Source organism: Cinclus cinclus, chromosome 5 (assembly GCF_963662255.1).
Source record: "Cinclus cinclus chromosome 5, bCinCin1.1, whole genome shotgun sequence".
NCBI lineage: Eukaryota > Metazoa > Chordata > Aves > Passeriformes > Cinclidae > Cinclus > Cinclus cinclus.
Window position 1 is genome coordinate 51,035,215 of NC_085050.1, and position 72,089 is coordinate 51,107,303.

At 41.0% G+C, this 72,089-nt stretch overlaps 1 protein-coding gene across 1 annotated transcript; it reads right to left on the bottom strand.

The window, feature by feature from the left end:
• Positions 1-8,611: 8,611 nt before the first annotated feature.
• TET2 (tet methylcytosine dioxygenase 2) lies at positions 8,612-32,707 on the bottom strand. Its single transcript, XM_062492976.1, has 9 exons — positions 29,332-32,707; positions 26,974-27,064; positions 23,417-23,510; positions 22,108-22,316; positions 21,159-21,309; positions 18,899-18,988; positions 16,326-16,463; positions 14,592-14,952; positions 8,612-13,354 (listed from the first exon to the last, which is right to left on the bottom strand). The coding sequence occupies exons 1-9, from the start codon at positions 32,669-32,671 to the stop codon at positions 11,934-11,936; spliced, it is 5,895 nt and encodes a 1,964-aa protein (XP_062348960.1). The 5' UTR covers positions 32,672-32,707; the 3' UTR covers positions 8,612-11,933.
• Positions 32,708-72,089: the final 39,382 nt, after the last annotated feature.

The window sequence follows — 72,089 nt, forward strand, 5'->3', positions numbered from 1 at the left end:
TTACAGCTTGACATTTGGGGCAGTTCACTGCAAGCTGGTAAAGTTTGCATGGGGGGCTGCTTTCTTTAGTGTTTGATGCTGTTATTTCCAAACAAGGGAATACAGCGTGCCTGTAATGCTGAGAACCAGTCCTGTTAAACTGCTCTGGCTGTTGAGGCAACTACAAGCGTGGTTGTTGAATTGTGTGGCACTTCTCCAGCTGAAAGCTGATTCTGGCCAGTGGGGTTTGGTTATTTCCCCTTGCCAGTACTTGATGTGATTAGAATTGGAAAGGAAACCATTTTGTATGGATTTTTACTGGAGAAAAAGCAGTAAGTAGATCTGTATCTCTGTTTCTGGGGTTTTTTTAGTTTTTTTTTTTTTTTTGGGTTTTTTGTTTTGTTTTGTTTGTTGGGGTTTTTTTGTTTTTTTGTTTTTTTGTTTTTTTTTTTTTTTGTTCAACATCTTTCCCATCTTTTGATGATGCATATAGGATTTTATGGGTCATAGTGAAATATTTGATTGGTCATCTTATGAAAAGTCAATGAAAAAGCTGTCAGTTTTGTGCTGCCTACTATGTATGCAGTGATGGGTTTGAGTTCTCAGCATTGTGAGCAAGAAGAAAATACCTTGGGGTGCCCAATTATAGCAGCAGTGAGAGGAAATTCAGAAGAGTAATTTTGGCATCCTTCATTGCCTTTATGTTGGCCTCCGAGCGAGCGGCTGTTCCACTCCTTTCAGATTTCACAGCAGCAAGAGCACTAATGGCAGCTCTGTGCAATCCTGACTTATCGTGTTTTTGAGACTGAATCAGTGCTTTTCCTTCCACATTTAGTAAAACAATTTTGTCTGTACCTGCTTTGAGGTGGACTAGATGACCTTGAAGATTTTATAGAAAGCCATTTCTTTCATTCATTCTCCCTTTCTTCCTCACCCACTTTGGGTATTTTTGTGTTTTTTTTTTGTTTTTTTTTTTTTTTTTAAATAATGAACTGCTTGACAATGGAACTGTTCTCTAAAGGAGGTACTTTTGAAGCAAAAATGAGGTAAAGCCAAGTGTTTTAATAGGGCTTACCTCATAAGAGTGGAAGTTTAAAGCAGGAAAAAAGAAAGTTAACATAAAAAGAAAAAAAGCAATTGAGCTCGCCTGGTTCAAGGATACAAAAATCAGGTGCTGTTACCACAGTATCTGAACACTTGAATTGATAATGTGTTTATTGCTGTAACATTCCCATGTGGTTTGGAGCAGAGCCCTTTGGAAGGGAGGTGTGACCTAGAAACTGAGTTTAGGGTCTTGGATACCTTAAAGTAGGTTCTAAGCAGAGTTTAGATGCTGAAATCCAGACTGTAGAGTATTCTGCAGTCCTATTTTGTCACTACTTACCCTTGGAGGTGATGAACCTCCCTGACATCTATGGCCAGCTGGATTTTCCTTTTGTATCCACCCAGGGCTGGTTAGAATGGGAGTCCCACAGCACGGCTCATAGGGAAATGTAGCCTGATCCAAAATGAAGAGTTTTTTTCCTAAGTTGTGATCAAAGTAGACTGACTGCCTGGGGGACCCAAGCTCCTGACAAGAATCACACCTCTGTTTTGACTGCTTTTAAAATGTAGTTGGGAAAGGAGAGAGCCTACAGGGGAAGGTGCTTGCCTGTGAAGAGGAAGGCAGGGGTCAAGTGCTATTTCTGAGCACTGTCTTTTAATGTGCTGTTTAATATTAACATCACATCCTTAAGCAGAAATGAGAACAGGCAGCAAAGCTCTTCATTCTGATACTACAGAGTCACGCTTCCCCGTAGGCATAGTTCTCTCCCTCTGGCCCAGTGCATGCATTATTATAATTTGGGTTGAATGACAGGGGGAATCCCCTTCCTCGAGGAGAGGCGTGTCTTGGACTAATGCTCTTTCTTCTGCACTGAAGGCTAGAATCTCTTCTGGCAGGCACTTACAAACTGTGACCATGCTTCTTAACAGGAACCCAGTTGCATTTTGGAAGATGTTTGTGTGTATGTGGTAGGCAAGAGATCTCTTTCCAGCCTCAATGGCATTGTGTAATGTATAATCTCTCTTCTTCTTAAATGTAGTTGATTGATCAATGTTAACTGAACAGGTGAACACTTGGTTTGCTCTTTTGCAGGAGTTGTTTGGGAATACTTGCTAGCAGCAGGGTCTTCCATGGATCAAAGTGTCTGCTCACTGCTTGGTCTGTGCTTTAGAGGCAAGCAGGCAGGCATCACATACGCAGCAAACCTTCGGTTTGTTTGTCAGCACAAGTATAACACATAACCCTCCTAAAAGAGGGCACTGACTTTCCTAGAGTGACAATCAATGGCTTTCTCTGTAGAAAGATCTTCACAGTATAACTTAACGGCCACGTGTAACTTGTGACTATCAACTGGCAGCAAACTGCTTTCTTAGGAAGAGGAAGAAAGTGGCTTCTAATACTCCCAGTTAGTTAAATGTCAGCTGTACCTGATCATATGCATAAGGAAGAATAACCAGGGCTGGAAAGCAGCTCTGCAGAGAAGGACCTGAGAGTCCTGGTGGAGAACGAGCTGTCCATGGACCAGCAGTGCCCTTGTGGCCAAGAAGGCCATGGGTATCCTGGGGTACATTAGGAAGAGCATTGCCAGCTGGTCGAGGGAGGTGATCCTGCCCCTCTGCTCAGCCCTGGTGAGACACATCTGGAGTGCTGAGTCCAGTTCTGGGCTCCTCAGCACAGGAGGGACATGGAGCTCCTGGAGCAGGTCCAGCAGAGACCACGAGGGTGATGAGGGGACTGGAGCAACTCTAATGAGGAAAGGCTGAGGGAGCTGGGCCTGTTCAGAGAGGGGAACTCGGTGTTTATAAACATCTGGAGGGAGGGTGCCAAGGGGATGGAGCCAGGCTCTGCTCAGTGATGCCAAGCAACAGGACAGGAGACAATGGGCAAAAACTGATGCACAGAAAGTCCCACCTGAACATGAGGAAGAACTTTGTTACTGTGTGGGTGACCAAACCCTGGAACAGATTGCCCAGAGAGGTTAGGGTGTCTCCTTCACTGGAGATACTCAAGAACTATCTGAATGCAATTCCTGTGATGTTTGCTCTAGGACTCTAGGATGAATCTGCTTGAGCAGAGAGGTTGGATCAGATGAGCCCCTGTGATCCCTTCCAGCCTGACCCATCCTCTGTGACTGTGATATATATACTTAGCTGTGCAGTTAGGCATGAAGAAACTACCCACATACAAATGCATGAAGACAGCACATAGAATTACTTGCTGGATTCACAGAAACTTGTTCTATTCAGACGTTGTGAAGCTTTCTTCTTTCCCTAGCACTTAAAATGTGTTTTTCTGGGGGGAGCCTGAGAAGGTGTAACCAGGCTGTTTGCCTGGTTTTCCCAAGGAAGCAGCTGCTGCTGTACAGCAACAGAGAATGTGGTGGAGGAGGAGGCAGCACTGCTTTCTTCATGTAACAGGCACAGCTGCAGGAGATCTGAAACCTCGTGGCTACACTTGACCTGGTTTTCTTGTCAAAAGCACATCTGGTTTTCAATTTGATTTAACTTGGAAACTATGTTCTGCCTGTGCTGGGGCTAGGAGTCCTGAGATGCAAATCCTTCTGTAAAATGCCAGTGTGTTGCTGCTGGGAAAATTACCAAGAGAGCAGATCTAAATGTTGTCTTGGTAGTCCTATGAGAGAAGCTTACCTTTGTCTTGTCACCTTATGTGGCTGGAATTTGTGCCTGGCAATTTGAGTGTTCCAGGAACTGTCAGACTCCCTTCTCCTCGTGTACTGCCTTGGTTTGGCTGGTTATCACCTGGCATCCTCTCACAGCAGCATTGTCTTAGTACAGGTGACTTTCCTCTCTGCTAGTATTTCTTGCCTGGCATCGTGGACAAAGGAGCCCAGAGTGTCCTCTGTGACTCATGTGCACTGTGGCATGGACTTGGTCCCTGTCTTCCCTGGAGCAGCTCAGCTGAGCAGTTTCTGCAGCTTGTCTAAAGCTCTTGCAAGAGCTAGGTCAAGGTGGAAACAACTGCTGTTGGTTGCATTCTACACCAGAAGTACTGGAATTCTTTCATGCAAATGAGCAATCATTTTCATCTTAAGAACTGGGAGAATAAATGCCTGCAAACTGCAGCCCTCTGACAAAACCTTTGCTTGCTTCTGGTATGGAGAGTGTTCACAGAAGAGACAAAACACAGGGGAGATTTGCCAGGGTGACTGGTTACAAGACTATATAAACTCCTGAACAGCAGGCAGGCCTGAGGTTGTTAAATTCTGCCTTATACAGTCCCTTCCAGTATCCTGTCTTAGGAAGGCTGTGTGGATGCTGCAAATGTTCGACTACAGACCCAGTATTTGGAATCTGGATGTTTTAAACCAGGGCCTGAACTGAAAGGCTGTCATGCAAAACAAATGCACTGGGGTGGCAGTGGAGGATGGAACAGCTAATAGATGTTTTTTCCCTTTGCTTGACATCTGTCACCTTCTCCCATGCCAACTCTTCCTCTGTTTACAGCAAACCATTTGCTCCCATTAATTAGAATTGGATTGCTGCCATCTGACTAGCTTTGTGCCTGTACAAATATCAACAGAACCAGGACTACACAGGTGGGGAGAAGGGCCAGTCAGAGGAGATCTATTGCATCTGTTTGGGGAGGGATAGCTGCTGGGGGGAGGGGGGGCAGGGCAGAGAATGCCACCACCCCTTTCCAAATCAGGCACACTGGCCTACAACAATAACTGAAATGCAGACTGGGAGCCCCAGGATGCCACTTTACCCAGCCCTTTTCATAGCAGACTGCACTTTAAGCCATCCTCTCCAGTTAAATCTCCTTACCAAAGTGGTCTGTATGAAGCCTTGCATACAAGAAGATAATGGTGCTGTCATTTCTACAAATAATCACAATGGAAGCAGAAATATAAGAGGTAGATGATTATGCCTGAAAATGCAATGAGGTTCCAATTGCTAATGCAGTGGAAACTAAAAGGAAACTGAACCACAATTCCAAGCTGTTCCTGCCAGGCTGCCTTTTCTGCTGTGATTTAGGAGTATACAGCTGTGTTGCCAGGACGTTAGGAGGAAATGTACCTACCCTGGGATGGTTTTGGGGTTTTTGTTGTGTAAAATACTATGAAGACAGAGTATTTAATGTGGTAGTTGAAGCAAATCTTGAGTGGGAGAAATTGGTTAACACAGACTGGCTTGGCTGGGTTGTAGAAGAAAAATCCCTGCAACCCTCCTATGGCTGCTTACAGCAGTAATGCTCTGCTTCTGCTGGGACTATGAAACAAGAGGGTGGCACTGGTTTTTAACACTGAGGGTTAAACCCCATCTTAAAAGGAAGTAGAACAGCAGGCTTCCCTCACTCCTTTGTGTAATGGTGGGAAGTGTTTCTTTGTGATGTGGGATGGAGGGGGTTGAAGGGATGGGCTTGTGTGTACTCCAGTGTACTTCAAGCCTTTTAGAAGGATGATGATCTGAATCTGTTCACACACGAAGGACCAGTGTGCCAAGGCTGTGAATACTGCAAACACCTGAACTAACAGCAAAATGGTTTTGGAGAAGCAAGATGGTGCCTTGTTCTCATGAATTTGCAAGGAAGGGGACCTTTTGAAGTCAAGAGTAAAGAGATTTCTAAAAATGAAAGCTATGGAGATGTTTTTACAGCATGTTGTATTTCCCTTCTACATGGCCTGGCATCTGGGGGATCTTTCCTTTGTGTTCCCCTGCCTGGACAGGGGCCCCTGGCCCCCACTCTGCAGCAGTGATGGTGGTGTTTGCTGGGGCTTAAGTGCCTCATGTTGCAACTTCCAAGTCAAGTAAGCAGCTTCCAGCTCCAGTGTTCTTCCTTTGGAAAGGACAGCTGTAGATATTGAACAGACCTCTTCCTTCTTTCTCATGTTCTTTCTCCCAGTGCAGGATGTTTTTCCCTCTAAAAATGAGCTTTTTTTTTTTTTTAAATCACCAGCACTTTCTGTGCTGATGACAGATGTTCTCTTTGCTGGTTAGAAGTGAGGCAAGTAAAACATAGAGCTGACTTATCTCCCAAGTTCTCCAAGAATCTCTCCTAGCACAATATTTTCCCTAATTAAACTAACTTAGGGAATCATTTACAGGTTAAGGTAAATGGACTCACTTAATGCATAAACATAGTTGGAAAGCAGCATGTTTCACAGAAAGATGAATGGAGAGCAGTCTTTGTGGCTCATGGGTTGGTGGGGGTGGGACTGTCAGTCCTTTGAGACAAAACGTGCCTCAAAATTATTAGTTGTGTCTGCATGAGTTAAACAGAGTCGAGTGTAAGAGGAACTTGGCAGATGCATCTTTTTCAGGAAAAAGAAATGTTACCACGTCAATTAAATAGCAGAATATTAATTTGCTGCTGAGGTAGTATGTGCCAGTTTTAGTACCAGTGCTGCCTGATTGCTGCTGGGGTGGCACTGTCTCACAAGTATAGAAGTAAGGGAAAGCTCTGCTGGCAGGGCTTTGCTCTTGGGAACAGCCTAAGGGCAAGAGAATGTGCATTTCTATAGACTCCGTTTTGCAGACAGGGTAAACCACAGGGTTCATGTTTAAAGCCAAGATCTTGTTCCTCTGCTTGGAGCTTTACGTGAGTGAAAAGATTTGAGCTTTTCTAAAATATTTCCTATTTGAAAGTGTTTTGAAAATGTGCATCTAGAGAAACCACCATTGCCCACGACTTAATCCCCACCTTCTGTAAGTTGCTTTGCTTATCCAAGAGAAATCTGTTGTTTTTCCATGCATCCTTTTTGTGTTGGATACTATTCCGTATCTCTGAGCATCATCACCTGTTGCTCTTAATTTTTGCTTGAGATTTGTTCACCCTGGTTTGACTTGTCACCACAGAATTTCCAGTCATTCCCATAAAAAAAGCTGTATCGTCCTCTCTGTGAGATGTCAAAAGGTGGGAAATGACAGAGAAATGACAGCGAAGAAAAAGGTGAGGCAGAAGCTATTTGGATGCTCAGCTAGGCATTCCCAATTGTAACCACTGTATGGGGGCTGCAGTCAGTGCTTTGGGTGGTGAAGATGAGCAGTGCCTTGTCACAGCCCCCCGATGCACAGCAGCAAACTGCCAAAGTCTAGGGAAAAGTCTGTGTTCCTGGGAGAAGTGCTGTGGGAAGGTCTGGTTTGACTTCTCTGTGGCCTTGGCTATGAGCACATGAGCTATTGTGCCATGTTAGCACTTCTGGAATGAGATCTCTGGAAGTAGATTTCTTCTCTGAAGAAATTATGCTGAAAGGCAGCCAGTGGGGATGTTCATTAATGGCAGGATTCTTTTCTGAGGAAGGCTGAAGGGCTGCGAGAGCTCTGTTAAAGCCAGTGCATCTGTCTGTTCAGCTGGCTGAAGCAGGGAAGTGCACCTGTGCACAGAAAAGAGCAACACTTGGGTGTTGAAGGGTGTTGCAGGGTGCTAGCCTACCTCAAGACATTCCCATCTGGGAATACACTGAGAGCCGAGGGGGAGGGGAACATTACAGATTTCTGAGTTTTAAATCGCTGCATTCCCAAGACACTGAGTGATCTGAATCTGTGTAGCAGGGGGGCTTTCAAGGTGTGTGGCTTTGATGGAAGGGGTGACCAGTGCTGACAACAAACTCGGGCTCTTAAAAAAGAAAGCTTGAGAATTCTTACAATTGTCCCAGAAACATTTTGCAACTGTGGAGAGAGCAATTTCTTTCTTTTCCCAGAATAGGCTGTTTCAGAATTCAGTCCTGATATCCCCTGAAGTTAAACAATGGGACCAGGAGAAAAAGCTTTTTTCTGCTGCTTCCAAAAATGTATGTCCTAGTATTGATTCAGACACACTTTCTCACTGCTTCTGCTTTTCTTTAGCTTGTGAGTGATTTAGATTATACCTGAGGTTTTCGACTTTTATAGTTTTGGGGCTTTTCTTGGTCACAGAAGAATTTAGGTTGGAAAAGACACTTAAGATCATTAAGTTCAACTGTAAACCTACACTGCCAAGTCCACCACCAAACCATGTCCCCAGGTGCCACATGTACAGGTGACTCAACCATTTCTCTGGACAGCCCTTTCCAATCTTACAACCCTCTCAGTGACTAATTTTTTCTTAACATCCAATCTAACCCTCCCCTGGCACAATACCATTTGTTGGAGCATCCCACCATTTGGGAGTGATTTGAAATAAAGTAGAAAAATGCTTAACCAGGTGCAGATAAATACTCTAAACAAACCAATGAATGCTTAGTCTCCCCCTTGTCCTACCTCTGCTAGGTGTGCATTTGTGGCTGTTACTTGAGCAGCGAGGGCACTGGAACAGTGAATATGCCATATTCATTTGTGTACACAAACACCAATGGAAAACCAGAAGTTAAGCTCTACTGTCTCTTCCTGCCCATAAAAATGTCTCCCTCCTTCCCTGTAAACACAGATTTATATGGAGCAGTAGCCTGGGCTCAGCAGCCTGGGCCCCAACCTGTTAGAGGTAAGAGACAAAGCAGAACTAGGAATAAATGTGATGCCTAGGCTTCCTGTTGTGAAGTCCCCAGTGGTGCACTTTTTATTTGAGGGTGATGCCTGCTTTGTTGTTAGCTGGTAAAAATGACAAGTAAAGACAAGTTTCTGCAAGACAGACTTAGAGTGCATTAAATAAATATAAATTTTATTAAAAACACCCACATCTCAGCGTTATCAGGAATGATATAATAATAAACAGCTTTCAAATAACCTGCATTACATTACAATACTTACAGTATTTATAACCATCCTCAGATTCTTTTTATAGACATACCAAACATCTCATGAAAATGAATGAAACTAAAGTAAAAAAAAGTAGAACATAAGCATAGAAAATGCACACAGAAGTTCATTACCTTAGTGTCAAACTGCTAAAGTTTCCTACACAAGTTAACCACTAGCTTTAGAAGTGAACTTTATACTGCTGTGCGTCAATCAAGATGAAAAATTCATTCAAGTAAAGTTGACAACTCTCAGAAGCATCTTCAAGTATGGCTATAGTCAACCTGATAATCCTATACAAGCAACTCTGTCTGCTTTGTCATTCATTCCAACTGAGGCAGGGTTCTGTACACCAAAAACTACAGCTCTGGTATTTACAATACAAAACTGATTTACCAACTAAGCTTCCTGCTCCTGCTGCCAGCAGTTTGGCAAATGATGGTGCATGGCATATTAACCAAACATCTACTGTGGATTATATGAATTAGATAGGATTTAAAAAAAAATCACCAAAAGATGAAGTTATATAATGATTTACTTAATCTAACATATAACCATTTTTTTTCCCCAAAGGTGAAACTTTTGTTTCAATGAGTGGATAAAGTCACAGACTGAGAAAAAACAAAACTGCCGTAATAAATATTTGACCATTAAACCCAAAGGCCTCCTTTGATTTACTTATGTTGTGATTCTGTTGGATAGAATTTCTTTCGACCAGACTTAATCTTACAGTATATTGCACAAGATATAGCTGGGACATGGAGGTTTGCATGTTTAGGGAAGCCCTTGTACAGACTGTACCTTTTTATATTTTATTTTATTCATTACAGTATCCAAGAAGCCTTGCTTATAGAGTGACTTGAATAACTCTAGCAAACAGTCACTTTGCCAAACCCCTGCCTTACATTTTTCCCTTTAATCAGCTCAGTGCATTCTACTTTCTTTTGTTTAATCATTTGAAACAGTCAAAACATTCTAAATCTCTTAAACACTTCTGTTACAATAAAAAGAGCTAACAAATTTACAAAATTAGTTTTAGTTACACAATACATGTACAAGAAAAATAAGAGAAGGGATTCAAAAGAAAAGCATTAAATCCCTGAAAAAAAAAAAAAAAACCAAACCCCAAAACCAAAAAACCCAAGAATAATATATTTAGCCTACAACAGCTTTACATACACACAGGTGACATGTTGGCATAGGAGAACATGAGCTGAAATATCCCTGAATATTTAGAACCAAAAAAAAAAAAGAAGTTGAAGTTCAAGTTATACTTGCTAAAATGTCAAGTATCGAGAGTTTTTTTGTTTAGTTGTTTTTTTTTTTTTTTCAAAGGCTATTGGGGGAAAAAGATGGTATACAATATATAAACTTTCACACTCAGTTCAATATCCTATTGCCAAACTAGTGTTGAGGTATATGACAAGTAGGAACATCACTCAAACCTTTTAATGTATTTTTAGCTCACATTATGATATATTTGTAGCAGGCTGAGTAGCACCATGATGTGAATTCAGCTCAAAACCCAAATATATATAGATTTAATATTTTTACAGTACTAAAATACTAAAGCATTGCGTTAAAAAAAGTTTTGTTTACAGTTTAATTTACTATACAACTCTCCTGCTTTTTTTTTTTTTAATAGAAATTAATGATTTAAAACCACCACAGCAAGCCAGCTGCCTATTTTTTTTTTCTATTAATCAACGGAATCGCACAGAACTAACCCTGTTTCATTCATCTTGTGTAGGCATGGCTGCTCAGTCTTTCTGGAAAAGAGGCCACTTGCACTGAGAAATGACTTGCACCACAATGAACGTAATTATCAACACAAAAGCAGTTCTGCCATTTCATAGTGGGAGCGCACAGATTTCTAGAAACAGCAGAAGCCCAAGCTAACTAGGTGTAGTTTGTTGCATGCTGCTAATTATTACCTGTGGTTAATATAAAATCCTTTCCTTAAAACTGTACATATTTGAGCAATGAACTTGTCATAATAATTGTAGAAAACAGTTTACAGTATAGCTGTGTGAGATGAGCACCAGAAAAAATGTATTTTGTGTACTAAAGTATTCCCTTATATCCAGTAAGCCCCGTTTTTACCATAACTGACTGTATTAAAAATGGATATGTAGCTCACTAGCTGATGCATGGCTAAACCAAAAGTATTTAAAAGCTTTTTTAGTTTAAAAAATTATCTTTGCATTTTAAAATCAAAGTAAACTCTTCTTTTTTTTTTTAATGTCTTAGTACCTTAGCATTGTTCAAGTTGCCAAGCTTAGGTAGACAAAGTGCTTTTGAAACACTATTTAAAAAAAAATATCTCTCTATTTTATTGTCCTTTTCTAGGACTTGACTGGATGAGCAAAATCCAGAGGTCTTTGTAATTCCCATATGTTAAAAAGTAAGCTTATTTTAACACCAGGTAACTTCAATACATACATGAATGAAAAGGTCCTCCTTGTTGCTGAAGAACGTTTGACAACATCATTGACATTTTGTTATAAAGGCATTAACTGTTTGACTGATAAAATAAAGACACCATTCTCTTAGATAGCACCATGGTTTTAGAATATTCAAACAAATTCAGTGTTTTGCTGTCTATTTGTTTTATACTTATCTACTTTGTTAAATAAAATCAAAAGACTAATAAGATTACAGTAAAAACTGCATGTTAAAAAGCCATAATTCCAGTATTTCAGTACATCATAGATTCAGCACCAGATGTTATTTTAAGATTCCTGCAGTTGTAATACTACAGTATTATTTTTTAGGGGTTTTTTTTGCTCCTGTTCCATGACTATGCAAACTTGATGACATTAAAAGTGGCCACAGATGTGCAAAACTGTAAGAAAAAAAAAAATCCATTTGCAGATTATCTCTTTCAGTAATAGAGCCAGTGTTTTCCAATGTAAATTGTGAAACACTTTTTTGTTGTGTTCTCTCCTTTTTCCTTTCCTTTTATTCTTCTGTTTTTTTAATTTTATTTATTTTTTTTTTGCATAGGGTACTTTGGTCTTGTTTCCTACATGCCATCTATGACCACTTAAAAATCAGTGGAAAACAAGTGCTCTAGTGAGATTTACCTCTTTGTGCTGGTGTGCCGAGGTGTTTTCCACCGATGAGTTCCGTAAAAACACTTTTGTTCTCCACCCTTGCCTTCCATGAAACCTAAAGCACTACTACCCTAGTGACAAGGTGTTTTTTCAGATGAGGTAACCAGCCAAGGTATGAAGTCAGATATATCGATTGTAAGGCCCTGTAACCCGTGTAAAGGCATATGGAGATGTGGTTACGGTGGAGTCCGTGGTGACTGACAGTGTCCTTTGTGCCAGGGATTTGATGAAGCGCAGGTACGTTGGCTCAGAGGGCTCATGGGGCTCCACAGGCTCCCGCTTGGCTTTTTTGCCGTAGGATTTCTGAGGCACGTAGTCTGGGCCGTACTTCTCACATTCCTCTTCTTTCTCTCTTGCCTTCTCAGCCATCTTTGCCTCCCACAGAGCCAGACCATGTTTTGGTTCATTCATGCTTTTGTGCTGGTAAAATACAAGGGATATTCTGGTGGGATGGTTCCTGTTGGGATTTTTTAAGGGAGTCGTTGCGTGGAGCTCGCGTTTTGCACACTCTATGAGAATTGACCCATGAGATGGAGCAACTGCCACTCCTCCAATTTCTGGATCCAGAAAGTTTTGCTCGCTATCTGACCAGACTTCATCGGGATCCTCTGCTTTTTCTGGATTCAGCACGTCACTTTTATCTAAACCACCCTGGGGAGTAGTCCTGTCAGGGTTTTGACCTGGAAGCATGTTAGACAAACCATTAACTGCATGTGAAATAATTTCATTATCCTTAATTTGGAGATGCAGTGAATTAGGAGGACCACTAAGCATATTTGGAGCAGAATGGTAGTCATGTGATAAATGTGGAGGGGGTTGCATGTGATGATGTTCACCTGTTTTATTCATGGAGGTATAATCCGTGCTTGGATTACTCAGATTAGATTTTAACCTTGAGGCAATCTCCATAAAATGGCCATTGGCCTCATGGGTTGAGTAAGAGGAAAATGACCCTGCGTGGTGTAAATTTGGTCTAATGGTACAATTACTGAAGGAGTCTACCTGCATATTTTGGTTTCCGTAATTCAAGTACTTGGGACCAAAACTCTGGTTATTCCCAAACCTATGCTGGTATAATGTTTGAATGGGTGGTAGACTTAGTTTAGACATATGCTCTTGGCTCTGACAACTATACAAGTCCATGTGCTGATGCTGAGAAGAGTAGGAGCCCAAGAAAGAGGGGCAGTTGTCCATAGCTATGTTTCCATTGCATTGGTAGGGGGGATATTGGTTATTTTGACTTAAAGATCCTGAATAAGGGTTCATAGGACTGGAAGAATTCAAATAAGATCCCACAGACTGTGATGAGGCTGTATAGAGGTTCATGGGATTGGACCCTCCGTATGGATCTGAAGTGTATGAAGAGTTTGGATAAGCATTGGCTGGATTAGGCAACCTTCCATAGAGATTTGCAGAACCTGAACCCGAGTAAGAGTTAATGGGATTTGACTGAGGGTTGTTAGAGAGAGAACGCTGTGGATGTTGCTGCTGTTGCTGCTGCTGCTGTTGTTGTGTGGCTGGTCCTGAAAGACGTAAAAGATCTGTAGATGTAAAAAGGAAAAAACAACCACACAACAAACAGGCTTTTAAAAAAAGGCCCCAAACCAACCAACCACCCAACAAATTAGATACGTTATATGAAATTTCTAAGAAAAGTAGATTCATTAACAAACGCTCCCTTTCTCATTTTTCAAACACCATCCTTTAAGAAGCTGAATAAATACTAAGGGTACTCTTCCTTTTTGGAATGCATCCAACGAGATCAGATGTTAGTGGCAGTGGGGAAAAGACGACAGTGGAGTCTGTTCAGAGTCACATGCACAAAATCCAAAGAGTTGAATAATCTTTTAAGTAGCCCATGAAATGGAGCATCAAAGTGCTCCCAAACAGCCGTGCACAAAGTGACTTTCTTTTTCCTGTGAATAAATAATTCTTCTCATCTACATGAATAGAACTGACTCCAGAAATGTCCCTAGCAGTATGTTAAAAACAACATTCACTGACAGACAGAACACTGCAGTAAAAAGAGAGATTAACTGAAGACATAACAGCAAAAATACCAATCATTGAAGTGCAATGGCATCATTTAATGGTCACAACCCTTGCCTGGGTCATGGGACAGCTGGCTTCTATTCATAGGTATTTCAGTGACCTTCTGGGTGGCCCTGGATGTATTGCTTTTTTTCCTCTCTGGGAAAGCTGTTGCAACAATAAAATACTTCTGATAACTTCTTTGATCAGGACTCTCAAATCTGCTGCTGAGAATTGTCATAAACTCTTACTCCACTACGGAAAACCTGCTTTGCTTTTGGTCTTGAAGCAGAGAGTATAAATAGTGGTAAAGAGATTATGCTTGAATCTCCTGAAATTAAGAGGTTGTCTGTAACAGTGGCAGACATTAAGTGATGTGTAGGTCATTCTTTGGCAGCACTACCACACACTTCTCTTCATGGCTTCTAGCACTACTAGTCCTTTAAAGATACTTTACAACATACTGGATGGCAAGCAGAGTTTGTTTCTAGATTTCTACAAGTGTTAACTATCCAACAGTAAAAGATTTCTCATTGCACTTTTCTTTATTTTTTTCTTTTCTGGCATTGCACCAAATTTGGCAATTTAGTTAATATAATATTGATACTCACTTTCAAGAGATCTCTTGCCTTTTTACTTCAATATATTCTTGGGCTGAAAATAATGGTTTTCTTGAGGCTGATTATAACTGGCCCTGATTTGTAGGATGCTTACCACTGCTGACCCCGCTCAGATTCCTGTGTTTACCTGCCAGTTGCTTTGCATGACCTGCTGCTTCAGAGGTGCCTTGCTTGTTGCGTGCTGCAGCAGACTTCTCTCTCTCAGCTTTGCTAGACCCGTTCTCCAAGGAGGAAAGCTTTTCTGCAGCTGCTTTCTTTGCTTCTAGCTTCCTTTGCCGACAGGTCTTAACGGGCTCTGCCAACATCCTTACTTTTCGTCGAAAGGAGGTGAGGACCTGGATGCTGCCATTCCTCTTCTTCTCCTCCTGGCCCTCAGTGCTTCCAAACTCATCCACATCAGAGACTTTGTATAACGGGAGCACATGGAGCTGCTCATCTTCTGGTGTTTGGCCAATTTCACGATTGTCTTCTCTAGTCAGTGTGCAAACCTGTGAGAAAAGTGTATTAGAGATCTGAAACTCTACCTCTGCATTGTGCCTTGCCCTGACACTGTCAGCACCGGCATCTGGCAAGCTCTTTGTCAACTGTAAGTTTCTGTGCAATTTTTGCATATCACAACAAGCCTGCAAATGTATTTTCTTCCATTTCTTTGTTGGACAGTGTTCAAAGAAACAGAAGGTGTATGGGTATTTATTTCTTTTACTTGTGCTGAAATGAACAGTGTAGTTAGGGATTACCCTCATAAAAAATAAACTCTGTGATCCATTGTACTGTGGCCAGAGAGCTAAAGCAGTGGAATCTGGGACTTTGTACTCACCTGAAGTTTCTTTCACTACAATACATGAGATGTCTAGCTACCTATTAGAGAGAGTGTGCAATATAATACACTGGTGTTGTACACCACACCCACTTGCAGTGTAACTGTAATGTTAATAACAAGATTTAGGGATGTTACTGTTGTCATGCAGAAAACCTGTTGTATTAGTTCTAGCTAAAACAAGTATTGGGAGATCTTTGTGGAAAAAGATGCTGACAGGGACATATTCTGCAGCAAGATCATTGTCCAAGCTTTGGGAAGAAAGCTCAGCTGGAAATGTACATTGTGTTGGTGGCGATTAACTTGTGAATTAAGTCAGATGCTGGAAACGGGAAAAATTGAGTTTGAATTAAAAAGGCAGATATTCTGTCTGGTTGCAATAAGAGCTGCACTGTGAATCTACAGAGCTACTTCAAACTACAGCCTTTATGATTATTCAGAGCTGAAGAGTATTCTTTCCTATGTTTGGCCCAATTATTTCTGTTTTGTCACAGAAATAATCCAATACACATTGAAAACCAGCTTGCTTTTTTCGTATCTTCTACAGAACCTGTACCTGCCAGAAATCAGAACTGAGGAGAGTAAAGGGTACATGGACTTGCATACTTTCTGCTCATCCAAAGCAGGCATAAAATCCAAAATTTCCAAAACTCTCTCAGAAAGAAGTTACTTGTTTCTACTTTTATTTTATTAGAAGATATAATCCAAAGTTGTTAGAAAAAGAAGTGTTTCAAGAGGGTAAATATGAACCGTTTTGTGCCAGGAACATTGAAGCGGGCATTTCAGCTCTGCTGAGACCTTCTTCCCATTGTCCTCCTCTTCAGTGAAGTCTGTGTTAAACCTTTCTTTAACACACCTTAAGTCTCATTAATTTGAAAGAAAAATGTGTAGGGAGTAATAAGTTAGCTCAGTTACTGCCTAATGTGTTTTTTTTTTTTTTAATAATCTGCATTATGCAAAATAAATTTACAAGAGAGGAGGTAATGAATTAAATCCAGGAGCTGAGCACTGGAGTGAGGAGGCTGTTGCACATCCCAGACTTACCAGAGTACTCCCATTCTGCATATTGTGCAAGTCTCTGTGAGCATGAGCACAGAAGTCGAGGCAGGCGGTGACCCCTGAGAATGGGCGACCTTCCTTCAGACCCAGGCGACACTCGGGGGCTCTGTGTTCGTACTCAATCTGGAGAGACAGGACAGGTTTCACTGGGTGCTCCACGACACCGAGTGCACAAGGAATGCTCTGCTGTGACAAAGAGCAGGTCTCCCTCACGTCTTGGAGGTGACAACAAACACATCTTGAAAACAAATAAACTAGAGCAATTCAATGGCCATCTTGGATCCATGCTTCATTCCTTGCTGCTTTGTTCCTTGGTACCTTCAGTCTCTGGTGTGATCGTGAAATTAGTTAATAACACTTTTCCTTGTGTATTACTCCTGATTTTCTGCCATGGGTTGGTGTTTTCACATGACAAATGAAGTGCATGGTTTCCATGACTGGCACTCTGAGAGTGATATGTTTGTATAGACTGGAAGTATACCAAACCATTAAGGGAAAATAGCTTTAGAAAACTGACTTCAGAATAACTAAATGAAAAATAATAATTTGCTCTTTGATTTGTAATATTTTGGCATGCTAAACATGTGTTTCATTAGCTTAAGTACAAATCTAATCCCTGACTAAAAAGAGAGAGAATTCAGTCAAAAGACAGTACTTTGTACCCATGCAGTCATTATTAAGGAGCTTTACAAAGAACTCATAATGCAACAACAGACCTTACACGAAAATAAAGGATTTTGTAATGGAAGATAAAGACTTAGAAAAATGATGGTTTCATATTTTATTTAGAAAATTATAAATGTGGTTTATAAACCACACATTTATAAAATGCTTTGTTGAAATTCCTGAACCTCTCAAGTGAATGCACAGAACCTCTACACTCGATAGAACTTAATAGATTCCTTTTCAAGTTAAGGTCAAACCAGAAGCTTTACCAGGTCTTAATTCAAACTCACTAAAAATGTGTTTCGTTCGCTCACAGACATTTATTTTTCAAATCAGGATTATTTAATTCCCTGGAATCTGAAAATAAAAGCAGGACAAAACTTGAAAACTGTGTAAAATTCTTTGGAATTGTGAACAGTCTGAAATGTTAGCCAGACTATAACTGATCAAACTATATGGGTGCAGCTGTTCACCCAAATGTTCTGTTTAGTCCAGTTGGGCCCTTCCAGTTCTTGACTGTAATCCAGAAGTGGTCCAAATTTGGATTAGAATAAATGTGGGAATTTGAAATGTGGTTTTAGTGCTTTTTTGGTTTTAGAACCTTTTACAATATCATACAATTTGGAACTCAGTCTTCTCTCTTTAAACCCACTGACAGCAGCTCAAGTACAGTTTCCCCACAAATACAGGGTCTACATGAAACTCCTGCAATAAGACAAGCTATACACATGCCTTATTACATAAGGTAAAAATTGAAACTTGTAAAAGCATGTATTTTCTACAAATGGCAGGTAGCACCACAGCTTACTTGGAGAAAAGTTCTTTAGTGAATTTTTGTGGGAAAAGAAAAACAACCCAAGCAAATAAAAATTTTATTGTTCACCACCTCATTTTTTTTTTTCTTTCTCTTCCTATTTTCTCTTGAAGAATGTCTTTCAGATATTTGGACAGTCTGCACTGAGTCTGCTTACCCTGTCTAGCTGCTACTAAACACACAGTAAAAGAGTGAATTTTACAGCAGATAATAATGGAAAGTTTTGTGTTAGTACTGTTTTGGTTAAAGCTGAGAATCTGTCTTGTGCTGGTTGTGCAGTGCTGCCAATAGGAAACCAGGGCGATGTCACAGTTTGCTGCAAGTTTGGGGACTGTAAGTTCTGTGAATGTTCCTAACGGTAGTAAACCTGAGCAATGAAAATGAAGGTCAACACTTATATGTTGGCAGGTGGCCTGCTGTCAAATTTCTGTGTAACTATCTGAAAGACATTTTGTAGTGAAATGTAGACGAGACACAGCCACACTGGGAACCTCATCAGAGCTCTGGATGGGCTGGTGTCCAAGAACACTGACCCACGGAAAACAGGCGCACACGATCCCCTCGTGCAAGAAGGCTGGTGCAGGCACTTGTGTGCATACACACAGGGCTGAATGTATTCAGATATAAAACTTCACTTTAAAAGCATGTTTATAAAGGCTGTTTTGGTCAAAACTAAATTCATCTGCTGCTTGAGGGAGCAGAACTGAAACTGTGGCTTCAGGACTTGAGTGCAAACTGTTGCCAATCTCACACCATATTCATGGCAGCTTTACTGGTTTGCATGGTAATTTATGCTAAATAGAGAAATTTGTATTTTGGAGCTGAAGAGTAAAATAATTTTATCATGTTGATATTGGTGAAAATATTAATTCTATTTAGTGGACCAAATCCTGCTGGTTTTACTTGTGAGAGCATTTTAAGTGGAATTGTTCATTTCTATTTGTCTTCATGCTGATATCAAAGAAATGTTGGCACAAAGTGTATATAATGGTTTGGTGCTAGGCTGAAGCATTGGGAAGTATGTTAATAATCAGGTTATTTCCATGACTGCTCATATTCCCTTTTTTCCCCATCATACCTGGTTATTATATGCATCAGGTGCAAGCTTCTTGTAGGTTGGTGCCATCAGGGTTGACAGATTCTGCAAATTGGATTCTAATTTTTCTTCCTGTTAGAGATGAAACAGGGTTCAATGACATTTCCATACTGTACATCTGGGATCCAACAAGTTAGGGTCTTACACAATCATGTTTACACTGACAGTTGTATAAAAACATAAACCAGTATCACTGGTGTTTAGACAGTGACTGTTGTGAATCTTCTTTTAATTTTATCATTCCAAGTCCTTTAAAGGAATGGAGCAGCTATAGCAGTGTAGTAGGACACCTGCAATAGAACATCACATACTATACTCTTACTTTGTTCTATATTAAGAAAAAATCACATTCTTCAACGTGGATATATTTTACATCTAAGTGTGATAAGCCTCCTTATTTTCCTGTCTGGAGCTGTGGGTAAAAAATACTCTTCTGAAATCCACAGAGAAATAACATCAGAATGGCCCAAGTAAATACAGATAATTTAACGGTTTTGCACATTGCAATGACAACGCTTTGACATACTGAAATATTTTTAGATGCATAAATTAAAAAATATTTAAATATTGCAGCCTTCAAAAAGTTCCAAATCATTAAGCAATGAAGAATCATGGATGTATCCAGTAATTGGTGATAGGGAGGTGGGAATGACCACACCTCCTTTTTTCTCTAAGTTGTACACTATCAAAACAAAACATTTTTTAAAAATAATCTAATAACATACTTCAGAATTTTTCCCCATCATCTAAGGATGAGAATCCCAAATTCAAAACCTCACTTGCATGAGGCCCTTATCATTAATTTCAAGTGCATACACAATGATGGCGTATTGGAGTGGCGTATTTGTTTTCAGGAGTTTTTGTATTTAAGGAAGATGTGAAAAGCTGTGAAAAAAACAGGTTTCAGAGAGGAATGCATTTTGTGTGCTGAAAGTTTGTATTCCCTACTATGGGACAATATCCTAGTTTGGTTTGACATGAAATTGTCAAAAAATACCTTGCTGTGGCCTTGTGCCTGCTGCCAGAATGTGGAGCTTTTGTATGGCCTCTAGGTTAGCATTTGTTAGTGTAACTTCTAGTTTTTATTGGTGAGGATTCTGTTTGTGCTGCCTATAAACTGTGTCTGTGCTATGGAACCTAGCTCCTGGTCCTGATGCATGTTTTTGCTGCCCCCAACTTTGGGACCAGGACTGGAGGGTAAAACCTTCTTTTTTGCCTAAATCTGGCTTCCATAGGAAGTAAATCCAAGAATGTAAGAAGAGTGCCCTGGTGTGCTCTGGTCAGGCGTCCATCTTAGAAATGCTGGTAGTTTAGGATTGCAGGCTGTGATAAAGAAGGCTTTGTACCACAGCATGTCTGGAGGAAAGCTATTCTGCAGTTCTTGGTGCTGTACAAGAGCAGTGGGCAGGAAAACCTGTATGTTAGTTATGAGGATATTCTGAACAGTGCACTCTTTTCAGCACAGGCTGTAGGATGCAGAAGTACCTGTCTCTCTGATTATGACAGAGTAATGCTTGGATTTGTGTAAGACATCAGAATACAGTGAAACTGTGCACTAATGTGCCAGTACACAGGGAAGGGAATAAATCTGCACATCCTTGCCAGAAAGCAGACTCGGCCAGTGGAGCTTCACATGACTTGCTGGAGGTGTCCAGAAGTCACTGCAGTCATAACTTCAGGGTATCTGGTGTCCAGGCTATGGTCAGTGTTTATTACTCTGGCTCGTTTGAAACATTTGCCAGTTTGTTGTAACACAGAGACCAGTCTGGAAACATTCAGTGGGGCAGGACTGTATGTAGAATGAGTCTTCCTATCCTCTTCTTCCTATTGTCATCTCAGAGTTTCATCATGTTTGTCTCCATTGAACCAGTCTGCTCTGGTTCCCAGTTGCAGTGTTATGTGCCATTAGCTGGTAAACCTTTCACTGTGCCACTGGGGAATGCTCAATTGCAGGCCTAATACAGCCAGAATTATTCAGGCCGTGCCCTCCCCTCTAATTGTGAAAGCCTGCAAACATGGTTTCAAGTCTCAGAGCTTTTACCAGCTGTCAGAATTTGGACAGTCAATTCAGCTGGCTCAGTGACTGGAATCAATTGGTTTTGACTGGTATTTATTTAGCTACCCTACATGTACAGTACTCAGGGAGGCCTCTGGCCCTGCTCTCTTGTACTGTATCTCTATTTACAGAGCGACAGAAAACATTTCCTTGCAACTTAAGCTCATTTCAGAAATGGGCACTAACCTCTTTTGGGTCATCCCCCATCAGCTTAAACTTTCTTGGAATCTTGCTTCTGGCAAACTTACAACCATTGTAGTACATGCTCCAGGAGCAACCAAAGGAAAATGAAGCACCACAAGTTTCAGGGTCCAGCCCTTGGCATGCACAAGTTCGTCTAAAAGATAAGAGAACACAGCTGTTAGCAGCAGGCAGGTCTCCCTGTAGTGCTCTGGCAGTGGCCATCAGCGTTCTGTCAGTGCTCCAGGGAGTCAGCGGTGTGGATCATCTTCCACCAGTAAATAATGAACAAATGCAAGAGGGAGACATACACAGAAGAATTTATCAGAGTGAATAATTTCATGATTGCAAAGCAGGGTCTTTGGGGATTCTACACTTGTGTGAGAAACCCAGCTTTGCTCGGGTGAGGGTATGCTTGTGTGGTGCCTTGTTACATACTGATACTCATGGTGCCTCAGAGGCTTGTGCTGACAGCACTGCAAGAATGTGGGAGCCCGCTGACAGGGACTGAGCAATAATTCCTGAAATATCATTACCCATGAAGCCATAGTAACATAGAGTGATTGCTGTGGTAATTTTGGTCTGAATGTTCTTGTCTCTCAGCAAGGCATGGGAAAAAGATACAATGCAATTTCTTTAGATTGAGGCTAGTCTGTGTCCGCTTGAAAGGTATGGTTTAGTGCACCCAGCTTTATTTCAAGGTTGAGGTATCAGCTATCCTCACCCCTGCTGAGATCTCTTCTTTTAAATACATTGAGATGTTGCACAACTCTGAGAAAATATTTTTCCCTATTTATAAGTGTTTACTTTGGGTTTCCTACAAAGTTTGTGTGTTTTCAAACCACCTAAAGTAGCTGGGAAGGTTGTAGATGTTTCAGGGTAACAGCATGAGTCGAGGTGCTGGGTCTGAAGACGGGGCTGTAGGTTTGGTGAGCACAGCCTTTGCTTCACTTACTCTTCGTTCAGGGCACAGCGCCGGTTTGTGAGCGTGCCGTACTTCCTCAGGGTGTCGGTGAGTTCAGAGTAGAGCTTATCAGCCAGGCTGGTTGGGATGCCCTCCCAGACCAGGATGAGGATCACGATGACGGCCGTCTCACATGTGTGTCCTGCTCGCTCGCGCACCAAGCAGAGCAGCTTCTCCTCCTGACTGCTTCTGCGGACTACCTGCATGTACAGCAACACACACCCCAGAGCCCCACCACAAACAATGGCATTCTTAATGTGAAGAGCAAGAGAATGGGAAACCTCAGCATCACTGTGCGTGTGGGGAGGTTGCTTCTACTTGTATCCTCCTCTTTGCTTCTGCCAGCTCAGTCTGTTTTTCTCACTGTGATATGGCGGGGCTACCGTTTGTGTTTAATGAAGCTGACTCTAAGAGGCTGACTGATGGCATGGAAAACCATGGTGGTGGAAACCAGCTTTGTAAAAGTTTCCTCCATGCTCCGATTCAGCTGGAATCCTCTCCTGAATCTATATTACAGTTGTGGCCCAGACTGATTGGTGAGCAAAAGAGGAAGTGAGCAGTAAGGTGTCTCCCCACACAGAGCTGGGTGGTGGACATCTGTCTTATGGCAGGAAGCATGCAGGGTAAGGCAGGCAGTAAGGAAAGGACTAAATACCTGGACATGGGAGCTCTCTTCCCTTCCAAACTTAAGCAGCTATACTCATAACCAGCCTCAAAGTTTTGTGACCTGCTCTTATTACATACAAACATTACAGTATTGGGAGGAAAGCAGTAGATGTTTTTCAAATTTCCAGTAGCACAAGCACTGAGAAGCATTTCCTAAAAAGGGTGCAGTCTGGCATGCATAAAAACTATCATGTATTAGTTTCTCCTCATCCCGTCTTTCCCCAGTAATCCAAACTACTCAGTAATTTGTTCCAAAGTACAACAGTGTTTGCTGTGAGGGTGTCCTAACACCTCTCTCAAACTGGGAGGGTACTGTAAAGACATCACAGTGCACTTACAGGACTGATTTGTAGGCTAAAATTAAATAGCAATGAAAATGTCAGGTGGTGTGAAACTTAAATCTCAGAAAACATGACCTTCTTCTTAGGTTTTCATACCTTTAACTTGTATTTTCTTCTTGCTATTCTCTGTGCAACAAGTCAATGGAGTGAGAGATGGGTGGGAGCAGGCACCCCATATTACTGCTGCTGTTGAGCTATTTTAAGTCTCGTAGAGTCAGTTAAAAGGACATGTCACTGCTGTCAGCTACATGAACCATCATACTGGACTAGATTAATTTGTTTACATCACTTACCCATTTAGCAATTGGACATCCTTGAGAACTTTTGCCTTCTTTCCCAGTGTAGACAACCCTCTCAATTCTTATAGCTTTACCCTTCTGTCCAAATCTTAAACAAAACAAAAATATGTACAATAAACAGATTCCTTTGGTTCTGTGTGAACACTGAAAAGATGGAGCACATTTGTCAGTCTTATCTTAGAAAAATAAACACTGTGAATTACAGGAAAAGATGTGCAATGTGGTTTGTCTTCATGATTTTATTACAGTGGTGGAATGATATATTAAGTGAGGCAAATGTCTTTAATACATCCCAGATGGGTAAAAATTATCAATATTACATTAATATTACCAACTATTTTAACCATTTCTTTAGAGCATTTGTTATAGATGACATTTGGAAAAGTTGACTTTAAAAAAAAAAGAACTCTCTTTATTTCGGTGAAGAATTTTTTCTTTTAATTTCTGGTTAACTTCTGGGTTGAAGTTGTTTTTGTGAAATGTACATAATTAAGTTGTCATGGAACAGGCAGCATGTAACAGTCACTCTATTAATTTTCTGTGCTTGTTTCTGTCTTAGTGTGAATCAGTTAAGTCAGAATTAATTTGCATCATATCTATTTTTTTAACTTTATGATCCACTCATAAATTGTTACTTATTTACTTCTACCGGACTTCTGTATTCCAGTTAGGACCACATAGTGCCCTCAACACCATTTGTGTGTCTCTCTGCGGCCAAGGCAAACAAACTCAGCTCTTGCTGCAGCATTAAAAGAAGGGGATTATGCTCTCAAGGCAGGCTCTTGTGCAAGCTCCATGTGCAAGCAATGCTGTTGCCAGAGCAAAGGGGATCCACTTTCCAGGTGGAAATATGTGGCAAATGCCATGCGAAGGGTATCTTGAATAGAAAGTGCTGAATGTGTTGAGCTGTTTCCAGGCATTTCTCTGGGACTGCCCACCTGCTGAGCCTGGGAACACACCAGGAGCAGAAACCACAAGGGCCACAGTGTTACAGACTGAGCCACCCTGACTGCTGGCTGCTCCTTGGGCACTGGGCAAACTGCTCTTCCATCACCATTTCTGGAATTCTGCCACTCTCATTGGTGTTAACTTTTAATGGCCAAGTGTAGGGACTAATTGAATTAGTCTCCTTTTTTGCCTTTACCTGCAGAGCAGTCAAGGTATATTCCTGTTATGCAGCCATTTAGTGATGCCTTAAGAACTTTTCACCCTTTTTCCTCTTGTTTTTGCACTAAAATATTGGTAACATATTTAAGGGCCACTATCTGTATTTAAATTTTTGTCCTGCAAAGGAAATGAAAAATTCTTATTTTTAGATGTGATCTCATTGTGAAGTTTCAGTGTCACAGGAAATTATACAAACAAAATCAAGTTGTACTACATGTGTTCTGCAGGCAACTGTTGGGTCACTTTTTCCTGCTTAGGCTTGGATGATAGTATTTATTTGTTTCTTTAATTAACCACATTTAAAAAAAACATTTTTAAATCTTAGCATTTTCTATCAATTTTCTAATCTGGATTGCAGGACAACTGTGTGGATGCCTCTACAGAAGTATGTTGTACATTACATACTGGAAATGAAATGGACCTCATCCCAAATTTTTTCAACTGTCAGAAAGGAATTTGTGCCTGATGTTTGTCATGCTTGCTTTCAGGCCAAAGCTGATTGGCTTTAAAACTAGACCAAATCTCACTGAGCATGAAGTAGGAACTGGGAGAAGGAAGAGATAAAAATGTCTGTATCTGCTGTGGATTCTGCAAGAAATTAGTTCTGGTATAGCTAAAATATTAATTGTAGGTCTAAATCCAAATCCTAGCTTCTTTAGCAGTGCTGATACCTTAACAGTCAATCCATATGCATGTGAAGCTAGGTTAAAAGTGCTTGAGTTGTTATTAATGTCACCAATTGCACATGTATGCTTGAGAGTATATTTATAGTGAAGGGTGTGGGGTTTTTTACTTAGGGATAAAAAAATTAATTAATGAGTTTTGTGGTTCCTCAGTCAGAGAATTTCATAGTTCATACCATACAGTTCTAGCCATTGTTCAAGTGCCTGCTGCTATACTCTGCTGCATCTGGCTGATTAGTTGCATGTTACCTATGATATCTCATTATTTCCTTCTGCCTACATGAAATGAAATTAATTCAAAAAAGAAAAGAAAAAAGGTAAGGTCAATATTAAGAATGAAAAATTACTTTCCAAAGTAAAAAAGCTGAAAAAATTTCATATCTGTAATTTACATTACAATATTAATGACTTTCCTCTTTTATTTATTATTTGTAAATACTAAAGAACCAGTTGATGAGAGCTCTGGAGATAACAGATGGTAAAGAATTTCTTTGGAGAGTCAGTGTTCACTCTCCCTTCCCAGAAGGAAGCTGATTATGTAGTCAACATGCACTCAAGCTGCTCTCAAAGCTGAAAATTACTGGGGCAAGCTGTACACAAGAGTCACAAGGAAGGAGGTGCTAAGAAAGAGAAAGGACCTTAGGATTTAATTTGAAGGGTTTAATAGGCTACAAGTGTCCCATGGTTGAGCAGTGATGAGTACAAGCTAACAGATCTTGCTAAGAAATGCTGCTCCTTAGCTCAAATCCAGCACTGCAATAATGCCCACTTGCTTTTGGTTCTGCAACTAGCTGGAGCTTCACTTCTGTTCTGGGGTCCAGATTTTTAAGGTACTAGCAAATCAAATTCCCATCTGTCTCTGGCTTAACTGAGGAGTTTTTTGTTTGCTTCTGTGTTCAGGGGGAACTAAATTCCTCGATACCTCTAAAAATCTGGTCATTATTGGCTACAAGTAAAGCAGAATTCACAGTGCAGAAGTCACATTTGTGGTAGCTTTTAATTTGTGTATCTTAGGCTGGTGGGGTTTGTGCTTTTTTTTAAACAGCACGTATCACGTATCTCTTCTCTGCCTTTAAAAATTCCTGGTTTGGTTGGTGTTGATGTAATAAATACACCACAGGATGCAACATGGTAATAGGCATTCATAACCAAGATAAGACTGGGATTGTGAAGTACTCCAAGGCAGGGGAATGTTTTCTAACAACACTACTTATTGATTCTTGGGCTGAAATCCTATCCAGCAATTTTTGTGGCACTCCTCTGGACATGAATGAATGAGATTTAGACATTGAGTAATTTGGTAAAGGGAAACTAATGTTGAAATTTGGTATTCTGCTCTTCAGCCTCCTTCTCTGCTGGCATTCTCCTAGCCAGAGGGAACACCAGCTCCATGCCTGCCTTTGTAGCCACTGCCAGCCGCCTTGCTTGGCAGCCTGGTGAGAACTTGTTCCGGCTTGGGTTTGCTGGCATCTGTCTCCCAGGGCACAGCCTGTGCCAGCCAGCAGACTATTAGCCCTGTCAAATATTGTGACTCTCTGGTGAATAGCAGGGTGCGTAATGTTGGCAACACTGGAGTAGCTAAGCTTACAAGTAATTACTTGATTTGCAGTTGTTTATTTCTTTATGTGCAAAAAGCTGGAAAAATTCTGACATCCACAAAAGGATAAACGTTAATCTACTCTGTGCCTTTGCACTAATTACCTTTCTTCCATGATTTCTCTAATAGCTGCCACATTAGGACCGGCTCCTAGATGGGTATAGAAGGGACCTTCATCTTTTTCAATAATTTGCTCTGTTTAAAACAAAATAAAGGTTATTATTTTGAAGCTTAAATCTTTCATGTCACATTGCAAAGCTTACCTCTAGCTTCTTAGAAGACTGCTTTATGGGCCTGGGGTCAGGTTTCCAACACTTATGTCTAAGGTATTTGCCCACATAATTCGTACAAAATGTGCAAAGCAATGGCTAATCCTGCAAACCGCTGTGATAGGGACTGTGTGCCTTTCCTGTGCCTGACTGTAGCACAAACGCTTATTCCACATCGCAGGCTTTACACTGACATTCAAATTGGCATTTTTCTGCTATCAGCAAACAATTGTTTCTCTTTCTCCCATTTCCTCCTCTCCCAGTATATGGAAAGGAGGATAAACGGGATAGCAGTGGTAAATATTGATGTTAGGGAGCTGTACCATACTTGTTTTTCAGCAGACATGTTACAGTGCAGGAACTTACAGCTTGAAAAACTGGCTGTGACTAAAGCCACACAGAGAATTCCTGCCACCCACGGAAAGACTGTGAAATGAAAAAAAGACCCCAAGTTTGCTGAAAAAAATAATGCACAAGGCCTGGTCAAAACCCTTGTATGCCAAGAATGTGGCCTCGGTTTTCTGTGTGCAGGTAGGACCATATCAGCAGGTACAATACATGTTGCATGTTTGGCTTGATACCAGGAAGCAGTCTCCAGCTGTGTGAAAGAACTGGCCAGGCCCTGCTTGGGTTCAGGAGATGATGGAGCTGTGCTGGCTGATGTCTGAATGCTGACTTGATGCTTTCTGCCATGCTAACTGGGGCTGGATGGATGGTGCTGCTCTTGACAGACAGCTTATGGAAGCACGCTGAAGGCATGGTGTAAATCTGAATGTGTCAGTGGGGAATGGCTTCATTAATATTTTAAAGATTAAATTAAATTAAGATTAAATGTTGCACATTGCTCACAGCAATATTGATAAGAGCAATAAACTTATAGATTATGCTGTGGCACTGGTTCTTCAAAGAGAGTTTCATACTCCTACATTTCCTAGTGTCTGCTAGGACTGAAGAATTAAAATGTAAATGGAGGATAAATTCTTAAGTTTGCTTAGTGGTTTCAGTACGAAGAAAAAGAAAGTGAGGATAAGGAAATAACTGCCAGAAAAACTTGTGCGAACTATATGGAAGAAGCAATATAAAAAACTCAAAAAAATGGCAACTGTGTTTTCAAAATAACCCTACATTTTGAAGGTTGTTTCTTCTTCTTGTATAAAACAAGAAACAGCAAGGAATTGGCTTCCAGAGTTCTTCCTGGAAGCTCTAGAAATACACTACTTCCTGTTTTTGTTCCCACATATCATCTCTGAGACATAGCCCCACATTCAGAAAGGCAAAAAGGTCTATTCTGCATTTTGGAGGAGCATTGATTCAACTTTCCTCTTTTATAGTTGATATAAAATCCTAGTAACTGAAATTGTAACAACGATTTTATTCTTCTCATTTTTGGTACTGAACCTTTTGTCTCAGCCTGAACAGTTTATCTGGTAGAGTCTGAAAGTGCCTGCTACACTTGGCTACGTGCAGTGTCAGTACTGTATGAAAGCTTGGGCTAGGGGACCATGCCTGTCACTCCGCTTCCCTCTCTATTTTTCCACCTCTTGGAGACAGGGTTTGCCATCAAGCAACAACAAAGGGTCCATTACCCCTTCCAACCCCCAGCTTTTTTTTGGTGTTGCTTGTGTAGTTTCTCTATGAAACTCTGGATCTCTTTGGCCTTACAGGAGACAAATGCCTGAAAAGGAGGATACTCTTGCAACAAGTGAGGAATAATCTGACATCTGTTTTTGCTTAGGCTTTACTACGGAAACTTCAACAATTTCACTGTTAGAGCAAAAAATGACCATAAGGCTCTAAAGTTTTGGACTGAGTTCATTTTTTTTAAAGTTATATCTAACCTTGACAAATAAATTAGGTCATAAAGTTATGACCTACTTTTTATCAGTATGTTGTTGTTACATGTCTGCTGCTCAAGGAGAATGGATGTGAGGCCATAAGCATTCTGACTGAAAAATCAAATAGGAAATTGCTTCATGAAATAATGAGAAAGGGGCCATGTGTAGGGCTGGTAAGTGAAATAGGCATAAGTGTGCAAAATCCCAGTTTTGTAAGTCTTCCTTAATTACTGATCTTAAAAAACAAACAAACAAAAAAATCTTCCAACAAAAACATCCAACTAACCCTGTGATCCCAACTTGAAGGCTCATTTCCTTCCTGTGAACTATTATGTTTTTAGTACATCTCAGCACTTACCAACACAGCTGCAAGATGGGAAATCATACTGGGTTTTGGCAGGTGTGTCCAATAAATTTTTTACAGGAGTATCCAATAACTTGGAAGGTGAGTCTAAAAAATTATTGAGAACAGTTCCAGCTGTTCTTTTGGTCGGGGTTTTCTCAGCAGACAAATTTGCTTGCTGATCTAGGACTGGGGTTTGAGTGTCAAAATCTGCAGCACTGGTATTTCGTGATAGGATGGTAATAGGGCCTGCTGTTTCAACCTTCACATGTTTGGGTGATTTGAGAGTAAAAGTCTTATGATCAAACAGTGATTTGACCTGTATCTGTTTTAGCTGCTGCTCCATTGTCTCAATGATGCTCTTTTGTTGCACATTCTCACAGCCAAAGTGCTGATTCTCTTGTTTAATTGTTTTTTTCCACATTTTGTTTTCCAGCTGTCCAGCTGATGGGCGCATGCAGACATTTGACTTTGTGCCAGCCTCAATTTTTATAGTCTTGCGCGCTGCACTGGGACCAATCTCAGTTTTGGGTTGCTGGTATGCTTGTTGCTCCTGCTTTTGCAAAAGATGCCACCGCAGAGCAGCATGCTTTTGAAAATCCTTAGGGGTCTGTGACTGCAAATGATAACCTCTCTGGTCTTGAGCGTGGGGGGCAGTTTGGCTGTGTGGTAAGTACTGCTGAGGGATCTGTGGAGCTTGTTTGCTTGGGAGGTCTTGGTTCAGACTAGCACCATAGCCCTGTGAGGGCTGGAGGGGTGGCAACTGCAGAACTGAGGCTTGTTGTGTCTGTTGCTCTTGTTGAAAACAATGATTCACATCTTTCTTTGCGGTCAAGTTGTTTGAAAAATACTGTGTGTGCTGCAAGTCCTGCATTTTGTTGGCTCCAAAGCATTCCATATTTGCGCCATTCCCTTTCTTCTCAGAAATCAGGTGCCTGTTGTTTGGGCAAGGGTGCTGGAGACTGGCATTTGCCTTCTGAGTGTAAAGGGGAGCTTTGTTATTCATGGTTTGCACCTGCTCTAGGCCTAGCTGAGGGTTAGGCAGTGGGAAGGCAGCTGATTTAGGATACTTACTCCCAGTTTGTAAACATTCATCTACTTTAAGTTGATTGAAGGATGTTCTGTCTAGAGGCTGCTCAGCATTGCTTTGGGGGTGGGATACAGCTTGGGGGAAGTCTTTAGTTTTCATTTGCGGAGCCTGCTGCTGGTTTGGGGTTAGCTGTGGACTGCATGGCAGTTGCACTGGATGTGCCTGCTTTTGCAGCATCTGTTGCAAGATGTGTGAATGCAAGAATTGCCCGTTTTCCCCTGGCTGGGGATTCAAGTGCTGCAGTTTCAAGGGGGCTCCTAAAGGCTGTTCAGCTTGTTGTTCTGATCTTGGCTGGAAATGGAGCTGCTGTAGAGGGTGTTGCTGCACTTGGGACTTGAGAAGGGAATCCACCTTTGTGAGCTGTGGCTGCGGTGAGTGCTTCTGGAACGGCAGCTGCTGGTCAGCTGGGGGACGCGGCTGCAGCTGGGAACTCTCACTTTTGTACAGTGGAGAAAACTGTTCCTGTTGCGTTATCTTCTGGCTCTGGGCCTGTCCTGAAGGCCCCTTTAATGAATCAGGACTTCCAGCATACTGTTTTATACAAACTGTTTGGGCTGTGCTTGCCTGATACTGAAGAATTGACCGCAATAATGCTTCACTGGGCTTCTGGGGAGGCTCTCCCTGGTGGAACTGGGTGGAAACCAGTTCTATCCAGGCTGGTTTTGAATAATGTTGAGTCTGTTGTACAGGCTCTTTCACTTGGTCCTTTTCTTTGTCGAGAGGAGTCTCAGGCTCTCTCTGTCCTGGGAAATGCTGATAGTGTTGTTGCAACTCACCCTCACTTCCGTGTGCGTGCAGGTTTCGGAGGGGAGATTCTGATGCCAGCATCACTTCTTTGGGGCACTGCGAAATCGAGGCGGCTATAGCAGCTTGCGGGTTGCCTTCACTGACATCTTGTTGTGATGTTTGTGCCTGTTGCAGAAGGCTCTGCTGAGGGTGAAGTTGTTGTTGGCTGAGGCTGGGACTTTCTGACATTGGTCCCTCCTGTTGCCCTTCATTTTTTATCTCCCCAGGAAGAGTTTCATCACATCTGTTGTCATAGGAATGGTGTCCTTCTTGCACCGCGGCAGACAGTGCACTGTTAATTTCTGGAGCAGGAGCGGTAGAGGAATCTTTGTGAAACGTTGAGTTCTGTGTAAAGAAAGCACCATTATTTTCTGCTTGCTCAGAGTACCTTTCCAGAGCAGTGCTCTGAGCTTGCAGGTTACTGCTGGAACTGAGAGAGAGGTCTTGGTTGGGAACCTGCCTTATGCTTCCATGAATATTACTGTTTCCTACAGGTAACTGGTGAGGATTGTAGCCTGGAATCTGTTGCTGTAGCTGTAGGTCTGGTTTCTGAAGTGAGCAGCTACCTGGCAATACAGGTGGTTTACTGGAGTCTTCTGTGTTGTAGACCTCAGTAACCACAACAGCTGGCACTTGAGGCAGCTCAGAGTTTGAGGTCTGTGGGGAAGTGATCTGCCCTGAGGTATGGGATGAATGAGTTGTCTCACAGGACAACTCATTAGTAGCCTGACTGGTAATGGCGTTGATATGAGATGTGTTCTTCTGCATTGCTATAGAAACACGTTCTGGATAATATTGAGACAGTGTTTTTTCCAGGAGTTCACCATGCATGCTTTCCATGGAAGAGGCAGAAACTGTAGCACCATTAGGCATTGGCACTGCCTTGTTCTTAAGTAGTAAGACAATGTCCCTGTTATGGCAATGAGTATTTTCCCGCTCCTGCTCATACTGAATCAGAAGGTCATGAGGGTTTTCTGAACCAACACTGTTGTATCTTGCAGACGGTATCAAATCTGAAGCTTCGTTTTCTTGTCTTGTAAAACTCTCAGATTTCCTTTCACTGTAACAATTGGAGATGCTTGGTTTTTCAATATTGTCCTCTGGCTCAGTTTTATCTCCATTTACCTCTTTGTCTTGTTTCACTTTCTTGCTCTCATGAAGTCCATACAGAGAGGGCTCGCTAAAAGTGCGTTTGATCCCACCGTTTTGCATGTATTTGGAATATACTTTGTTTTCTTGTGAAAGGTCAGGGCTGACACGATTGTTTGGATTTCCCTTTGGGTGGGGCACTCCAAAGTTGCTTTTATTGAATAGTGGCTTGTGGTCTCCATTTACTTCCACTTCAGGCCTCTCTGTTGCTGGACTCCCGTTCTGTAGCTTCACTGCAGACGGCTCTGCCTGGCAAATGTGAGAAGACTGTGGTATTAGAAATGGACTCAGTCTATTGCCGTCAACATGATTGGTTCTGTCCTGTTCCATCTGGCCTGCTCCGGGGCCATCCACAAGGCTACCCTCTGAACGTGTCTGCAAGAGAAAAGAAACAGGAGAGAATCTAAGTCAGTTTTAGTTTCCATTGAATGACAGCCAGTTACCGACAATTCCTGCAGCACTCAAGCACCCCTTGCCCTGACCATCTCCCACACACGGTGTGAGCCTGCAAGCACACCCGAGGGGTGTTTCACTATCCTAATGCATCTTACACCCTCAGGTCTCCCTTTATCTTAAAGGCTTGTCCCTCAAGATGGAGAGAGTGAAAATACAGAGTGACTTCCTTACTTAACACACAAGAAGATATTTTACCAGAATAAATCTCTTGTAGTGGTGCAAAAAATATTCTCTGCTTTTGAATTATTTGCATAGACTCCTCTGTCATCACATTTTGCCCTGTAAGGCAGAAAGTCATGTTGAAACCATGGTTCCCAGACTTGGTGCTAATCCAGTAATTTGATTAAATGGGCCAAACCTCTTTTGTCTGACTTGAAGGAGTATTGCCACCAAGTTTCCAGTTAGAGGGGAGAACTTTTTTTCTGTCCTCAGCTGTCTGACAGGGTCTTTTAAAACTGGCATTCCTAAAGACCATGCAAATGGCACAAGACACAGCCGTGCTTGACTGCTGTCCATAGGAACTCTTACAGTTCATCAACAGATTGGTAACATTGACAGAAATAGAGTGTTTTTTAAAAGTTTGATGGAAATGCTTTTATTCAGGTTATCAATATCCTTTCAAATTTACATAGAGACATCAAGCATGGCTTAAACTGTGCTTTGGGTTTTGAGCTTTGCAGCTGTGGAGCTAGGATTTTTTTCTTCTTTGTTGGGATGGGAAATCCCATTTTCTCATATACTCTTTATTTACAAAGTGAAGTTTTTAGCTGGATAAAAGTACTGACAGTGTTCAGTGATCAAATTCCATACAATGACAAGCTAATCCTGTTCACATGCATCTTCCCAGAATTCACAGACCAAGTTAACATAGATAAATCCCTTGTTTGATTCTGCTTGTAATTTACTCTTTGTTCGTTTATGGTTCTCAACCAGTCACAAACGACAGAAGGCAGACTGACAGTGGGTTTTACAGATTTGAAGTTGCACAGAGAAAATCTGGACATATGCATGTCTGTTCTGAAGCTTTTATTTTTGGTCACCATAAAGGAGAATCTAAGGGTTATTCATTATCAGGTCAGCTCTGCTTGGACTTCAGAGTCAGGAGAAGCATTACATGTGGCTGGAGTTGCCACTACATAGGAAAAACTATTATAATGAAAAAATTCTTCCATCATGGTCACTCTGCTTATGTACTTATCCTACATTAATATTTTATGGTATTAAAATAAAATTTTAAATGTTATTTAAATGTAATTTATATAGTTTTCAGTACAGTATTGTCTTAGTTTAGTAATATGATTCTAAAATGCTCTTGTAAGTCATATTAATTCATTAAATACATTGCATCAAGCAGAATTGTCTCTGCCAGCAGCTCTGATTTTGGTAGCAGGACAATTCAAATGCACATTTTGACCAGCAAGCACCTATATGATAACTTGCATTCTTTTTTTTTTTATTTACTGTTCACCTCCTGAAGTTTGCCTTTTTTCTTCCTTTACTTAATTATTGGGGTTTTTATGACAGAAGTAGAGAAGTTCTTGCTGCAAGTAACAGTACATTAAAAATGAATTTTTGCAGGGAAAGCTAAGAACAAGGAGAGGGAAAAATATGTTTGTCAGTCTTGCCTGGGGTTTTTTGACATGGTAGTGTAGGCTTATTCCCTTCTAGAGGTATTTTCCACCCTAGCTTTATAGTACCACAAGACACGAGCCTTTGCAGATTTCCCAGGGAGATGATGTTCCATGCTTAGCAGAAAGCTGTGTGAAAAGAATTCCTCTGATATGTCATTCTAGGTCAGGCAGCAGAACGATGCGCAGCAGAACGATGCTCTCAGAGCATCTCAAAAATAAAATGCCAGACTAATTTGGAAGCCATTCTTTACCTTCACACCTTCCATTCCTAAAAACTGCAGGTGAACCACAGACATGAGTGTGTAGGCTGCTGCATTTCACAAGCATGAAATTAAATAAAGGGCACCATAGTGATTAACACTGTGATGTCAAGCTGCTTCTAAAAGATTTATTTCTTCAAAAAATGTTTTAGTCTGTGCAAGTAAGTGGTGAGAAACTTTGGCCCTCAAAGTCTGCCTTGAGGCTTTTTTTCTGGTGTACTCTGTGGGTACCAAATTCCTTCTGAGAATTCCCAGGCAATCTTCCTTCTCAATTTATTACTATCTATCAGATAAACCCACCATTTTCTTTAGAAGTGGCGTCTCCCTGATTTCTCTAAACTTAGCTTGCAAACCCCTCAAAGGAGCACATCTATGGTCAGAAAAGAGTCTTATGTTCATGCTGTTCTCAAAGCCCACAAGGTTATCTTGTGAGATGAATTATTGTTCATGGCATTCTCAAAGATCTCATGGTATGCTCCCCCAAATTCTGACCACTTTCAGTGTAAAAGGCACTGGTGTTAGACATTGCAAAGAACATAGGAATCATTTGGTTCTTCAAAGTACAAAGTTAATTCACACATTAGAAGTGCCAGATTTGCATTCTTTGAAATGCAACTAGAATGGGGATGACTTTATACTTCTTTCTCTCTGTCTATATTCAAGTTATTCACTATCCTCAAGTCACATCTGAGTAAAAATCTTCCTCAAGCAACTATAAATCACAGCAAATGTAAAGTAATGTAATTTGTAATGTAGAACTGGCAAAAAATAAATGGCCATGATGTCTTTATTACTGGTTTTAACTGGGACACCATGAAGTAGTACTCCTACTTGCTTGCACCTTAAAAAGTCTTTGTGGTCATCCTTACAATCACTATGGGGTGAACTCTCTACTGCTCAAAGTAAATCTACCTTCCCCCAAGTGCAGCAGTTATCCTTTTTAGTCCTTCCCATAGCTGTATTTTATCCAGAACATTTAGAAGCTCCACATATTTTTCTTCAGCTATAATTCATTAGAAATTCAAGTCACATCATCAGCATCTGTGAAGCAATTACTGCATCTAGGACTGACTCTGCAGTCTAATCCATCATAATTATGACTGGCCTCTTTGAAGATGCCATGATGCGTGACTTAAATATAGCACATTACTGTGCAAATGGATCAGCATCTCATCCCACCAATATGAATTCAAGCTAGAATTCAGACTACCAGTGTTTGACTTTTTCAGATGCAATCGATGCATGTACATTTATTTCTTGCTCCACACAGGGCACAAACTGGAAACTAGGCACTGAATGAGGGCCTCAGATTTTTTTTGTTGTTTGTTTATGGATAAGCTTTGCATATTCCTGCCACCTCTTATCAGTATACTGTGGAAGGTGTTGTTACAAGCACAAGAGACATTTCTGCAGCAATGGAAGTTGTGTCATTTTCTTCCACAGAAAATCTTTATTTAGTTTTAGCCAGTTCTGAAGGTTCATATCTTATTTTCTATAGCACCTGTATCTGGGGAGTTTGTGAATGCAAAGCAGCTCAGATGAATGAATGGATAAATACACCCACTGCAAGGGAGTACAATCTTCTGCAAAACTGGGCAAGATTCCCAGGAGAAAAAGTAGGTGGGGGAATAGCTGTGGCAGAGCATTCGTGGACCTAAAAGGACCAAAAGGTGGGATGTCAGATGGGCTGTTTCCCCTTCTGGGTTTAGCTGAGATAGACATTTATCTCCTCTGAGATTTTTTTTCCCCAGCAAAAATACACATCCTCAGATCAAAACCTCAGCTGACTTGTGCTCAACTGATTATCAGTATGAGACTTAGGAAAGCAGAAGTCAGATACCCAGAAGCTTGTTGATGGCTCACTGGGTTGTTCCTGTAGTATTGCCACAGCCTCCATCCTGCTGGCACCCTTCTGCCACTGCCAGATGACACAGAGGTCTAAATTGCTCCCAGACAAGAAACCCCTCTAGCATTTTCTTGACAGGAGGTGAATTTGCCCAAACATCTTGCCAAACTCCAGTTTGGTAAGTTGTACTTTCTGCTTACACTCTCCTGCTCCTGTTGTCTGTGTATGGTAGCTGGCTTCACTCATGGCTACGTATCCTTATGTGCTGTTTTGCAGTTGCATCTCTCCTCTGAAGCTCATGCATCTAGGAAAGGGTTCAAGATACAGAACTTCTAACATGTGAAAAAATTAATAAAGTTAGGGGTTTGTGTTTTTTCCTATTTCACTAACGAATGAAAATTTGAGAAGAGGCACGAGTGGTTATTACTTAGGTAAGGGCACTCATGTATGACATTGCCAGAAATCTCAATTTCCATTCTAAAACCTTAAATCTTCTGGACTTGCATACATGTAAAATTGTTTCTGACTAAGCCTATGACAAAGCTTTCTCTTCTTTAATATTGGAACAAGATGTGTAAGCAGTTACAATGATGCTTAACACCAGGATTTGATATTATGGGATGTGATTCCCTGGCCTAGCTAAAGACCAGTTGCTGCAGCTGTGCCATGGGTTAACACCTGTTAGCAACTGCCAGTGTCCCTAGAGGAGAAAGGATGTGCAGTGAACTCAGATGGCTAGGGAGTGATGTAACACATCAAAGCTCCTTATTAGTGAGACAGTTCTGTTATTGCTGGGACAAAAAATTGAACACCTGGTATAGTTTAAGGATTTCCTATATGTTTTGCACTAAAGGTACTGTAGTTTATACACAGAGAAACAAAGTGAGCTTCCACATGGAAACTTAGAGGAGAGGCAAGACAAGGACAGATTCAAGAGAGATTGCATTCATACCCAAGGTGAACTGAGGCTCAAAACCCCACAACATCCCCTAGGCATTTGCTCTGCTCCTCACCAGCTTCACTACTGTGCTGCCCCACTGCATATGTGGTGGGTGAGGAAAACACAGTGAAATTTCAAGGCAGATGTAAAGGATGCCCCAGAAGGACAAGGACAATCTGTTGTTAGCTGGGCTCTATGGCTTGCAGTAGAGTCCTTTTGCACTGTATTCAACTGTCTCTTCATTTGGATAGTTTATTTATGTAGGGCATTAGCAATACTTTGGAAAAAAACTTGAGTAAGGATGCCATACCTTGCCTGTCCCTTGAATATTTTTAGTTAAACTATATTTCTTCCTAAAAATATACATATTGCTTTCTTATTTTAGCTTTAAAGAGAAGCTAAGGGGTTAATTTAGAAACTCCTCAATGACACTGTGACTGTATTCTGCAGAAGGTCATATTACATGAATATAATTGTCTTTTCTGGCATTTAGATCTGCAGTAATCTGTGTCAAACAAAAGAAAATGTGGGATGGATAAAATTTGTTACCTAATTTATATCTAATTTATCCTTAATTTGCAGGGAAAATGGTGACTAGCGAATATAGATATAAGCAGACATACAGGAATGAAGAGCATGGGATATGTGACATATGAGGATTAATAATTCATTAAATCTTACCCAAGCCAGACACTTCGAAATTCATGCATTTTTAAAATCAACTAGTGCTAAATCCCTCTCAATTTACTGACTCCAGTTCCTGCATTTCAGTGGTACAGTGGTCTAATTGCAAAAGCACTTGAATCAGTTTGATTTTTGACCTTAATATTGAGGGCATGATAGTAAAGCTAAATAGTGATTTCCCCTCCTACGTTATATAACCATCAACAAGACTAGATACTGTGTAATTTCTACCCAGATGTACTATTTTAACAATTGCATAAAATCAAGGGAAGTAAAAATTAAATGCCTCTACAATATGGGTGGAAAAAACCAATTATGAAAAGGAAATGCATTCAGGGTTATAAAATATGAGTAAACAAGAATTATAATGTCACATCACACAGCTCTCCACTTCCCGGTTTTTTTTGTGATTTGTGTTCCATACAAACTTTGTACCTAACTGTATGATGTAGCATTTCTAGGAAAACATCACAGCTCCTCAGGTATGCTTTAAATGCCACCATGGTGTGACCAGATTAGAAATGTTTCCCGAAAGGTCAAACTTCAGAACCAGGCTGAATTTAAGAAACAAAAAGACCCTTCCACTGCAATAACCAGATCATTCAAGATGAGGTTGACATGTTCTTGCCAGTTGTGAGCTCTTTTTGCAGTTTAGGTTTGGAGTATGGTGGATCCAGATGGTTTGTATGGACAGGCCATTCCATGGAGCTGCACTGCTCCCCAGGTTAGCTTCTTTGGTACTACCCTGGGTGCTGGGATACCAATATACTCTAAGAGCAGTATTATTCAATTTCTTGAGCACAACCCTGACTATTAGATGTCTTTAACAAATACAGGGAAGACGAACTAAAGCACCCTTTCATCTTTGCTGTTTTTTAAAAAAATCTTTGTATACAAAAATAGTAATAGGAAGGCTGTGGGAATGGGAGTTATAGCCTTAAATCTCTGGGGTGCTCAAATGAGTATATGCTGAGTGAAATGCTTCTGCATAATGAGAAACTTCTCCGTGAAGTTTTGCCCAGAAAAATTATTTCAAATTGTGACCCACACAGGACATAATTTGGTAATTCCCCAGTGCATGTGAATTAAACAAAAAGATGATGCAGTTGGAAAACAGAACAAAGTCTCTTTTTCTTCATGTCAGACTATTATGCTAGGCTAGGTGTGTTCAGCAGTGTTAATCAGGTGCTTTGACCCATTTTTGATATCTGGAGAAAGGATGTTATTTAAGGGATGATTCTCCTCTCAGTACTTCAGCTACTCCATGTGTCAAATGGCGATGGTGATATGGGCTGCTGATTAAAATCAGTTCCCTGAAAGCAACAGCTGACTTCACTTGCTGTTCTGGCCAAGTTCTGCAGTGCAGCCTCGTGTGAGCACGCCAGGATAAGCAAGCGTTGGTGGCTGAACTCTTCCTCAAGGCACACTTGATGTTATCAACCTGCTGTTTAGGGAGGGTTACCAAGAGGTCACTGTCATCATTATCTTCCAGTTTCTGTGATCTTTGTCCATTTGGCTTCAGACCTGGATATAGCACGGATTTCTTGGGTTGATGACTTCCTAGCACCAGTCAAAGGTCAGTTATCCATGATCATTTCATCACAGCTTTTGGCAGAGTGAAAACCACTGAATGGAAAAAAACCCACTGGAAAGCTAAAAATTTCAAGGTTTCATTGTGTTGGGTCAGTAACATTAGAAAATAGACATATGAGCGGAAGAACTGATAGAAGAGAATAAAACCTTGTGGGCTGCAGCGTCCTCAGAAAACCTATTTACACAGCTCTGGTTTCCATTATCCTTTGAACTTCAAATAGGAAATCCTGTTGGTCTCACAGTTCTGTTGAAAACAGAATTTTTTACAAAATGCATTTTTCTTAAATTTCTTCTTAAATGTTGAAGGTCATACTGAGAGGAGAGCAGGGAGAATGCAAAGAGAGGGTTGACAGCTCCAAGGTGTACTCTCTGACCGGTGCTCCTGCATGTCCAGATGGTAAAGCAGAGCTTTCAGCCCCTTCACTGGCCTCACTATGGTAGCCTTTACACCCCTCTACACATTCCTCCTCTGTTTTTCTCATGACTCTGCCACACCTAGACTGGGATGTTGCACTGAACTCAACTTTTGGCTGCTGTGTGTTTAGAAATGAGAGGCAGCCAAAGAGGCAGCTCCCATACTACACAGTTGTACACTGTGAGTGCCAGTATAGTGTGTGCCTGCCAAGGGGCAGGTTCTGGGGATCCCTGCCAGGGGCAGTAAGCCACAAGATGCCCTGTGTCCCTGTGAGAGATGCTGCCTGCCCCTGCATGTCCTGCTGGAGCTTCACTTCCACTCAGTGGAGCTGGAGGAATTGAGCCAATGCAAGGGTACTTGTTTTGGAAACATCTTACACTGTTTTAATTGTTGCATGATTTAATTTCAAAATGTGTTTTCATTCTCACTTGTGATTTAGTTTTATTCCTCCTAATTTGTGCCTTTTGAGACTTACAGACCAGACCGATTGCTCATAAACACATGGGAAAAATAGATTTGTCAGTGCCTTATTCCTTGGCTTCAGGGCAACACTAGCCAGACCTGTACCAGTCCACTCCAACCTGTTTTCAAAAGTCTCTGATGATGAGGGTTGCATAATAACACAGTTATATACAATAATTAATCTAACTTATTAGAAAGTTTCTACCATTTAAAACATAACCTTAGATCAACTCATCCCATCTGCCACAGACATGCAGAGCAGGGGTTTTTTTCCTTCTGTGATATGACTTCTTTCTTCTCATGCAACTGAAGACTGTCATTAATGCTCCCCCCTTAGACAGAATAAACAACCCAGTTCATGACATCCAATCTCCTCCCTGGGTGGATCTATGTCCATACCCTTTGTTCCCTGACCAAATGCATGGAGGTCATGTAGCAAATCCACAGTCTGTTCTCTGGAGACATTATGCATATGCTACACTCTGCTAGATTTTCTCCAAATTCAGATGCTTGATATACAAGCAACTGTAATCTGTATCTGTATAATCTTTCAAAAACCTGTATGAATTACCTTGACTTTCCCCTCAGTAACTAAGTGGTTTTATTCCCTCACTATATAAATCACACTGAAATCAACAGAACAGGCTTCTTACTTCTAGCAGAGCTTTATAGAAAACGTTGCTTCCTTGAAACCTTTCAGTGTGCTTTAGTCTTTCAGCTACTCGCAGAACCATCTCTTCTGACTTCCACTGTTGATGAGGCACCTCAGAAGATAAGAATCTAATGGATTTTTATAGGTCTATGAGAAGATGCCTGGAGCTACAGTTGCCATTCAGCTTTTCTGCATTTGTGTGTGGTCTTTCAGGAGCCGTTTTCATGTGGGTTACTGCAATCTACACAGAACAGTGGCATGGATTATTGGGCTGAGATCCAGATCTGAGAAAACAGTTATAGTTTACCTCTTCAGATGTACCAGAGATGAAAGACAAGGTGGTTTAGATGACCAGAGCCAACTGACAACCTAAGAGCAGTCGAGGTTTAATCCTGATAAAGGCAAAACTCTGGGAGAAACAAAATGTGAACCGGTGCTGACATACCACAGCTCTAAGCACACAAGAGAGCTCGGGCACAAGCTTGACTGTTGCCATCCCCTTCAGTTTTAGGTTGGAGACGAAGATGTGGGACTATGTTTTCATTTTGAATATCAATATACAAGCTTGGGAAGAACTTGGTCATTGATCTTCTTAGATAAAAGGGCTCAGGACCCAAACAAATTGTCAGTTGAGAGACACTAACTTCACATCATGGTAGCATTTATTGAGGAGTTATAGCCTAGCTTCTTAAGCCTGACTCGAAAAACAAATTTTCTGTAGTTACCATCAGAAATTTTCATCAGTATTTTTCTTCCCTTTCTAATTTTAGTTTTATACCCCTTAACAATAGAGTTTTTAGATTTTTCTTTAGAAGGTTGCTGTTAATCTTGTTCTGAGGATCATGTGATAGGCTCCAGTTCATGCTTCCACACAACTGAGGCCATTACTCAGTTACTTCTTACCTTGTTCTAGCCCCACTTAAAAAGGATGTGGGTTTTATGTATAGCCATTTAAACCTTCTCAGTATTTAAGCATAAATGGGCAGTATGTGGGGAGTTCTATGTATTTTGTGACAAGACATTTAAGAAAACTACTAGAGAGTAAAGATTATTAGAAGGATACAAGCTTTCTCCTTTCTGTGAAATACCACTTTGGTATTCCAGGGAAACTGGAAACCAGTAACAAGTCTAGATTTTGTGAATGGAATGATTGCTTAAAAACACAGCTCTATCATGAAAGTTTCTCCCTTTTACCAAATTAAAAGACTGGATAAAAACTTGGAACTGCTGTGCTGAGAAACAGTTGGGACCCCAGAATGAGCTGGCATTCCTGCTTTCCTTTAATTTCCAGTAATTCAAAGGAACATTGTTTCTCCTGTTTAAATTTTTCCTTTTGGGGCGGGATACAACATGAAGAGGCAGAAAATTCACTGCTGCCAAGCTAAAAGAAGCCAGGGGAACTGGCAGATCGTAATTTAACTCTCACTAAGACTTTTAGACTCCCACAGCTGACACTTGGAAGAGCAGCATTTGAGCAGTCCTGAAGGGAACCTCAACACTCCTCTCTCTGTCCTTCCTTTTCAAATATTTTCAAAGCTTTGAAAATAGTCAGTTGTTCTTCGTTCTGGCAATTTGTCTCTTGCTGAAAGCTCACATCAGTTCATAGTCCTCTGAGGTATAGTGGCCTGCATGGATTTGAGAGAGTTTGAAACTCTAATGAAAGATCTTTGATATTTTGGGGTGTTTAAGAGACATACAGAAATGGGTGAGTTAAAAGAGTTGTTGTCAGCCTCTGCAAAGCCCACTTCATATTCTCAGTCACGAGATAGCATTTCACTAATTGATTATTGTTTGTCCACAGAACAGCCATGCTCTTATTGCACAAAGAAGCAGTGTGGATGAAAAGCTCAGCATTGTAAAGGACACACTCAATTGGATTTAGAAAGCTGGGAACTACAGACAAATCTAAGATATGAGACTACTTTGAATGAAACTCATAAATCATAGCTGAGTCTTTTTTCAGCTTAAGTAAACATCTTTCCTACAGATGATGAAAGTTAATGAAAGCCTTTTAAATGCCTCTCTTTAGTCTTCCTAAGAGGACCTAAGCAGGGGAGCTCTCCTCAGAAGGGTCAGATGACTTTTCATTCTTTAAATCCACACCTCCAGCAATGAGGACTTGATCCCACAAGCCCTGCAAAACTGTTCCTACCTGGCAAGGTTACGCAGAGTGTTTGCCAGGCTAGTCCTTCAGCCAGCAGCCTCATAGCTGTGGTGGTCTTGAGCTCAGGAATGCAGGTGTAGGAAAGAACACCCTGCATTGTGTGCTTGAGTTCCCTTAAGCATGTGCGTGTCCTCGTATGCAAAGTGGATTGCACAGCACAGTCCCTGCTTTTCTTGCCAACACAAACATATGATCCCTCTGTCACCCTTGCTCCCCCAAAACACATCAGGGAGAGAACAGTTTCGGGGCCAAGACAAGGAAGATAGGCATTAAGCTCTGATATATGCAACTGGTTTTACTCAGCAGAAATACAGCACAGTCTGTGATTGGTAGTGTTACTTCTATAGAGCCTCTGGGGGCAATGAACAGCTGCTTTTTCTTAAAAAAAAAAGGCAGGGGGAGTTGGGAGAAGAGAGGAGACATCTATCAGGATACTCAATGTCTAATGCAGTCAGTTAAGCTAATGTGCATGCCACTGTCAAATGTATGTAAAAGCACTTTATCTTTGGTTTGTTAACCTTTGAGAGTCAGCCAGGCTTATTATGAGAAAATGAGCTAATAATTTTACTGTGGGAAGGGTGGGGGACAAGGATGAATGGCAAAGTTTATCTGCTTATTACACTCCCCAGCAAACAAACCTTCCCAACAGCCTCATCTAGCTCACAAAAGCTTTCTGAAGAAACGGTGTTTAATAAAGCAGATGTGTGCCTCAGCTTCCCATCCCAAAATTGTCTTTTAAAACTCTATTGTAGGTATTGGTGATTGAGCGAATGTTCTGAAAAGTTAGTTGCACCTGAAATTAGAACTGAAGACAAGATGGGGAAAAAATATATCTTGCAGTTAACCTTTATAAAAGCATGTGGAGGTGAATAAAGAAGATCAGGTGAATTCTAGAGACAGAACATGTCCCCATACTGCTGTGTACCAACTGTGCAGCATGAGAGAGAGAAATTATGTCATGAAGCTGTTTGGACTCTCTGTTCAGGGTTAGCTCCAAGCCCATCCTATTTCCTACCTTTTCCCTCTAGCACTTCTAAAGTCCTGTCACTGATAGGTCCCAACAAAACCATACTCCTCTCTTCAAGCAGAGGGGCCAGCTGAGCATGCAGGGTATACAGGGCATGTGTAAGCATCATACAGCAGGGTCCCAGTCCCATCCTGGAAATTGATGGGGATCCCAGCAGCTCCCAACCTCCCCCTGCCTGAGCTCCCTGCTCCAGCCCTTGTTCCTGGAGCAAGAGATGTCTTCATCTCTGTCTGGAGGCAGAGATGTCTTCAGAGTTGTTAGATGTTTTCTCATACACTGCAGTGTAACCAGGCACCACAAAAGTCTTAGTCTGCACTTCAGTTTTAATGTGTTCATTGAAAAAATGCAATGTCTTGAAAACAGCTGGTACTGCTTAATGATCTTCTGGTAACTAAGCTTGATTCCTTTTGTTATCCTCTCTGAAGATTAAATTTTGCTCTGGACTCTATTGCCTGAGGAGGCTATTGTAAAACAAGATACTCGGAAATCAGCAAAAAGATGTTCGAGCTAAAACAGAACACCAAAATATTTTAACACTAGTGGTGCTGCTGCCAATGAGTTAGAGAAAAGATCTTGATGTTATGCTAAAACCAGTCTGGTATAGTGGGTTAATGGCTGAGGAGCTGCTTTGTAAAAATGTGCACCCTTGTAAATGAATCAAACCTCCATGATACAGAAGATGCTTCTTTGATGTTTGAATTTCAATCCTGACTTGATCAAACTGGCTATCGTGGAAATAACGATATGCTGGTAGGCACTGCTGTTGCTTTAAATTAAAGGAGGGAAATACAGAGCTCAAGGATGTGCAGTCCCCTTTACAAGAGACTCATTGGGAACAGCCTATGTCTACCGAATACTGAAAAGCTCAATCAGGATTCCAAAGGAAATTGCTATAAAAGATTAAATATGTGGTCACCAGCAATAACTCTCTCTCTGTTTGTTGTGTCAGATTGTATTTGTGTTGGAGGAAAGATTGGTGTACTTCAGATAGTGACAAGGAAGAGAGGGAGAGAGATTTTGAGAGAGATTTTCCATTACAAGGTTAACAAGAGGAAGTGGATCGGGTTGAGGGAATGTGCTCCACAGAACTGCAGGAAGCTGAAGCTGGAGGAAGCTGAAGTTGGAGGAAGGCAGTGCAGCAGCTAGAGACTGTGGCTAAAAGTTTTGATAACTAAAAACACTGACATTAGTCTTTAGAGATGAAATTACCAAGGATTGCCAACCAATTGCCAGTCTTCAACTCTCCATTGTTGGGAAGCCCCTTCAGCACCTGTGAGGATTGGCCTGTGAACCCTGGAATTGGCCGGCAGTGACCCTTTCTTGGGTGTTAATTACAGAGGCTTCCCCCTGGATCTGGCTTACTAGGAACCTACTGCAGAATTTGCTCTGACTTATTTGAAAGTTTAAGCTCATGCTTTGCAACTCTGGCACTTGTTTCCAAGTAATTGCAATAACTTTGATTCAAATCAGTCCTTATAGGAACTGGTCCATGTGACCTTCTGACCACTCCCAGTGCAGAGCAGCTCTGTAGGCCTTCCCGGTTCTGCCAACTTGCACTGGAGTGCTCTCCTCCCATCTAGTCTGGCACCAGTACACACACTCGTTTGACCAGAAACCCCACCTGTGGGATTTGTGAAGCCATGTCTTTGAAGCTGTCTCTGGAGAGCCCTCTCACTCCCCACAGAGACTTTCTGAATGATGCTGGGGCTTGCACGTGACACCACTTCCTTTACACTCCAGCTGGAACAGGGCAGCAGCCTTTGCCAGTTATTTTGCTCATATAGGTCACAGCCACAGATGCAGGCTCACAGGGAACTGCAGTAACCAATACATAACAATGCACAAAATGCATGAAAAACATTTTATAAGCACTTTGAGCATCACTGTTTCCTCCTTCTGTTAAAGCTACAGGTATGTATGTATAATACACAGAACCAGGTTCACTAAGGCAAATACTGCCAACATTATCTTTCAGAACTAGATTTGCACTTCACACATGAATACATGAACAGTAACTGGTGCGTGTTATGCTGAGCATAACTGAGTAACTCTCCCTGAATGATTCAGGGTGGCCAGATACTGTGAAACAGTGGCCACAGGCCATGAACTGTGTACAGTGTGGCATGGAAAAACATTGAGCACATAGGACAGGATACAGGGTATTTTTTTCCAACCAGAAGCTCAGGGATGAACTATTCATAGGCATTGTAAAACAAACAGCTAAGCTTTTAAGTTTTAAATTAACTTGCTTGACTTGAGACTTACTGGGTTTTCAATAAGCCGACTGAAAAGAGGAACAGCTGTAACAATCTGTTATTAACTTTTGTTCCCATTTGTTGCCTTGTCATAATTTAGAATTACTTTTAGGTACAACAACGTACATAACTGCAGAATAATTTGTTACTTTATTAATACTTACATTTCCTTGGGCTGTACATAGAAAAGAGGACCATAAACTTTTGCATCCACTGAGATGGATGGAAAAACTGAAGTTGACTAGCTAGATATCAGATTTTTACGCAGAAACACTACAGATTCTAGTAACTTAAGGGCGCTAGCATCGATTACAGGAAAAGCAGTGGTGATATTTTGTGTATTGGTCATGCCCCAATAACTCTCACAGTGCTCTTCTGTTCTGAGTGCTTCATGGCTTGACAATGTTTATTTGCATTCTTTGTAAATTTTTTTGCTTGAAGGGAAGCTCTTCTATAAGCCTTTTTAAAAAATAAGAAAAAAACCCCTTTATTTTTAAACTCTGGTTTCTGTATTTCTCATCTTCTCATCTCATTCAAATCTTCTCTTTTCTCAAAGGGAAAAAAAGAGATTTATAGTATCTGAATGAAGAAGACAGGTAATATTAAGTACCTGACACCTCAAAAGAGCAAAGATCATCAGCTTTCTATTTCAATGTTATAGTTAGACAGTGTATTTGACAAAGTTAGGGTGTCAAATAGATCATCTGCTGGGAAGATTTACACAGCTCCCTCAATTGTTATCTTTACTCATGACACAAAGCTTAGTTAAAGTCAAGTCACCCCAGATGAAAAATGAGAAACCGTGCTTCTTCACTTAAAACCTTCGGTGATTTTAAAATGCACAAAGTAGATGCATTAGTTTCCTGCCCTCTATGATGTTGATCCTGAATGCGTATTTAGCATCTGAGCATTTGAGGCAGAACCCCAGAAAGTCAAAATGACAGCACAAAGTCTTAGATAAGAGGGATATTCCTAAAAGATTCCTCACACCCAGGAAGGTATGTAAATTCATACCCCGTCTGACTTTGGTCCATGTTCAGTATCTTACAAGCAGAATTGAGAAATGCTTTCCAGTGGAAAACTAAATCAGTGTTGGATGGGCAGAAATCTTTCTTTCCTCAGTTTTGCAGTCCTCACAGCTGGTTGCTTTTATTGTCTTCATTTCAACTTTAGCTGCATTTGAGAGCTGTTGAAGAAGAAAGAAAATCTTGGAAAATCTCGTGCTTATACTTCTTGTCTCACAGAAAAAGTTCTATATTCCTTTTTCTTTCACTCCTTCCCATTGTAAAACAGAACTAAGAACTTTCTTGGCTATATTTAGGGTTGAAGGAAAGGGATTATTTCCTAGCTTTAAATGGCATTCTAGCAATTCAGAAAAACCAGCTTTTGTCATAGTGAAAAACAGTATAATCACCTTCTAGCAGGTGATAGAGGTGGCATACTAAGATTTTTGGTTTTGCAAGGGTAAACCCTAGCTCTGTAGTTTAGACGTAAAATAGGAATCTTTCTAGATACGAGAAGGAGTTTCAGAAATGCATAATCCTTGTCATAGTTGACCTTTTCTCTCCTTGAGCTTATGGATGTTTTCTCAATAAGTAGAAATTCTTGTTCTTGTTCTTGCTCTGCATGGAGGAGATAAGGACAGTATCACAGACAGAGGCAGTTGTGTTTTCTTAAAAGGTAAATTACTATTTAAAGAGGGAGGAAAAGAACAGACAGAAAATGTTTGGGGGGGATATTTTGCCCAGGGCAAGAAGAAAATATGTAGTATCGCAGCTGAGACTAATTACACTAAAAAGACTAAGAAAAAGAAACCGCAACATCGAAAAGGGGAATCCAAAGCTTGTAGAAGTAAAATGCACCCAACCAAGGGTAAGAATGGAATATTAACATTCAGATTTGAAACTGAATTGATTTGCTGACTTTCTAGAAAAAGAAAGGGAGAATGGGGTTTTGGGGTTTTTTCTTGTTTGTTTTTTTAAGTCATCATCTGATTAAATACTTAGTTAATAGCCAAAATAAAAGAAAAATCCAAATACAAGAGATCTTCCTATGCCTCGGTAAAGAAAACTGTCAAGAGTCACTAACACATTGATTGAATCCTGTTTTAGGCAGGTAATGACTAGAAACTCCCTGCTGAAAACAAAGGTGATTCACAATGATGCATGATAGATGCAATGTGAATATGGGATGACACAGTTATTCCAGTTTCAGGGACGACAGGAGTTTATCTAAGGATAAAGGAGGGAGGGATTTCCTGTGCAAGGTCAGTGTAGGGGAGAGATCCAGGGGGAGATCAGCTGTCTGTGCTTACTAACCTCTAATCCAGGAGGATGGCTTTGTTTTGCTGCTGCAGTAGAGAACAGGTTAGACTGAATGCCAATGAGGTACCAGCCATCTAGGAAATAATTTTCTGTTTCGCTGATTTTGGTTCTCGTTGTTTTGTTTTCCCTTCCCTTTGTATGTAAAACAAGTGTTGAAGGAGTTCCTGAACAGAGGTCTCTCTGCTCCTCTCTTCAAGAGCAGCCTTGCAAGCAATGAGGCTCTGCCAGCCCAAGGGCTTCCCAGCACTTCACAAAGGGCCCTGATAGTACATAAATTCAGATCTTCAACAGATAGATAATTTTATGTGGTCTGCAGAAGAATAGGCCTTTGTCAGAAGGAGATGATAGCTGACTTTGTTTGGGAGGGGGAGGGGAGGAACGAGTATTCTCATTTTCTGTGTATTTCTATTCAGCTGCTGCAGAAACATCCCCATCTGCTTTGAATCTACATTTTAATTCCAAACCCTAGCAAGAAATACAGCAAGCTGGCCTGTTCTGCCTGACAAAGTACACACATAGCAAGTTGCTGAGCTGAAAGCTGTTCCAAAATCTAGGAATGTAACAAACTTAAAAAGCCAAGTTACCTGGCCTTGTGCTCTGTTTAACCATATGATGATGATAATCAAAAAATAGATTTCATTTGTCTGTCCTTTAAATGCTGTCACTTACTCAAGAGTATGTGCTTTTTTTCCTGTCTGCTCAGTCAGGAAAATTTGGTTTAAGGATATGAAATGGATTTGGCTTTTCATTTCTCTGGTGAAAGCAAGCAATGGAGCTTTGCCTGCTATTCCTGCATGATGAAAGGGTGATGAAATGGGAGGTGCAAATTAAATTGTTGATTACTGTAATTTACAACACCTATATCTGAATTCATGTAGTATGACATGACTTTTGCTAGTAGCAGTGAATTCTTGCATGGCATACATATATATGTGTGTGTATATGTGTGTATGTATATGAAAGCTTAAGGGCTCATGTTAGCTTTAGGATCTCCACAGTTGGAGTTTCTTCTTGTCTGTCCTAGAGCATAAAATTTTATCCCCAACTGTCAACAGGTGTCAGAAACAGAAGCAGCTGGAGCCAGAGTTGAACAACATTTCTGTTCTGATCTGATAAACTTGCAAATAAACCATGTGTAACTTCTGTTATGGACACCCAGCAAAAGCTATTCGTGATGCAGACCTTAAGTTCATTTCTGTGTCTTTTTCACAATCTACAACGGCACAGTGAGTGATATACAGACTAACAGGCTGATAAGCAGAACTGCCTCTAAATCGTTCTTGGCTGAAAGGAATCATAGAAATGCAAGTTATTTGCATGGCACTCTAGAGAGAGTACAATTTAAAGGATTTTTTTTTGTCATTGAAAGAAAATGGACAAGCAAAACTGTTCAAGCAAACTTAAGCTGTTGTGAGAAAAGAGAAAAGGAGAAGAGGGTTCAATGTGAGCTGAAAGGGAAAAATAATTGAAAGATGCCCATTCAAATGCTTCATGTGCCTGCTAATTTTAATTAAGACTCCTCCTTTGTAGCTATGCCACAGAGTCTGAGTCTTAAAAAAAAAAGAAAAAATTGTCACTAGGCAGATTTCTGAGAGTCTCCTGATTGAATCATCATTTAATCTCTTCACTGCCACCCCCCTCTCCTGAGCAGAAGCTACCCGCAGCACTATGTGACAATTAACATGCTGAGAAATGCTACTGCACTCCTCGGGGAGTTTCAATGATGCAAAATACTGTTCTGCTGTGTGATGAAAACACCAAAACCTTTAAAGTATCTTTCTGGTGAAATATCATGGGTTTTTAAAGCCTGGATGCACACCTTGTTTTCAGTAGGAAAAAGTTCTCTTCATTAACTTTTTCTGAAGAAAAAGCATTCGTTTCCCTCAATTCTTCTCCAGCCCTCCCCAAAATCCTCTCCAAGTTTGGAGAACTTGACAAATACTTCGCAAAGAATTACCAATCAGTGACAAAACCTGCTCTCTGGGTTTGTGTGTCTTTGTTCAGTGTACTTCTACTTTCACAAATCCTTCCTCATCCTTGCCTTATTGCTTCATGTTTCACCTCTTTTCCCTAACAAAGCACTAGAAACAGCTTCTTGCTCTATGCCTGGTGTGGTCCCAGCCTGCTCTTCTGCACTTCTCACTCCAATCCCACAGGAGCCAAGCCAGGTTTATTAAACTGGGTTACTGCTCCCAGTTAGACACCACCCACTGTACCAGTCTCCTCTCCTAGCAACACTAAAAAGAGAGGGGGTAATAAAAAAAGCAAACGATCCTTTCTGCCTCTTCTCTCTGTCACCTTTGTAAGTCATCAATCCAAGCAAGGTCTGCCCACAGGGGCATGCTAATTGAGATGCTGTTTGGCAGCAGACTCTGTCCTTGCACAAATGTTCACAAAATGTCTAATTAAAAACAAGCCTCTTGCCCTGCTTCCTTCCCTTGACAGGCTAACATAGGCACGTTTTTCCTTTCATTATTTTATGGGCAACAATAATGAACACACCAAAGAAAGAACACTTCAGGAACAGCTTTGTCTGAAGAAAATACCAAGGGTGGTTGTCCCTTTCTTCTCTCACACCCCAATGGCTGCCAGCATTGCTGGGAGGGTACAGTTCAGGAGGAAGTTGTCAAGAGGGGGTGTATGGGGAAAGGTGAGTCACTCCAGGCAATTCTTAATTATAGTGAAAGAGGAGGAAATATGCTGAAGCTGAAGAAGTCTGTTTCTGTTATTACAAAAGTATTTTAGGTATTTGTGAGGAGAATAAACAGATTATCCATGAAGCCAGGAAGGTTAGGTCTCAGTGAGAAACCCTTTGGGTTCTGCTGCTCAGTTGAACGTCTGTCCTCCCATGGCCTTGCTTGGAAACCAGAAGGCACCAAGTAGGACTGCAGAGTGCTGCGTTACTCCAGAAAGCATACACCATGCCAAATGGGCAGAGCTCTTCATTACATCATAGATAATCATAGAGTAATCATTGAAACATGCAAGGAATGGGAGTAACTTTAATTCAGAAAAAATAGCTAAGTGGGTTGTGTAATGGGGAAAACCAGCAAAAGCAGGAGGAGAACACAGTGGTGAGGTGACTGCTGGAAAGCAGACCACAGAATGATTTCCATAGAGAACAGAGAGCATGAGGTAACAGGATGGATTTTTATCTGGCTGCTGTGCATGACTAACATGAGCTCTGTGTGTACATGAAACGCTGAGAACTGCTTTCACTACTACTCCACTGCATGTGTGTTCATTGTTATCTAAACTTGAGAATAACTGCTGTGAAACTTTAAAGCACATAAGAGCTTTCCTGTAGGCAGAATGGACAAACTCCTAAGGGAGAAACAAGCTGGCTCCTACCGAGGGCCTTGATCTCAAGACTTGGAGAGGAACAGCTTTGCTGTGCTGGAAAAAGCAGCATGTGCATCCACGTGCTTTAGAAGCAGCCTCCTCGCTGGGTGTGAGCCAGCTGCTGAGGAAGCAGCTCTCCACACACAGCCAGACTGCTGGGTGAGTGCCCACAGTGCACAGGGACACGGAGGGGAAGCCATGGTTATCCCTGCTGAGGCTACAAAGGGACAGCAGTGTGGCACTCAGCAGAACTTGAGTGTGAGACTGAAGAAATGAGCTAAAGATGGGCCAAAACGTGCAGTACACATTGCAGATGGACATATACACATGCAGATGGGCACATCATGGGGATTTACAAACATAAATGGAAACTCTGTGGAATTACAGAAACACCAGTCTGACTCTCCAAACATCTGAATGCTGCTGGAGAGATGGTCGTTAGGGCCTGTTTGACCAGAAGTCAGGTATGCAGGTTTGGTGACCACAGAATGCACAGGTCAGACCCTTGTGAACACAAATGTGCAGCAGGATACCTGAGCTCCACTGTGGACTGCTGGTGTTTTGGTAGCCCACTCTCCATAACACTAGCCTGTGCCATTCAGTTAGCAGACCTATATGTAATTTGTGGAACTGCTGCTGAACTCCACAAAATCCCGCCAATATGTGGACAGTTGCCAGAATCAGCCCTATGAAGCTGAGGTCAAAGTGTTATGAAAACAAAACAAAAAAGTGCAGTAGCAATTTCACCTTGATACTGGATGTCCCTTGCTAAGCGGGTAAATAAACATAGTTACAAGGAAAAGCCAAATGCTACAGGAAGTAGGATTCATATTTCCATGCATAAATCCACCTTCCCTTTATGTTAGCTCCAAACCCTCAACATAAGAAGATGAAGTAACCCAATTTACAGAAACAAAAATCTGTCTTACTCTGAAATAGCTAACTACATTTTTGCTCAGAGTAAGGAAAGGGCAGGAACTGAAAAGAGTGATCTTTACAAGTCAGGTTTTTATTTATGTAAACTATCCAGAACACCTTGACAATCTTGGGGATACAGAGTTATACACAGAAATGTGAATAACTGTGTAAGTGAGCATGACACTGTGTGCAAGCCAGAACACCTCCTGAGTGTTTTCAGCCATATGCTTTCTTTCTTCCCTATAGCTTTGCATAGATTATTCTAAATCACTTTAGCACTATGTAAAATTATTTTTTCTTGCCTTTTTATGGTAATTATTTCAGTATGCAGTCTCAAGCTTCCTCAGAACCTCCTGGTTTGTCTTGAAGTTTCCCCTGAATAAACACTTCTATTAGGATCCTGTAAAGCTTTATCTCTATCCCACTGAAGAAGATCATTCTGCAATGAGCAGGTTATACAGAAATCTCATTGCTGAAGAAGTAGAAGTGTTATAACATGAGGATTAGTAGATCAATAACCCAAATATGCTGATGATTCCTCCAGAATGAGTACATACCTGTCATTATACTGAGTTACTTACAGAGCTTTTTAGAACAGAATGCAAACCTACCAAGTAAGGTCTTTTCCAGGGGTTTTGGTTCCATTACTATTATCTGTATTCTGAGCATGAAGAACACATGCTGTGAACTAACTGGTACTCCTGAGATGAAATGCAAATGCTAAATTATTCTGGCTGGAGTGGGAACTATTCCTGATTTGGGACCCATGGCATGCTTTCCAAGCAGGTAGTTTCAGGAGCACCAAGCTTCAGGAAGACTAAGACTACCTTGGGTTTGCTTTTCTTGGGTGACTGAGAGTTTCAGCAGTGAAGCTCTCCTGCTTCACAGGAAGCTCTTCCTGTGGCTGTAACATGTTTAAGGGCTCTCTCCCATGACAGTTCTCTGGTGTTTAATAACGTGAAGTTATGCATTTGTTGTTCCCTTGCTGGGATGTTTACAGGGTCTTCTTCCTTTTCTCAGCTTCTGATCTTCACAACAGTTGGAGCACTAAATCTGTCATATATGGCTGAAAGCAGACAGTTGAATCAGACTTCCTTTGTGGGCGATGGACATGTGCATATACACAGTATCATCCCATATTTTTCCCTTTGCTGGGAAACTAGCTTAATACATATTTTTCTAGTCACAGGAGGAATGTATGACTGCAATAGCTTGTGGTAGTGAGCAGAATAGTTGCTGGTATTCATGGATAAGGGAAATATGTTCAAACCAAACAGCAGAAAGCTGTCAGACACAGAACCTTAACCACAAGACAGGGGACACTAGTGAACCCCATCTGCCCTATCTGTAAGAACTGGAAGTAGAGAGGAGACAATAGAGAAGGGTAATTTTAAACAAGTCTGGAGAGTAGTCAAGTCCTGGACCTTGCAATCCCCAGTGGGGGTTATGCGAGGAGTTCCTCCAGAGGCAAGTGGAGCAAGTTCATGGAAGACATTCCCTGTTTGGGATCATGGAGAGATGTGAGGAGGTAAGAAGTAAAACTGTGCAGGTCTTTTTGAAGCAACAGACTTACTGTAATTTGACTGGCTAGAGGACAGTACTTTGAATTTACAGCTTTCTTGTCTTCTATGGAGAAAAGCTTGATACATAATGTTCTGGGGAAAGTAAATCAGAAGCAAAGCCCAGAGCAGTGCTTCAGAAGGGGGTAGGGCAGACAGGTGGTACAGTTTAGAAAAATTCTGTGTTGTTTTAATGCATGTTAAGTCATGCAACTGCAGGTCAGGAATTTTGTGCCAGTCAACAAGTTTCCTCAGGGAAGATTTCACACACAATAAAGTGACACACATGTGAAAGGCTTGAGAGCCTCAGAACTAAAAGGGACAGGAAGCTGGGAATGTGCTAGAAGTCCCTTCCTAATTTTTAAGTTGGGAAGGGAACTGTTTTGGAAAGAGTTGAAGATAGTTGCAAAGTTTCGTCACAGGAACTGAAGAGAGAAGTTTGAAGGATGCGAATGGAAGCAGGGTAGACACACAGGCAGAAAATGTGTAGGTGCTTCGAGAGTGTGCATCTGCTAAGAATTGGGTAAGAAGAGTGCTGTATATATCCAGATACAGATGCAGATCTTGGTTAGATTATTCAGATGTCTGGCCTTCTTTGGGAAAAACAGCAGTGAGATCAAAGGAAGTATCATAAAGGAGGGCAAGAAGGGATGAGTGAGAATGTGAAATGGAGAAGCCTAGATATGAAAAAAGAGGTTCTGGATAGTCAAAGAAAAAACTTACAAAAGCATGTTTTGAAATAAAGCAGTGATATTTTTTCAACTTGCAGAAAGTGAACAGAGCAAGTGAGAGGTGAAAGAGAGTTTAAAGAGTCAAGAAATGAGATAAGAAATAGGATTTTCTGTTTTCTTTTAAAACTAATCTAACAAAATTGTGAACTTCACCTTTCTGTGAATGACAGTTGTTGTTCTTCTTTCCTTCTAAGAGCTAGTGTGGTGTGGCCAAGTGGTAACAGATGAGAAAATGACACAATGAGAAAAAGGTCTCCGGTGTAGCAAAAATACAGGAGGATGATTTTACCCATCTAGTTAGTTCATAAGATGTTCTGTGAACTCCCCATTGAAAATTATTAAATGGCTTGTACGATATCTTTTCTGCGGCACGTGGAACCAAATCTGTGTCCTGGAGTAAGGTCACTACACTGTCAGCTGGGTGACAAACCCAGTGTGAGCATTGACTCAGGATTGCAGGCCATGGGCCTCTGGCCAAGGGATGTCGAGCGTGCCACAGAGGTGATGCACGTACTCCCGGCGGAAGGCTTCCAGTCCATCGGCACACTGCCATGCCATCCCTGCACCAATTCGTGGAAAGACAGCCAGGCTGCCTCCACAGGGAGTGTGGCTTGTCTGCCTGTCCAGATGGATGTGGCATTGTGCTGGCAGCAGTGAAAACCTGGCAGAGAGGAGGAAGTGAGTCTGTTGGGTAGCCACTCACTGTTTGTGATGAGCATTATAAGGAGACTGAATGCCTGCCGAGGATGCCCTGTTAGCTTTGCCCAAAAATATCTGGTATTTTGCAGGAAATAGCAGAGACGAGGATGGGTGTTGCACTGCTGTGGGTCAGGGTAGCTCCCCTGATTTCAGCAGAGTCATACTGGTTGAGTTTTGGCTCAAGGTCTGAGCAGCGGCATTACACAGTGAGGCTGTTACTGCACTCCTGTAAAATGGGACCGTTCCAGATATTCCCGGTGTAACACAGATGTCAGCCTCAAGCACTCCTGTTAAGGTATGTTGCTACTGAGAATTTATTTGGGGTTTCTGCATCAGTTTGAAAGGTAGCAACCTCCTTGCTGCAGCTTAATCCTTCAGACAATGCCATGACAACTGTACCACACGGTGCCTGCCAGGTTCAAGCAAGGACATAGTGGAGTACACGTCAACAGTGAAGCTGCAAATGAGGTAATGTGTTATCAGTAGACTGGTCAAGGCTCTGTGTATCAATTCCTGGCAAACAGAGTAACTAAAAATAACTTTCTATTGCAAGTACCCATTTCCCAAAGAAGGAAATGCCCTTGATTAACACCTTCCACCCCAAACAAACCAGGAATGACTTAATGTAGTTCCTGTGCCCCTTTACATCTCGATGGTCTAGTTGGATGCCTGGCTCAAGTGCTCTGCTTTCACCTCCAGAAGGTGACCATAAGTCAAGAGTAATATAAAGACCTGAGCAATCCCAGCCACAACCCCATCATCTGACTGTCACCATGGATAGTATTACAGTTATGCACCAGTCTCTCTCTGTCAGGAATGTGAGTGTCTGGAGCAAGTGTGGTGCTGAACTACTCCTCGTGGCTTTTGAGGTACACATCATCAGGTCAGGATCTAGACTACTAAATTACCTCGCACGTCAACTTCCCACTTGGGTCTGAACTGTGAACAGAGAAGCCTTTGGCTTCTGTTATGAAACCAGACTTTATACCTATACATAGGCACCAGAGAGATCTCAAGGAAATATTTCTATTATTATTTAAAAAATAGTATTAATCTGTATCTTCTAGAGTGCCCTAATAAGTTTATTTTATGCATTAAACTGTAGTGGATATTTTGGTCCTTGCAATATATGAAGAAGTCCATAGCACAACACTTCAGTGTGAAGGGTGTGAGTCTGGTTCTCCCTAAGTGTGGAGCAACATGGACTTGAGGCAAGGGTAGAAGTGAGTGAGGCTCAGTTCATTATTAATACTGGAGGACAAAAAAGGAGTCAAACTTAGGTGCTCTAATTGTGGTTTTGTATCTCCATTAAAATATTTATTTGATTTCAGTAGGTTGTTTCACTACCTTGTCCATCAGTTGCATTACTTTCACTCTGGCCAAGCAATTTCTATTCCTCCTGCCCTCCTAACCATACTTTTCCATATATTTACATTAGTAAGTCTAGGAGTATGCTGATCCTGTCGAATGAGTGTGACAGGCTTACAACTGTGCCACTACAGACTAATGCAGTCTTCTCCTGAAGACACTACTACTTTTAGAACATGCAGTAGAGGGCAAAAATGAAAAAGCAAAAGCATTTTGAAAAGGCACCTACTAATAATAACAGATACACCAGAAACAAGCATGGTAAATAATTTATGGCACATCTTCTAGCAACCAAAACCACAGGTGTTTTAGTAACACACATAAGCAAGGTGCTTAAGTAAGTCCATTGGATCAGGCAGGCCAAACTCCTCTGCATTTCCATTATTTGGCTCAGGATTGGACTATATTTTTTTTTTTTTTTGTTCTGACTACACATTGTGCAGCGAGTATAAAAAGGACAATTAAGCAGCACTGCTGAGCATGTCTCTTCTTCCCATGTTGCACACCCTGGCAACAAATCAATTTTGTCCTTTACTGCAAGACTTTCTCTCTGCTGGCTCAAAATTACTCTCCCAGAATCCTCTAGAGCAGCATTTTTTCCCCCTTCACAGTCCATCCTGCCAGTTGCCACTCCAGTAAAAAGCATATAGGAAGCAATAACTTTGTGTTTTCCATTCCCTCTGAAGGTTAACTATAGGTGAATGTTTTATTCTTTATAACAAGTAATTGACATGCATGAGCCAACTTTCTGTTCAGAACATAATTTGTATTCTTGAGAGAGCTGTGCGTGTTCTTGTTCATATTGCTTCTTCCCTGCAGGGATCTGGGAGGGGGAGGAGAAGGAGAAGCTTTTAAAGTTTGGCTCACAAAAGTTACAGAGAAAGATCTGGGCTTTCAGCTCCATCAGATAAATGCTAATGTAACTGCACTGTGTACAGTACAGTGGCATGTACTGATAGGAAAAGAACAGAATAAATAAAAGGGAGGGAGAAGGGGAGATGTGAGCAGGCAAAAACCCCAGAATACTCAAGTGTTCAGGCAAGCTTGCTGCTAAAATATAAATCATCAGAAATTTTGATCCCAAAGGTTGGTGGGCTCATTAGGAATACAATTCAGGTGGGAATTTAATGAAAGCTTTTTAACGAAAAGTTGATGTAGTTCTTCATAACCTTGTACCTGGGCACTTGGTCAGCATTTGCTTAATCAAACTTAAAGATATGATCCCAAGTTCACTGAAATTAGATTTGTTTCACTCACTGAAGTGAGTTTAGAATGACGTTTAAAAAAGCACCAATTTAATGGGGGTGTGATGAGAACTTTCACAGGGCATACTTTTTTCTTTTTTTTAATAAATCAAGAGTCTTCTCATGTGGTTACATCTTCTTGTGAGAAGGTCTTTTTAGAATTTTGGTTTAAAAAGAGTGTCAGCACATACACAACCCCTGTAATTGAGAACATAGCTTGCGGGTTGTGGTCTCCTCAGTCAGGCTGATATGTGTGGTGGGTACAGCTGTGTAATCCTTGTTGACATTTGTCAGCTGCCACTTTAATTTTACCACACAGTAGTGATTTTTTTATTTTGTAGTAAGGATCTTCAGCCCCCTTGCATATGCTTTTTCAAAATTAAACAGACCTAACATCCCCTTTAGCAAACAGAATATTTTCAAAAGCTAATGTAAAATCACATATAGAGACTTGATATTCACATTTAAACCTAAGAGGGCAGCTCCTGCTGACCAGCAGTAACCCACTCCCTTAGCTTGTTGCATTCAAATTTGTGGTTTTGAAAGAGTGAACAGTAGAGTCTTACTGAATGAAATACAATTTACAGGCAGAACTGGGACGGGATTATTGTTAGTTGTACATGATCATGGCCGTTTAGGAGATTTAGCTAGTGGAGTCTCCAGGCTACCTAGCAGGCTCTTGTAGCCTGCTCCTTCCAGTTTCCTACTGCACCCACCAACAAGCATTCTCCACACACAGATTCCAGTTGTCTACTGAAAAATACTCTAAATACTAAGGAACTAAGGCAACTCAGGCAACAAAAAAAAGCTGAAAGAGCACCATGAGGTTATTCTTTCCATTCACACTTTATTTCAAACAGGTGTGCAAAGGGAACATATCAGAAAGATTTAAATAGGTTAAGCAGACTGTGAATTTCCATCTATGTTTGGTCTAATTAAAGCTATGAACATGCATGAGACTGAGAATTTTGTTTAGAGTAATCCCCTTATCAAAACTGTCATATGCCAGGAAATGTTAGAAGCAGAGTTGCTTATTCCACGTGTTCTTGAGCTACTGTGTTTGCCATTTAAATATCAACATTTCTCAACAGCTTTCAGTTTAACCCACAAAGGTTTTCCCACAGTAACTTCTGGCTGACTTGTGAACCCTTTACTCATACTGGTGATTAGTTAATTCCACAAATGCACTTGGATCACATTTAATTATGACTGCATCAACATGAAAGGTTTCCAGCCCTTTAGTGCTAACCCAGATAGTGCTGTGAGATAATCTCTCAGAGGCTGTGATCACCAGACTTTTTTTCTACTTCTGCTTGTGTGAAGGATAAGCCACTGCCACCACATACAAGTGACAGAATGTTCCAATTGCAAGCCATACTAAGCATGGGTTTTGTTGTTGTTGTTTTTTTTTCTATTGTTATCTTCCTACAAACAGCTTTCAGCCTCTTCTGACTCATATTCTATCATAAAAACAGAACGTTAAGGTCTAGGGTGCAAGGATTTTCCCAACTTTACACCATGTCACTCAATGCACTTCCAAGCTTTGCACCTCTACTCAGTATTTGCACTTAAAAATAATTAACAGATTAAACAGAAAAAAATATTTATGTGCTATTTATGTACCACAGGCATGTCTTCAGGCATCTGCTGAGCTAGGGGGCCTCCTATTAGACACTGGAAGGATATAAAATGTCCTTTTGAGTCCCCTCACTGTCACGTGGTTCTTCTCAAAGGCCTATAGAGTGAGTTCTTCCATGAAAGCATGTAAGTTCTCACATGTGATTTCACTGCAGTCAGTGACATTATTTGTGAGATTAATTAATCAGCACTGTGGAAAAACCCTCGTTCATGTTCTTTTTAATGAAAGGAAAAGGGGAAAAAAAGCTTTTCAGTACAGGGACTACAATCCTACGTGGAGCAGCAAAGGTGCTCATGGATCACACAGGTCCTCCTGAGGCCACCAAATGGGTCCAGGGCTAAACCTACATACAGACCACAGGGCTACCCGTTCCCCTAGGGCTCCTTTTCTTGGTGTCTGAGGGACAGATTTCCCTCAGCTTTTGCCTGCAAGTTACAAAGCTTTCTTTTTTAAGAAGTGCTATGCAATAACCTAAAATAACCTGCCCCATCTATCCTGACTGCAGCTGGGCAGAGGTCCTTCATAGTATCTGTCATGCCTAAAAATATTCCTGTTATGAAAACAGAGATGTCTGTTTTTGTGTGCTGTGCCTGTGTGTTTCATGTACCTGTAAGTGCATGTGGAGATAATCTGAGAGTGAGCTTCCTCATCCTCAGAAAGTGAATGCTATACTGAAGAATTCTTTAAAACAGTGAGCATCAAGATAAGGGTTTGATACCTGTTTCTGAGTATCTGTCTATAGCTCTACTGCTGTACTGTAAATACATCAAAACCAAAGCAGACAGTATGTAAAGCAGAGCAGGGAATACCTCTGACTTCTAGACTTGCTAAACTTGCAAAGCTGTGGGCAGTGCTGCTCACAGTAATACTTCACAGGCATGAGAGAAATACAAAGAGCGATGAGGCAGGCTAAGGCTCCTAAGTGAGGTGGGGTATAAAATGGGGATGGAAAGAAATGGAAGGAAGGAAAGAAACTAAAGCACAGAGCAAAGTATGTAAGATGTGCCTTGACTGGTGTGAAGAGGATGACAGTGGTGATGGTAACAGTGACAAGGCAGAAAATTCAAGGTGTTTTAGATCACATGTGGTTTTCCTTGTCTGAAAGCTTTAAGTCATAGAAAAAGCTCATAAAGGAATCAGATATTACCATACAAAAACAGGAACTGATGAAATAATTTAAGTCTCAGGGTAGAGGAAACCCCTATTAGTTGAGTGCTTTGCACAGGCTTGTTTTCCTTTCTGGCTTTTAAAATGATGATGTGTTCAGCTCCCTAACAGAGGCAAACCCTGCAACTGAACCTGCCCAGTTAAAATGTTTTAAGGTATGAAGGGAAGCAAAAAACATGCAAGCACAAATATCTGCTGAGTTTAGGAGAACAGAAACAAACAAAAGAAAGGATAAAACAAAGAAAAGGCCTTGGTTGTCTCCAGTTCCCTCTGAACCTAGTCCAGGTCAGCACTGACTGCTGACTATAGTGCAAGACAGGAGCTTCTGCAGCATGCCCAGATTGTATGAAAGGATGTTTATTTCTCACAAGTGCTATCTTTATATCCAGCATTGCTTTGAAACCTTCTTTGCTTCATTGTTTCTACAGTTCTATAACCAATATCTCCATGTACTCACCCTCTGCTGAAAGCTACTTCTAAATTCCCTGGATGGAAGGACACAATCAGATGAGGTAGTACTTTCCTGCTCAGTTCCTCATACAGAACCTGTAATCTTCCAGAAAGACCATTTACCCCCTTGAATGTCCTGATTTAGTTCAAATCATATTCATATATATAATTAACATTTTAAAAGGATTTCTAAACTCTGTGTTACAGCCTGTAAAATGCTTCGACATACGCAGAGGAATTTAGGTACTTTCAGGTTAAAACAGTTTTGGCAAAATAAAGAAAACCAGAGGCAGTAATAAAAAGCCCAAATCAAGGACATGATGTGTCCTTCCCCGTGCATTAGGCTGCAACAAGTGTGGTAATAAGCAACATTAGATATGCAAGGATGAAGTAAACAAAAAGCCCAAGGATTATGAAGTAAATATTTGGGTGTATTAGCTAACTGTTTGGGGGTGTTTTGTGTTTTTGAATTTGTTTGTTTTAATGTTTGAGTCCGACTCGCCTTCTAAAAAAAGATAACTGGAATGATCTGTCTCTTGCACACAGTCATCTCCTCCATCAATATTTTTGCTTATCTCTGTTCTCATGTTTCATGTTGTTTCAAGCAGCTCTTTAGCAAGCCACAAAAATGTTAGCTATCCAGCTAGGTTTAAGCAGACCCCAGCTGAAGTAAATACTCCAGGCATATTATCTCTCTTTTCCATTTCTTGGTTAGTATTCTTTGGGCCTGCTACATGTAGATCAGGAGTCTTTAAGATGTTTAGTGAGGGAACCATGCATTACAGAAACCCTTGCTTTCACAGTGCTGTGTTTCTATAGTAACCACCTTATTAAAGCACTGCAGCCATCTGCTTTAAATACTAACTTCACAAGACCATCAGGACTAGTTTAAAATAATATCACATGTTCATTAAATATTAAAACTAGAAACAAAAGGAAAGAACTAAAGAAGAGAGCTTCTTCCTGTTCCTTCAATCTTATCTTTTAAAACCCCCAACACTTGCTTGCTCTTTTTTGATAATTTAACAGTTTGTGTCACTGCTTTACAAAGAACTGTGGAAGTGGCCACACTTGCCACTGGTGGCATAAACTACAACTTTCTGGGATGTTGCAAAAATGAACAAATGAATAAAATAAGTTCTTGGGGTAGGCAGTCAGTCTGTACATGTTCCTGATAAAAGATTTTCTGGACCCTGTTTTTGCAGCAGCACTCTCAGACATACTATGGTGAAGTCTTTAGAGAAAGGAGCACACAGAGGAACAGCCAGCAGCAGCTGAGAAGTGCCACACTGAAGCAAACAACTGTCTGTTTTTATCATAGTCTGCTAAAGGGCAAATGCCTCAGAGAAATGTATAATCACTCAGTAATAATTCAGCCAACCTCCAGATGATAGCCACAACCATGAGACTTAAACCCCCTACAGACTATACCCTGAAGGAGCAGGAGCCTAGACATGGTCCTAATTCAGAGAAATGTCTGCTACTTTACAAAGGAACCTGCTTAAGTGACAGTCTGTGATGGCAAGGTCTTTAGATTAAGCACACCTGCTATCTTTGTTTCCTTTCACCACTTTGAAATATGTTGGCTGCTACCTTCTTTAAATACTGTCTTTCTTCAAATTGTGCTAGGGAGCCAAAGGTAGCTCCTCAGAGCCCTTCTCTGTCTTCAGTGTATGTATCTAGCTCATACTCCAGAGTTATTTTCATTGTGCTTTACTTCCTGCTCCCTCGTTCTGTGCTGCCTGTTTTGAGGCCCTGATCCAGCACAAGCTATTGTATTTGGAGTCATAATACACGGAAACACTCATAATTTGCAAATTTCATCTGAAAATGCCATTGGAATAAGAAAGAGGAGGAGAATTCAGATCTTCCCATGGACAAATTGTACACCTCTGGAACTATAGCTCAAGAGAAATATTTTCTAGCGTTTTGCATTCTCTGAAACATGTTTCTGTCTTCATTCACTACAGCTTAAGAAAGCCATACATACTGCTAAGATTAAGTACTGTGTTGCATCTGTTTTTCCCACTTCTCTTTACTGCCACATTGAGTAAGTACCTACACTTAAGCTGTTCATTGTATTGTCCAGATCTTCTTCCATGCCAGAGAACTCTTTGCATTATGCACAGAAAAGCAGCAGTGTGCCAAGATAACACAGGCACGGTCCTTGGCCAAGAAAGGCACACTCTAATGGATCACTAGACTCTCACAAAAAAGTGTAATTATTTAAGATCCCCACACTATGCAGATCCTCCTCCTTTATGACACCAACTTCTCTGTTTCACACATTAGCTGTTTTCCTCAAGTTCTCAGGGGGTTTCTTGTATTGGTAGCCCGAGGGCAATGTCGCAAGGTGGGAACAGTCATGAGCTAAAACACTGGATGAGGAGCAGGAGTTTCTGGAGTTAGACTGAACATCAAGCTGAGCAGTTATGCCAACGTTTTGGGGAGAAGAAAAGGTAATTTTTGCACGTGCTCTTTTTTGTGGCTTTGTCAGGCATTAAGTTACTTTTCTTCTTAAAATAAGGCAGAGCTTCAACTGAAATGCTTTATCTGTCCAAAAGGCAAAAATGTCCATCAAAATGAGAAGACTTGGAAAAGTACAGAATCTCTATTAGCAGAGGTCTTCTAGAGCAGATTATCCACCTTTTATATCAAAAGTGCCAGTTTTATGATTTGGCTGACTTGGGAGAAGATGGAACAAATGGTCTCTTCCATGACTATTTCATACAACTTTTAGGAACAGCTTTTCCATTTTACTTACTGCTGTGCACTGGTACAGGGAAAGGCTGCTTAGTGTATCTTGATGAGAATTTTCCCGAATAAGGGTGCAAGCAAGTGTGACTAGGCCAAAAAAATGCTCACAAAGGAAAGATACTGGCCACTCTTCCCCTCAAAATTAAATTAACCTAAATTTTCCACTTGAAAACTTTACACTGAAGCATGACATTCTTTAGCATCGAGTTTCATGGGTATTGCTACTCTTGAGACAACCATACTCCATGTTTGTGGACTTATAGTAAGGATAAAAAAAATCAGAGGGGAAAAAAAAGGCTTCCAGGATAGTGAAACATGCACAGTAGAGAAGGTCTGATTTTGCTGCTTCTGGAGTATTGCTGTTGAATTAATGAATCAGAGTTTCTTCATGTTTTCTGGATGTTAAATATATGCAGCTGCTTTCTTTCACTGATATATAATTTGAGTACTAGAAATAGGGCTTTGGTTGTATTTCGAAGCCTTGGAGGTTGGCCATGACCAAAGTCAGGATGATGGGAAAAGCACAGTAGTGTTTCTTGTAGGACTGAAAGACATGGGAAGAAATGTTCCTTAGCACCTCAGTGGTTTAATCCTGTGAATATGAAGAAGAGCCATTGCTGATGTGGCTTAGCCATCTTTTGTGTTTTTAAACTCACTCTATAAAGTGGGATTTTCTTGCTTTCCTAAGAACATCTCCAGGCATTTTCCCCCAGTACTGCAAAAGATCTGAAATGCTCCTTGTTCCTTGCATTGTTTTTGTTCTCTTAGTCACATATAGTTCATGTCACTCTTGAATTTACAGGACTTGTTATGTTTTTAAGTAGGGTGATGGGAAACATTTTCTGCCAGTGGTTCATGCTGAACATGTATTTTGGAGGCCTGTTGCATGTTCCCACCTTGCATCTGAGTGCTGTGGGCAGTTGTTAGTGTAACTTAATATACTGTTCAGAAGGTGTTCTGTACATGTTATTCTCTGCGCACAAGACTGATAAGCAGTTGGTCTGTTAAGGAACGTCTTCTGCTGAGAAAACAGTGAGTAATAGAGACAGAGGAACAATTTGGCCCCTGTCTGTCTACCTTCTAGGTCAGGAAGTCCTCTCGCTGCCTCATTCAGTGCTTCAAATTTTGGAGCACAACTGATGTGCAGTTCAGGTCCTATCCAAGATTCCCAGCTCCAAGAGACATTAATACAAAACTCTCAGGTAAATACCAGAAGTGCTGTTTCATCTCTTCTCCATCTTCCTCTGTTTTTTTGGTAGATTGGCTTTTCAGAGTGGTGAGGAAAGAGGAGTATTGACTGAAAAATATGAACTCGTGAACTCTCTTGCTCTCTCCCACACACTTAGATGGCAGAGAGAGCTGTGGCCTGGAATAGTTGTTTCTTATGCCAAGGGATTTTCTTTCCCAAACTGTGAACTGTCATGACTGTAGATCAATCCATCTAATTATAAGAAAAATCAAAAGTCCTAAGTCTGTTCTCTGGGAGTTGAGTAAAACTCTTTAGCAAGACTTGCACCCGTGCATCTGAAGACATAATTAAACTTAAGGTGTGCCTTTTGCTGAACTTGTTAAACAAGATTTCTACTGCTTTTTTACCTAGAGGATAAACCCATGACAGAGTCTGTATTTATTTTGAGATACTCATCTAAACTGACACAATGGTGGTATTCACCCTGTAGCATACAATGGTAATCTTACACTGTTCCCTTACCTCCTGCCCCCAACGAAAGGCATTGAATAAAATAAACTTCATCATAAACAGCACTTCTTCCCTTATGTTCTCTTCATTGGGTGACTAAAAGAAGTTCTTCATATAATGTAAGAAAATATTATAAACAATAAGAACATTCTCTGAGTCAAAGATTCACCAGACAGAATTTGTGTATCTGTATAGTCATTACACTGGTTAAGTTAAATGTACTGGTAAAGCCCACAGTCATCATAAATACTAATAATAATCCAGTCCTTGAAAACCTCAGTACTTTCTAATTCAGAACAATTTAAAAAGTGCTTCAGGGCTTCTGAAGAAAGACTCTGGAGGATGCACAATGATGTACCCAAGAGGAAAGCTATATACATTAAGGGATGATTTTACACTAATGCTCTAACTCTCCATTCTCCCACTCTGCCCATATTGTACACTTTCACAGTAAGGTGGATTTGTTTCCTCAGGCAGGAGAAATGCTACAAAGAGCTCTTAAAATAGGAACACAGCAGTGACCTATTTTCGGTACTTCCATTCTTAGTTCTAGGCCTATTATATACAGTGTAATGAACATTGTAATGAACATTCAGCAGTGAAAAGACATCAATAACTGACCAAGTACATCTGCTCATTCTAAATACAAGATTAAAAATAGGAGACTGGACAAAACTGGCAATGGGTCAGGAGCTGACCTACAGAGCAGTACCTCAGCTCAGGTTAGAGCTATCGGAGACCACATGAAATGAGCTAGTGACCAAGCCAGAGTGAACATGTGTAACCCTCTCTTGTTTCATTTCGTTCATATAGCAAATAAACTTTTCAGGAATTTTGATGACTCTAATGGGTATGGTTGGAAAAGATGACATCTATACTTTGAAAAATTGTATTCAGGAGTGGGATTGAACTGTATTGCAGAAGAGGCATGGAGAAGCTCGTAGTGTGTCTTTCCTACAGGCTTTATCATTATGATATTTATAAACACTGAGATGTATTACAATAACTAATATAAAATAGAGCTACCATCTTTCTACCATCTCATCTGCTTCTGAAAAGTCAAACTTCCTGTTTGAGAGGGGTAAAAGAATTTTTCACCATTTAGGAGGCTTTTGCAAAGCTGAGATTAAATTCTCCAATTCCAAAAGTGAAAACTGGAAGTGATTTTTAACAAGGATGGGTTATTTCTGCTCATTTACAGGGCTTTTTTTTTTTGAGAAAACTGATTATCTTGAGCAATCACTCACAGTTATAGTACCTGTCTTCCTCCACATACATGCATTTCTGAGACAACTTCAAGAATGCTAGAATCTGTCAAAAACTAATTGTTGGATCATGTACTCCACTTTACTCTAAACTGCTAACTTCTATAAAAGAAAACTGCTTTGGAGTACTTTGGCATACAATACAAACTTCTTTCAAGAGCTTCAGTGATGAGGAAGGGATACTTTCTTTTTTTCAGTAGATGTGTACCGTAAAAAATACACATGTGAAGATAGAAAATGAACATTTGACAACTGAGCATTCAGTGCTTGGTTTGCTGAAGCAGCGTTTCAGCTGTGCTTTTTTTTCTTAAGGCCCATGTCAAAAAACCAAATCAGCCATATAATGGTATTCATATTTTGTAGGTGGAAGTGTTTCATTTGAAATTAATAAGGCATCTTTTTCCTAAATGGATGGTCACAGCCTGACTACAAAGCATTCATTAGAGCCTGAGTACAAGTGTTAATAAAGGAATAAAAAAATGAACTGTCAATCAGGAACTACACGATCATGCAGTGTTCTTTTCTTTTAGCCAAAGTAAGCCAGCTTTGCATTTCCTTCCCGTTGTGAAAATTTTATGTGCTGAGTTAGTTCAAGGCAGAAACAGACTTAGAGTGCTTCAGAATACAGTCACTTCTATCCCTGAGTTGCTGAATCACTTACCCACCAATCCTGCTAGTTAATACTAGCTAGCTATTTTTAGATTAAAGTGGAAAATGCTCTCATGGTGGCAATGATACTTCAAAAGAGTCTGGGAGCAAAATCGTCTGTTTTGAACATGCCTCAGAGCCTGTGCTGGTACGAGCGCCTCACTATTCGTTCCCAGCACTGGCGATCTAGGTCATCCCAGCGCACGGGATGTGGCACTGGCTGCCTCTTTCATAACTGCCCGTAAGAGTTCTGGGGTCATGTTTGTAAACACTGCTGCCATGTGCACGTAAGCACGTGGCGGGACACCAGCATGACCTGGAGTGCCAAAGCTGAGAGGTAAAGCTTGGCGCCAGTGTGAGGTCGCTAAGCCAAGCAGTGCCAGTGCCCTGGCTGGCACACACCCCATGCAGCCCTGTGAGACACCGCGGCAGGGTGTCTGAAGGTAAAGTGGGAACCTTTTTCCTGTACGCAGCATATGTGGATGTGTGCTAATGTTGATGGTGGCCCTGCAGGTTCGTCTCTCAGTATAAGCAAATGGCAGTGCTGAATTATTCTTGAGAGAAATGGAACCTTCTGCCCTAAGTCACCAAAATTGGAGCCCACATGGTCTCAGAACACAATGCAAAATTGTGGCTCTTACAGAAAAGAACGTATAAGGGCACATTGCCAATTTTTCCAAAATTACTTCAAAGACACATAACAGAGCATTTGTGTCTGTAATAGCTTTTTGCTGCCTTTGCACTGATGAAATTAAGACCACATTTTAGGCATTAGAGGAAGTAGCTCCTAAATTATTTCTGTTTATCAGTAGAAGTTGCATGATATGGCCAGTACAAACAAAAGTCACAAGTCTTTCATTTCCTCTTAATAAGAAATAAGCATATCCAGCCACCCAAACCTATGCAAAGTTTCATCTTATGCCGTCCACATACTTCATATGCTTCACAAAACGTGACAGGGGGAGCAGTCTGTGGTCAATGTCCTTCTCCATTATAGCGGCTCTGTTTCAAGCACAGCTGTAAGTCTCATTTGCTTTGACCTTTCCCGGGAGAGCTGAGAATAGGACAAAGAGTTAAAGTGTTACCAGTCTCTGCTGAGTCGGCGCTTCTCGGCCAGGCAAGCCAGAGAGGTGGATGGAAGAGGGTGTGCACGCAGCAGAGGGTGATTGGGAGGGAGTGCAGGGAGGGAGAGTAAAACAAAAGGAGAAAAATAAACTATGCACACCCCGAAACAAAACAGGGGAACAAGTACAGAAAAAGTGCACGTCTTTGAAGAACAGGAACTTTTCTGTTTGTTTCCCTCTATGTAGTTATATCTCGTTATCTGAACTCAAAGTACGGTAGATACATGAGTCCTTGAACTCTGAACTGGTGAGGAGAGTAGCAAAAGTAAGTGAATACAATTTTAGCTGAGCAGCTGGAAAGAAACAGGCTTTGTCTTTTTGTGCCTCAGCTATGGGAGGCCATTTAACACTGCAACACACAGCTGTTCAAACCTCTTTCTTACTGTACGCCAGTGGCCTGCTAAAACAATGCAGAACTAAGGCAGTCTTCTCTGCGTGATAATGCAGCTCTGGTTTTAAATACTAGCTGCTCCAAACTACTTGTGTTTTCTTGAGCCCCATCTCTTAAACCTGGATAAGAAGTGGTCCCTGGTTTGTTTGTGAGAAATTAAAAAAAAAAAATAAATAAAATTTTTAAAAAAGTTAATTCTGAATCAATTCTGAGTGAATTTTTAAAGCCTTCCCAACTGTAAACATTACCCCATTCCTTAGCAGTGTTTCTGGAAAGCAGAAAAGCACCTTCCTTGCTATTGTGTGTACCTCTAGTTAGGCTCTCCAGTGCTACTACGCTATCGAGCAATGAAGTTTCTATTTTTGACACACTGTTGATGACCTTGCTCTAAACCTCTAGCCTGAATATTGCTTAAATGCAAAATGAGCAAACTTGAACAAGCTAGCAGGTTCCACAGCCCATCACAGTCCTGCATTTAGCCACGACTGGGTGAAAAACAGGAGTTCTCACAAGCTGCAGTGTGGCACTCAGTGGTGCCTGGGGACACTTTAGGAGGGTGTTTGTAAACAGCATGGCCACATGCACATGAGCCACGTGGGGCTTGGCTGGCTGAACCTCCAAACTGCTGTGGGGGAGAGGAGCAACTGTGGGAGGCAAGTCTGAATGCTCTGCTCCATCTTTTTCCAAAGTAGTTTGCAGTGGTATTGTATCTCTAAACATGGCAGGGAAAAACCCATCTGTCCTTCACGGTCAGCTGCATCTGCCAGCATCCAGAGATGCTGCACAATCTAAATTACCTATTGGATTTTATTTCCAAATACAGTTCATCATGGATTGTATCACAAGTCCATGAATGTGGTGAAGTTAAATAGGGTGGGCTCTTGGTTAAATGCACTATGTAACTAGGCAGGCTGAGCTATGTCTATGACCCACAGCAAAAGAATTCTCAAAGGCCAGAGACATTAAAGCTTGCCATCTCCAGTTCAGGTCTAGGAGATGAAGGTGGACTCTTGAACAGAAAGCTATGAATGCTGCTATGGTTAATGTCAGGTTAATGCAGGTTTGTGCATCCCATCTCGAGCAGAGAGATTTGTGACAACAAAATAAAATTGGTTTTATTTTCATATTTTTCCCTCCTTTGAGCTTTGCTACCAAGTGTGATGTCAACATGACGGTTCATGGACCCTGACAAACCTTTAATTGATAAAACAGATCAAATGGGAATTGCGTGGTAGATTGGAGCTGATGTACATGAACAGCTTGCAGACTGTGGGAAATCTTGTCTGAATGAATAGGAGGATCGAGGGTATTAAAGGGAGTGAACTGGAGTACCTAGTTATAGAAATGTCATAACTGTTTCACACACTGTGATTAACTGACACAACCTACTACTTTTAATTATTATTTTAATTATTTGTTTGGAGCTAAATGGAGACACCTACAGTGTCAGTAAGATTGAGATAACATTCTTCCCTGTATCCTTTCTTACTTGGAGTGGAGGGTTTAAACAGTGCCACAAAGCAGTGAACAAAAAATCATCTTTTTCCCTGAGGAGATTTATTTAATTTTGATTTGCTGAATTTGTTTTGGATAAGCACAGCTGATTTAGAGGTCCAAAAATGTGTGCAGCAATACCAGAACATGTTGTCAATCAACAGAAAATGCTACTGAAAACCAAACTCTAAAAAAAAGTGAAAAGCGTCTAGTTTCTGTTTCTTAAAATTGATACTTCTGTTATCTTAGTAAGCAGAGAAAACGATCTGTAAATTTCTGAATGAGCAGGAAGGAGGTTATCATGGGTAAAGCACTGGGGTAGAGGAGATACGGGTTCAGTTCCCAGCTGTACCACAGCTTTCCTGTAGGTCTTCTAGGGTTAAGAAAAAAAAGGCATGGAAAATAAATGACTCCAGCAGGGTTTGTACCACATTGCATGATCTCTGTGTGCTTTGGCTCTCAGTTGTTGCTTATTAATTTTATACCCTTTCTCTCCTTCTTTGCATGTTTTGCCTGATCATTAACATCAGCACCCTGGGGAAAA

Coding starts and splice junctions, on each gene's coding strand:
- TET2 (XM_062492976.1), bottom strand. CDS start 32,671: ATGGAACAGGACAGAACCAATCATGTTGACGGCAATAGACTGAGTCCA. Junction 22,317..23,416: donor GATGTCCAATTGCTAAATGG/GTAAGTGATGTA, acceptor CTGTACATGCAG/GTAGTCCGCAGAAGCAGTCA. Junction 16,464..18,898: donor CTGATGCATATAATAACCAG/GTATGATGGGGA, acceptor CTGTCTCTCCAG/ATTGAGTACGAACACAGAGC.